The 65346-nt window shown below is 51.5% G+C and overlaps 5 protein-coding genes across 5 annotated transcripts; all 5 read left to right on the forward strand.

Annotated features, from left to right (window-relative positions):
• The first annotated feature begins 2582 nt into the window (after positions 1 to 2582).
• SH2D5 (SH2 domain containing 5) lies at positions 2583 to 9783 on the forward strand. The gene is made up of 10 exons (XM_074161435.1): positions 2583 to 2666; positions 2884 to 2964; positions 3086 to 3160; positions 3444 to 3587; positions 3681 to 3890; positions 5138 to 5167; positions 6470 to 6638; positions 6738 to 6843; positions 6941 to 7100; positions 9583 to 9783. The coding sequence occupies exons 1-10, from the start codon at positions 2583 to 2585 to the stop codon at positions 9781 to 9783; spliced, it is 1260 nt and encodes a 419-aa protein (XP_074017536.1).
• Positions 9784 to 12071: 2288 nt separating this feature from the next.
• KIF17 (kinesin family member 17) lies at positions 12072 to 31209 on the forward strand. The gene is made up of 14 exons (XM_074161436.1): positions 12072 to 12302; positions 13767 to 13913; positions 14326 to 14427; positions 16970 to 17159; positions 20606 to 21058; positions 22104 to 22189; positions 22851 to 23008; positions 24069 to 24147; positions 24261 to 24385; positions 28060 to 28291; positions 29784 to 30042; positions 30676 to 30743; positions 30864 to 30984; positions 31076 to 31209. Exons 1-14 carry the CDS (start codon positions 12072 to 12074, stop codon positions 31207 to 31209), a joined length of 2385 nt encoding a protein of 794 aa, XP_074017537.1.
• A 963-nt stretch (positions 31210 to 32172) lies between these two features.
• On the forward strand, positions 32173 to 38316 carry DDOST (dolichyl-diphosphooligosaccharide--protein glycosyltransferase non-catalytic subunit). Its single transcript, XM_074161697.1, has 11 exons — positions 32173 to 32337; positions 33309 to 33419; positions 33693 to 33779; positions 34154 to 34257; positions 35117 to 35211; positions 35959 to 36052; positions 36153 to 36301; positions 37188 to 37335; positions 37450 to 37570; positions 37661 to 37767; positions 37848 to 38316. The coding sequence occupies exons 1-11, from the start codon at positions 32199 to 32201 to the stop codon at positions 37995 to 37997; spliced, it is 1305 nt and encodes a 434-aa protein (XP_074017798.1). The 5' UTR covers positions 32173 to 32198; the 3' UTR covers positions 37998 to 38316.
• A 642-nt stretch (positions 38317 to 38958) lies between these two features.
• DDI2 (DNA damage inducible 1 homolog 2) lies at positions 38959 to 51985 on the forward strand. The gene is made up of 8 exons (XM_074161437.1): positions 38959 to 39149; positions 43620 to 43749; positions 44827 to 45057; positions 47365 to 47491; positions 49571 to 49698; positions 50267 to 50395; positions 51170 to 51273; positions 51773 to 51985. Exons 1-8 carry the CDS (start codon positions 39012 to 39014, stop codon positions 51983 to 51985), a joined length of 1200 nt encoding a protein of 399 aa, XP_074017538.1. The 5' UTR covers positions 38959 to 39011.
• Positions 51986 to 57201: 5216 nt separating this feature from the next.
• RSC1A1 (regulator of solute carriers 1) lies at positions 57202 to 59037 on the forward strand. Its single transcript, XM_074161692.1, has one exon. It carries the CDS (start codon positions 57202 to 57204, stop codon positions 59035 to 59037), a length of 1836 nt encoding a protein of 611 aa, XP_074017793.1.
• Positions 59038 to 65346: the final 6309 nt, after the last annotated feature.

Here is a 65346-nt window from a genome sequence, read left to right on the forward strand (position 1 = left end):
TGTATTTAATGTATTTAATCCAAAGGGTCGATCCTCGCCTCCGGGAGCAGCAACTGGGATTGAATGGGAAAACCTTCATCCTGCGGCGGCTCCACCGCTCGCTCTTCTCCCGTCTCCGCTTCCTGGCCAGACTGGGCTCCGTTTTTGTTATTTCTTCAGCCCCATCTGTCCTGGGTTTGGTGGTTTGTTTTTTTTTTTTCCTTTTTTTTTTTTTTCCCACCGTTTCTACGCTATCGATTCTTCCGGGGCATCTTGCGACGTCTCGAAGCAGCCGGCGCTGGCGGCAGCCCAGGGTTTGAACGGACCCTTTTCCTCGCACCCTCGGGAGCACCGGGGAGTTTTGGATGCACCTTGGAAACCCCTTTTTCTCCCCAAACTATTCCTTCCCCTTCCCGGGAGCCGAGCGCATCCCTGGGGCCGGGGGCAGCTTTTGCTTCACCCCCGTGGATGGAACTGGAGGATTTTGGGGATCCGAGGCTGCGGGTTTTTGCAGCGAGGTGGGAGCCATCCCTCTCTATTTTATTCCGGCGAAAGCAGAGAGGGGTGGGCAAAACTCCCCGGGGAATTGAGAATTCGGGGTGAAAAGGGGTTTGAGGAATCGGGGCAGGGGGGTGGCGAGCGAGCGAGCGACCACGTGTGTTAGAAATCGCTTCTCCGCTGGGCACGCTGTAGGAGAGAGGAGGAAAAAAAAAAACAAAAAAACAGAGAGAGAGAGAGAAAAAAATCGGTTGCAGCCGCGTTTTCTCAAAAGCCCGAGCCTTTCTGCTCGCCGTCGCTTCCAAGAAACGGAGAAAACCGGGGAGGTAAATTGCAGTGATTCATCGCCCGGGCAGATTGGAGGCAGGAAATGAGAGTTTGCCGCCTGCCCCGTGCCCGGCGTGGGCTCGGGCTGGCCACGGCCTGGCTGGCGACGAGGGCCTGACGCCCACGGGCCGAGCATCCCTGCGGGAGCCGCCGGAGGAGCCGCCCGGGGAAGGAAAACAACCGGCCGAGGCCCAGAGAGACGCAACCAGGGGAATTTTTCGCCTGCGTTTCACCGGAGTCATCCCAGCGAGCTGCCCGTGAGCTTGGGGGGGGGGGGGCCTAGCAGGATGGGGGGGGCGTCCCTGGGGATGCTCAGTGTCTGGGTGTCACACGCCACCCACCCCCTTCCTTCCTCCCCCTCCTCCCCCCAAATTTTGGGGTCAGCATCCCTCCCTTGGGGACCTCCCGGGTGGCCGGGGGGCTGGGGGGCTGGGGGGGGGGGGCTTCATTGAGAAATGGAGCGTGGGAAAAAGGGGGCGGGGCTTGGGGGCTGCCTGCCCGCGGATTGGCTGGGGGGGGGGGAGGGGGGAAAGACCCCCCCAAATTATGCCAGAAAGGAGAGGGCCAACCCTGAGCTGGCAAAAGGGATGGGGGCACCATAGGGACCCCCCCTACCCTGTTAGGATACGCTTGGGGCAGCCGGACTCCCCCCCCACACACACACTTTCCCGTGTGTTTGCACCCAGGTGGCTGCGGCTTGGCCTCGGTGACACGAGTTGCGCCGGTCTCAGCCCGGCCGAGGGCTGCGGAGGGCAGACCCCCTTCGGGTGGCTGGAGAGGGGCCGGGCGCACCCCGCGGTGGGTGCTCTGGCACCCCCAAACCTGCTGCCCCCATCACCGGTGCTTTGGGGATTGCCCCCCGAGGGACAGCCCTGGGGGGGAGGCGGGGGGGGCTCGGTGCTGCGTGGCTGGGACAGAGCATGGCAGGGTGCGGGATGGGGGGCGGGGGGGGGGGGGAACCCCAAAATCTTGCTGGGATTCGGGGTGTGGGACTGCACGCGCCTTCGCTTGGGGTCCGGACTGCATGCTCGGGGCGGGGGGGGGGGGCACTTGCATCTTGTGGGGGGGTCGGGACGTGGGGACACTTGGGTTTAATTTGGGGTGGGGATGGTGGGGGCCGCATGCACCACGTTTGGGGTGGGGATTGGGGGACCCTCGCGTCGCGCTCGGGGCAGGGACATGGGACCCCCGCGGGGTGCTGAGGGGCAGGACATGGGGACCCTCACACCGTGCTTGGGACACGGGGGACCTTCGCACTGGGGTCGGGGCCGGATTGGGGGGGGACCCTTGGGGTCACAGGGGGACCCTTGTGCTGGAGCTGGGATATGGGGACCCTCGCTTGGGGGCTGGGACACGGGGACCCTGGCATGATGCTGGTGGTGGGGACCCTTGCTTTGGATTTGGGACATGGGGACCCTCGAGTTGGGTTTGGGGTCAGGACTTGGGGACCCTTTTATTGGGGCAGGTATGGGGGGGGGGGGGGGGAACCCTGCATCGGGGACAGCACTTGGGGACATCCACATTGGGGTCAGGGCTTGGGACATTGGGGTCAGGGCTTGGGGACCACAGCGTCTCCCCGGGGGTCGGCGGGCTGGAACCGGGGGGCGATGGGGGCAGGTCGCGTCTGTCCTGTCCCTCCTCGCAGGGACCGTGACCGGGGGGGGCCAGATCCGGGCTCCCACCAACCGCTCCCGCGCCACCACCCTGGGTGGCTCCGGATAATTCGGATGCGGCACCGGAGCCTCTTAACCCCATCTTGATCCAAACCCCCCCCTGCCATGAAGAAGAAACCGGCCAACGGGAGGGGGCCGGATCCTGCGCCCCCCCAGCAGCGAGCCCGGGGCATCGCCAAGCCGGCGGAGGTGAGTGACCCCCGGACACGGGGACACCCCAAGATGAAGTTTGGGTGTGGGTGCATCCCCGTGACCCCCCCCAGAGCACCACCTCGGGGTGGGTGGTCTGGTTGCCCTGGGGGGGGGGGGGGGGGGGGGCAACTACAGCATCATTTTGGGGGGGGGGGGGGGGGGGTGTTGTTGCTGACACGGGTGGGTTTTTGTGTCGTGTCCCCCCCCCCCGCAGTATGTGGGCTCCTTTGCGGTGGAGGACCTGGACCTGCAGCAGCAAGCGGGGCGGCTGGAGGAGCAGCTGCGGGCGCTGAAGGTGGGGCATTCCCCCGCTGGGAAACTGGGGGGGGGGACACCCCAAATAATGGGGGGGACCCCCCGGTGGGACAGTCTGACCCGCCCCCCCCCCCCCCCAACGCCGCATCTCTCCCATGCAGGACTGCCCCAGGAGGAGGTCGGTGGTGCTGAGGTTCAGCTTGCAGGGGCTGAAGGTCTACGGTGCCGATGGGGAGGTAGGGGTGCTGGGGTGAGGGGGGGGTTCGTGGGTGCTGGGGGGGGGGGGTAAATTCATGGATTCTGGGGGGTCAGGGGTGCTGGGTGCTGCTGGAAAGGTACTTTGGGGGGGGGGTTGCACCACTCCAAGCACTGCATTTTTTGCTTCGCTTCTCCAACCTGTCGTGCAAAGAGGGGGTGACACCGGCACCCCCTGCACCCCCCGGGTGACAAGTGACACCCCAGTGACACCCACCGCCCCCCCTTCCCCCCCCCCCCCCCCTCACCCCCTTGTCCCCGCAGACGCTGCTGATGGCGCACGCTCTCCGTCGCATCCTCTACAGCACGTGGCGACACGCCGACCACCAGTTCGCCTTCGTGGCCCGCAATCCCCGCAGCCCGGCCAGCACCCTCTTCTGCCACCTCTTCGTGGGGGCCCCGGGCGAGGTGCGTGCCCCGAATCCCCCCCCCCAAAAAAAAACCCCCACCCCTTTATTATTAATTTTAATATTTGCAGGCAGCTTCTTTTGCCTCCCCCAGGTCCAGACCCTGCACCTCTTGCTCTGCCGCTCCTTCCAGCTGGGCTACCTGCTGGCGCACCCCGAGGAGCAGGGGGGCGAGGGGGACCCCCCGGGGCTGGGGGTGCTGCGGGAGCCCCTCAACCCCGAGGAGGTGTCGCGCAACGTCAACGCCCTCGTCTCCTTCCGACGCCTGCCCGCGCCCCCCGCCCTGGGCGCCCGGGCACCGGGGGTGGGTGCTCCCCGACGGGGTGACGACGGCCGCGCCACGGGGCTTTGCACGGTGTTGTCTTGCACGGCATCTTGCACGGCGTTGTCTTCCACAGCATTGTCTTGCACGGCGTCTTGCACGATGTTGTCTTGCACAGTGTCTGCTTGCACAGCATTGTCTTGTATGGTGGTGTCTTGCACGGCGGTGTCTTGCACGGCATTGTCTTGCACGGTGTCTTGCACGATGGTGTCTTGCACAGTGTCTGCTTACACGGCGTTGTCTTGCACGACATTGTCTTGCACAGCATCTTGCACAGCGTTTTCTTGCACGATGTCTTGCACAGTGCTTGCACAACGGTGTCTTGCACAGCATTGTCTTGCACAGCATCTTGCATGATGTTGTCTTGCACAGTGTCGTCTTGCACGGCGTTGTCTTGCACGGTGTCTTGCACGATGTTGTCTTGCACAGTGTCTGCTTGCACGGCATTGTCTTACACGGCATTGTCTTGCACAGCGTCTTGCATGATGTTGTCTTGCACAGTGTCTGCTTGCACGGCGTTGTCTTGCACGGCGTTGTATTGCACGGTGTCTTGCACGATGTTGTCTTGCACAGTGTCTGCTTACACGGCATTGTCTTGCACGGCGTTGTCTTGCACAGCATCTTGCATGGCGTCTTGCACGATGTTGTCTTGCACAGTGCATGCACGGCATTGTCTTGCACAGCATCTTGCACAGTGTTTTCTTGCACAGCGTCTTGCACGATGTTGTCTTGCACAGTGCTTGCACGGCGGTGTCTTACATGGCATTGTCTTGCACAGCGTCTTGCATGATGTTGTCTTGCACGGTGTCTGCTTGCACGGCATTGTCTTGCACAATGCCTTACACGGTATCTTGCACAGCATCTTGCACAGTGTTGTCTTGCACGGTGTCTGCTTGCACGGCGTTGTATTGCATGACATTGTCTTGCATGGCACGTCGCATGGTGTGTTATTGCACAACACATTTTTGCACAACTTTTTTTATCACACAGTGTTTCATTGCACGGCAGTGTGTCCATGGCACTTTTTGCAGGGCAGGTTTTTTGCACGGTGTTTTGCCTGGCTCTTCTTGCACGGCATTTTTCTTGCACAGTGTGTCGCACGAGGCATTATTGCACAGCACTTTTTTTGCACGGTGTCTTGCACGGTCTTTTCTTGCATGGCAATTTTTTGCCCGGTGTTTTGCCTGGCACTTCTTCCCCAGTGTGTCACACGGCATGTTGTTGCACAGCATGTTTTTGCACGGTGGCTTGCACGGCCCGTTCTCACACAACCCTTTTTTTTTATTGCACAGTGTTTCATTGCACGGCAGCGTGTCCAGGGCAATTTTGCAGGACAGATTTGTGCAAAACTGGTATTTATTTGCAGGGTGGTTTTTGCACGCTGTTTTGCCTGGCTCTTCTTGCACGGCATTTTTCTTGCACGATGCTTTGCACAGCGTGTTATTGCACGTCAGATTTTTTTGCACAGTGTTTTGCACGGCCTTTTCTTCCATGGCATTTTTTTTTTTGCACAACATATCTTTCACGGCAGTATTTGCATGGCATTTTTTGCACGGCATTTTGCCTGACGCTTCTTGCACAGCCTTTTCTCGCACAGCGTGTCACACGGCACGTTATTGCACAGCACATTTTTGCACGGTATCTTCAATGGCCTTTTCTTGCACGGCCCTTTTTTTCTTTTTCCTAGTATTTCATTGCACGGCAGCGTGTCCGGGGCACTTTTTTCAGGGCAGTTCTTTGCCCAGCGCTGCTTGCACGGTACTTTTTTGCACGGCATTTTTCCTGGCAGTTCTTGCCCGGCCTTTCCTTGCACAGTGTGTTATTGCACAGCACGTTTTTTTGCACGGTGTCCTGCACGGCCTTTCCTTGCACGGCGTTTTGCACAGCTGGTTTAAGTGGTATTTTTGCAGGGCAGTTTTTTTGCACGGTCTTTCCTTGCACATCATTTTGCAGAGCCTTTTCTTGCACGGCGTTTTTGCACGGAGTGCGTTCGCACGGCATTTTTTTTGCACAGCAAGTTTGCACGTTGTCGTGCAGGGCTTTTTTCACGTGGCCTTTTTGCACGGCACTTTTTTGTACGGCATTTCGTGCGGGGTGTTTTGCACGGCATTCTTTCACGTAACATTTTTTTACACGGCACTTTTTTCTCTGGTGTTTTGCACGGCTTTTTTCACCAAGGCATTTATTGCCTGGTCTCCTGCACTGCAGGGGTGGGTTTTGCACGGTGGGCTTTTTTTTTTTTATAGCTTTTCTTGCACGGCATTTTGGTGTTTCACACGGTACTCTTTCGGCACGGGGATGGTTTTGCAGGCTGTTGTTTTGCACGGCGGTTTTTTTGCGTAGTGTTTTGCACGGCAATTTTTTTCCCCAGGTGCTTTTTGGCATAGCTTTTTGTGTGTGTGTGTGCATTTTTTGCCTGGCTTTTTTATTTTTCAGGACATTCTTGGTGTAGCATTTTTTTTGCACGCCATTTTTTTTTTTTTCCCCCATGCTATTTTGCACATTTTCTCCCACCGGTTGCCCCCCCAAATCCCCCTCACCCCCTCTCTAACCCCCCCCAGGATCGGCGGCTGGAGGCGGAGGGCAGAGCCGGCTCCTGGCGCCCAGGGAACCCCTACTGCTCCCCGGTTTTGGTGCGGAAAAAAGCCATCCGCAGCAAAGTCCTGCGCTCGGGGGCTTACCGGGACTGCGGGGGCGAGAGCCAGCTCCACCAGCCCCCCCGCGACGCCGGTGAGTGCCCGGAGGGGAAACTGAGGCACAAAGGGGACGCACGACCCCGATTTCACGAGGGATTTTGGGGGTGAAGAGGGGATTAACGGGCTCCCGCAGGGGCGGCGGCGGGATGGGAGAGCAAAGGGGCGAGGAGCTTGGCCTTCCTCCCCGAAAACGAGAGCGTCCTCGCCGAGAGCGTGTGGGCCTTCGCCGGCATCGCCAGGTGAGAAGGCGGGAGCCTCCCCACTCCTGCCGTCACCCCGGTTCCCCCGTACCCCTGCGCCCACCCTCTTCCTCCTCCTCCTCCTCTTCCTCCCCAGGGATGGGGGGATCGCGCTGCTGCGACGGGACGTGCCCGGCGCCTTCCTGCTGCGCCCCGAGCCCGGTCCGGCCCCGCGCTGGTGCCTGTGGGTGCGGGCACCCTGCGGCGTCGTGCCCTACGGCCTCTGCAGGACCCAGCAGGGCAGGTTCTGCGTGGAGGTGAGGGGCTGCGTGGGGTCAGCGCGCTGGGGGCGCTTCGGTTCGTGGTTGCAGCGGGGCAGGGTTGCACCCGGGTACGTGCGTTTGATGGGTCTGCGCCTGGACGCATCGGTGCACGAGTGTGTCAGTGCAGTTGATGCATCCGTGCATGGGTGTACCAGTGTATTTGGTGCGTCTCTGCATGGATGCACTGGTGTGTAAGTGCACTTGATGCATCGGTGCGTGGATGCACTGGTGTGTAAGGGTGCCTCTCTGCATGGATGCACAAGTGCATCGGTGCACGTGTGCATTTGTTGCACTGTGTAAGTGCATTTGAGCACCTGTGCATTGATGCACGAGCGTGTAAGTGCATTTGGTGCATCAGTGCATGGGTGCATTGGTGCATGGATGCACCAGTGCATTTGGTGTGTCTGTGCATGGATGCACTGGTGTGTAAGTGCAGTTGATGCATCGGTGCATGGGTACATGGATGCAGTAGTGTGTAAGGGTACCTGTGCATTTGTTGCACCGTGTAAGTGCATGTGAGCACCTGTGCATGGATGCACGAGTGTGTAAGTGCATTTGGTGCATCGGTGCATTGGTGCATGGATGCACCAGTGCATTTGGTGCGTCTGTGCATGGATGCACTGGTGTTTAAGTGCAGTTGATGCATTGGTGCATGGGTACATGGATGCACTGGTGTGTAAGGGTACCTCTGCATGCATGCACAAGTGCATCGGTGCACGTGTGCATTTGTTGCACTGTGTAAGTGCATGTGAGCACCTGTGCATGGATGCACTGGTGTGTAAAGTGCAGTTGATGCATCGGTGCATGGGTACGTGGATGCACTAGTGTGTAAGGGTGCCTCTCTGCATGGATGCACTGGTGCATCGGTACACGTGTGCATTTGTTGCACTGTGTAAGTGCATGTGAGCACCTGTGCATGGATGCACTGGTGTGTAAGTGCACTTGATGCACCGGTGCATTGGTGCATGGATGTACCAGTGCATGTGAGCACCTGTGCATGGATGCACTGGTGTGTAAGTACATGTGGTGCCTCTCTGCATGGATGTACTGGTGCATTGGTGCACGTGTGCATTTGTTGCACTGTGTAAGTGCGTTTGGGCACCTGTGCATGGATGCACCGGTGCATTTGATGCAACTGTGCGTGCAATCACAGGTGTGTAAGTGCAGGTACGCACCAATGCGTTGGTGCACCAGTGCATGGAGGTACTGTGCATTTGATGAGTCTGTGCGTGGATGCATCGGTGCATGGCTGCATTTGGTGCATCCGTGCATGGCTGCACTGGCGCATGGATGTACCAGTGCATTTGGTGCCCCTGTGCATGGATGCACTGGTGCATTGTTACACGTGTGCACTTCTTGCACTGTGTAAGTGCATTTGTGCGTGGATGCGCTGGTGCATTTGGTGCACCCATGCATTGATGCGTCCGTGCACAGATGCACTGGGGTGTATGTGCAGTTGGTGCATTGGTGCATGGATGCACTGGTGCATCGGTACACAATGCACTAGGGTGCATGTGCATTTAATGCACTGTGTAAGTGCATTTGTGCACCTGTGCATTCATGCACCGGTGCATTTGGTGCGGCTGTGTGTGGATGCGCTGGTGCATAGATGCACCAAATGCACTTACACACCAGTGCATCTGTGCACGGATGCATCAACGCATGGCTGCACTGGTGCAATTAATGCATCGGTGCATGGACGCATCGGTGCACCGATGCACTGGGGTGACGCACTGGTACATCGGTGCATGGATGCACTTGTGCATTTGTGCACCTGTGCATCGATGCATCGGTGCATTTGGTGCATGGACACACTGGTGTGTACAAGCATTTGGTGCAGGGGTGCATTTGCTTCACGGTTGCACGGGTGAGCAGGTGAATGGGTGCATCGGTGCACGGGTGCGCTGGTGAACAATTGTGTGTGCTCCATAAGTGTGTGGGTGCACAGAGGCATCTCCTTCACGGCTGCACCAGTGCTCAGGTGCCTCTGTGCGTGGTGCACGGGGGTGTTGGTGCAAGGGCACGTGTGATTCATGGGTGCATCGGTGCACGGGTGCCTCTGTGCAGGGTGCACGGGCACCAGAGAGTGCTGGTGCACGGCCGCATCCATGCTTTGGTGTGCAATTACACTTGCTGCACGAGCGCATCCGTGCATGGGTTCGTGGTGCATCGGCATGAGCGTGATTCACGGGCGCGTTTGATTTGTGGGCGTAATCGGTGTGCGAGGCGCAGCAGTGCGCGCATGCACGGCTACATGGGGTGCACCCCCATGCGCACGCACGGGTGCACTGGGTTTGTGGGTGCACTGGGTTTGTGGGTGCGTGGTGCACGAGTACGCGGGTGCCTCTGCCGCGTGGGTTTTCGCTGCATGGGTGCATTCAGTTTGGGGGTGCAGTGTGACCCCAGCCGAGCCGGGGGGCGGGTGGGGGGGGGGGGGGTGTCTCACCTCTCTCTCCTTCCCCCCCCCCCCCGGCAGCACTCCAACGCCGAATTCTCCAGTGTGGCCGCCCTCCTGGCTCACTACTCCGGGGGGCCGGGGGGCTGCTTCTGCCGCCTGGCCACCGGCCGCCGCAACCCCGCCTACGAGGAGCAGGACCCCGCCGGCCCTGCCAGCGCCTGGGGGGAGGCCGCCTGGGCCCCCGCCGCCCCCGTCGGGGTGCAGCACGAGTGGGGTTAGGCCTGGGCTCCCCCCCACTCCCCCCGGCCCGGGCACGGCCGCCCCCCAAAACCCCCACCGAGCTTTAAATGGCTGCCTTATGTCCGTCTGCTGCGCGGCAATAAACGGCTGTCGTGCTACCGGAGGAGAGGTCTGCTGGCCAACTGGGGTTCCCACTAGCCCACCGCGGCGCTGCGGGCGGGCTCCTGCGCTCACACGCGTGCGCTCGCACGCCCCGGCGCACGTGCAGCCTCCTGACCACGCACTCGCCGCTGCCGCGCTTGCGCTCGCCTCCTTGCACGCGCTCGCATAGTCACACCGTGCGCACACACACGTTGCACACGTAGTCACGTGCGCTCACCCTGTGCGTTTGCGCGTGCACTCACACCCACGCGTGTGCTCCCATGCGCCTGCAGTCACAAGCCCTCCGTGCTCTTGCATCCTCACGCGCTGCTGTGCTTGCACTCTCACACACTTGTGCAGCTGCACACGTATGTGCCTGCCCTCTCTTGCACGTTCAAGCCTCACACTCATGTGCCGGCAGGGCAGTGCACCCGTTGCACACTCAGGGCTCACACTTGGGCAATTCTGAACCCATCGTGCACTCAGAGCTCACACTCATGTGCCAGCTGGGCAGTGCACCCGTCACACACTCAGGGCTCACACTTGGGAAACTCTGAACCCGTTATGCACTCAGAGCTCACACTCGTGTGCCAGCTGGGCAGTGCACACATTGCACATTCAGGGCTCACACTAGTGCATGGTTCACCCATTGCACACTCAGAGCTCATGCTTGTGCATCAGTGAGGCCGTTTACCCCTTGCACACACAGGGCTCACACTTACTTGCTGTCCACCTGTCGTACATACGGGGCTCACACTCGAGCACGGTGTGCCCATCCCACATGCAGGGCTCACACTTACATGCTGTGCAGTCCTTGCACACTCGGGGCTCACACTCAAGCACGGTGCGCCCATTGCACACACAGGGCTCACACTTACTTGCTGTCCACCCGTCGTACACCCGGGGCTCACACTCGAGCACAGTGCACCCATTGCACACGCAGGGCTCACACTTACATGCTGTGTACCCCTTGCACACTCGGGGCTCACACTCGAGCAGTGCGCCCATCCCACACGCAGGGCTCACACTTACTTGCTGTGTACCCGTTGCACACCTGGGGCTCACACTCGAGCACAGTGCGCCCATTGCACACGCAGGGCTCACACTTACACGCTGTGTACCCGTCGTACACCCGGGGCTCACACTCAAGCATGGTGCGCCCATCGCACACCCAGGGCTCACACTTACACGCTGTGCACCCCTTGCACACTCGGGGCTCGCACTCGAGCACGGTGTGCCCATTGCACACGCAGGGCTCACACTTACACGCTGTGTACCCGTCGTACACCCGGGGCTCACACTCAAGCATGGTGCGCCCATCGCACACCCAGGGCTCACACTTACACGCTGTGCACCCCTTGCACACTCGGGACTCGCACTTGAGCACGGTGTGCCCATCGCACACACAGGGCTCACGCTTACACGCTGTGTACCCGTCGCACGCTAAGGACACACTCGAGCACGGTGCACCCGTCGCACGCGCACGCCCTCGTGCAACGCCCCCCCCGCGCACACGCGCCCTTCCTTGCACGCCCGCCCGTGCGCTCTCCCGCCGACGGTCACGCGACCCGAGGGGGCGGGGCCTCGCGCCACGCGGCCCCGTCGCCGCGGCAACGGCGTGTGTTCGCTCCGCGCACGCGCGCTGGGTCTGCCGGCGCTTCCCGCCCGCCCGGGCTCTCCTCAGCCGCCGGCTCCCTCCGCTCACCCCGGCTCGCCTCGCCTCGCCTCGCCTCGCCTTCCCCTCCGCTCCCGCGGGCTTGCCCGGCACTTACGGGTTTACCTCAGGTTTTCCCTCGCACGGGCTCCCTTGGGCTTGTCCCGCCTCCCCAGAGTTACCTCAGGCTTTCCCGCCCACCCCTCAGGTTTCCTACCCCCGGCCTGCCCTGGTTCCCCCTCAGACTTATTGCAAGCCTCCCCCTTTCCCTTCACCTCTCCCAAGCTTTTCTCCTCCTTAGTCTCCCCTTCTCCCCCAGCCATTCGCAGCCCCTCTCTCTCCTTCCTCACGCCAGGTTGTGGGGGGCCCCTTCCCCTCGGTGCCCCCAGTAAGTGGTGAGGGTTCCACCCCATCGAGGGGTGCAGGCCCCGGGGCCAGGCTTCCCTCAGCCTTCCCACAGGCCCACCCAGGCCCTGATGCTCCCGCAGCCCCACCGAGTGAGCCCGCGTGGGGTTGAGCTGGGCCTTGAAGCATGGCCTCAGAGGCGGTGAAGGTGATTGTGCGCTGCCGGCCCATGAACGAGCGTGAGAAGGCTCTGGGCTGCAAGGCGGTGGTCAGCATGGAGAGCGCGCGGGGCCAGTGCTTCCTCCAAAACCCCACCGCTGCAGGCGAGCCCCCTAAGCAGTTCACCTTCGACGGGGCCTACTACCAGGAGCACAACACGGAGCAGATCTACAACGAGATCGCCTACCCGCTCGTGGAGGTGAGTGGTGCCTGAAGGGAGCCAGACACAGCCAACATGTAGCTCGGGATGTGGGGTGAGGAGTTTTACATAGGTAGGTGATCCCTAAGCACAACTGATTTATGGTCAGAAACAGCCCCGTCTGGTCCTTCAAGAGGTTTAGCTGCAAGCCCTGGGGTGAAGAGGAGGGCAAAACTGCATCCCAGCAGTAGGCTGGGAAATTGGGAAGAAAAAAGAACATTTTCAGCAGCCAGCGGGGCACTGAGGATAGAATTACATTTAATTGGTTTAGGCGGATGTTTATATGAAAGATGAAACCCCCCAGGCCCTCGAGATAGTAACTGGATAGAAACTGCAGTGGAAAGTGATGTGAGGGAGGAGAAGGGGGACAAACACGACTCCTGATGATTTTAGGGACTTTTTACTGTCAAGTGAGAAACCTTAGAGAAGGCAGGGAACCTCAGCCTGCTTTAGAATAGCAGAGTGAGAGGGGATACGTTTGTTGTGATTCTGTTGTCTGGTAACACATCAGCGAGGTAAACAGCTAAGCTGAGAAAGGAAATGGTTAAGCAAAAAAACCCCAAGCCCCCAAAAAACCCAATTCATAGATTCATAGATTGGTCCAGGCCGGAAGGGACCTCCAAAGGTCATCTAGTCCGACCCCCCTGCAGTCAGCAGGGACACCCCCAACTAGACCAGGTTGCCCAGGGCCTCGTCGAGCTTCACCTTGAATATCTCAAGGGAAGGGGCCTCGACCACCTCCCTGGGCAACCTGTTCCAGTGTTCCACCACCCTCAGAGGAAAGAACTTTTTCCTAATATCCAATCTGAATCTCCCCTTCTCCAACTTAAAACCATTTGTTAGAAGAAACCAGGATAAAATGGCCAGTAATAATTTTAAGATGGACATTCCTGATCAGGAGAACAACCAGGGTCTGAAACAGTAGATTATAAGGTTAATAGATTATTTATTTTTCTTTTTATTTAAACCTTAAGAAATCCAAATATCTTCTGTTCCTACCACGCTGCTCTGAAATAGGAGGAAATCAAAAAAATGAAAGTGAGGCCTTCTTTCAGCCAGCTTTTCAAGAGAAAATTATTCTAAGCTAGAGACCATCCCTTTGGCCACCCTACAATCAAATGGCATTCTAGTTGTCTCTCTGGGTTTCATGAAAATTTCTGCCCTCTGGCAAAACCATTCTGGTCTGCTAAGCGTTGTCAACTGCCCTTTCTCTTTTCAGCACTGGCATTTCTTCAAGTTTTCCGTTTTTGAGAGAAAACCATTGATTTAGATATTAGCAGAATGCATTTTTTATTATTACTATACTCTAGTGGCATATGAAGATCAAGCAGTTGTTTGATATTTACTTTTAGCTCTTCCTTTAAAATACCTTTTATGAGGTGGGATAGAATCTGGACAGTGTATTTCCAGTTATGCAAAGGGTGAAGATAATGGCTATTTTATTTGGTTTTCCTCCATTTCCAGGGTGTCACCGAAGGCTACAATGGCACCATATTTGCTTACGGCCAGACTGGCAGCGGGAAGTCATTCACCATGCAGGGAATCCTGGATCCTTCTACGCAGAAAGGCATCATACCCAGGGCATTTGAACACATTTTTGAGAGTGTACAGGTAGGTGTATAAGGATGTGAAAGAGATCCCGCTGTAAGGTGCTGTGATGTCGAGACAGACGATTTTTGTGTGATACCCCAAGGAGTGGAGTGCCGATCGCGCTCGGGAGCAAGAACGGGGCCAGGCTTTTGGGTGTGCTGCCTGTCGTCCTAAAGCTGAGGCCCAAATACAGTCAGATGAACCGCATCCTCATCTCTGCCGACTTTATGGACTCCCACTTGAGATGTTTAAGGACTGAAAGTCCCTATAGCGAGTGTGTCGAGTGGTTACACCTGGGAATGAAATGCCAGGAGAGATTTGATGAAGTGCTGAAGGGAGGTAGGCATCCTGCTGGCACCGAGGGTCTCCGTGGGCTGCCTGCTTGGCTTCATTTTGAGAACCTTACCCAAAAATCCTTCCTGTTTTTGTGCAGTGTGCTGAAAATGCCAAGTTCTTGGTGAGAGCTTCCTACCTGGAGATTTACAACGAAGACATACGAGACCTTCTTGGAGCTGATACCAAGCAGAAGTTGGAGGTGAGGTGGAGTTAATGTGTCTTAATTAGGAAGTGCTTTAATTTGCTCAGATAAGTGTTACCGTGAGTGTGTCGCCGAAGTGCAATAATACGCTCTGTCAGAAGCTGAATGCCAGAAAATGAAGATACAGTGATAAATATGGAAGCCAAGAGAAGATTTTGAGGGACTTCAGTGAAAGTTTTGTGGCAGAAGGAACAGGATCCAGTGCTGTGTGTTCCACTTGGTAGCGGCCGGTGGCTTTGCAGAAGCTGTGTGAAAATCGTTACTGGACAAGGATGGAGTAAAGTGTTCATGGAGCAATTTCTTCCTACTCCTCTTCATCTCACGGCTGTCTCTAAAGCAGGAGGATTCTGTGCCTTATAAATGTTTAATCTCATCCAATGTAGCTGTGGATGATCTCATTATCTGTCTAAAACAAAAAAGGCTGATCCTTTTTTGAGGGGACAGAGCAGGTATTACTCCCCGTGGGAACGCATGGGGAAGGTGGGTGGTTTGCAGGCACGCAGGGAGGTCAGCTTCCCTGAAATCCTAATCAAGGGGCTGATATTTTATAAAATTTACCTCTTGGTGGCTTTGCAGATCTTTTTTGCTTATATTCCTGTGGGAAGCTGCAAATCTCCTGTCCTAATTTACTTCCCTGCAGGACTGCCCTTGTGAAGAAAACCGAGGCACTAGCACCATCTGCCGCACAGACGTGCTGAGATGGGGACAGACCCAAACTGTTAGGGGCACATGTGTTTTTTTAACAGGCTCCTGGCTTTCAGGGAGGCAAAATCCTCTCCGCTCCACATTCCAAGCGTGCTTCGCCCCATGCATGCGGAGAGGAAGGGTGGGAGAAAGGGACTCGCCGTTTGGGAAGGCGCTTGCTGCAGTTTCCCATCTTTTGTTCCACATCAGCAGTGACACCGGTTTCCATGACGACCGCGGTTGGCACTGGGAGGGCAAGGAGTTGGGCAGAACAGTTTCCAGGGTAACACCATCACACTGGTGACAGCCGCTGCCTGTTGCTGCCTCCACCGAGTAATTAAGGGAGTCATGTCCTGCGGAGACAGAAAGCCTGGGCTGACCCACTGCTTTCTTCTGTGTCCCCCAGTTCTCCTTCAAAATCCCATTTCTTGGTTGTTCCTTTGTATTTCAACATCAGTGACTTTGGTGACTCTGAAGCCCACAGTCACCTCCTGGGGCATGAAATCCTATGAAGAGCAGGTTTTACAGAGCTCTGTGAGGAAAATGCCCCTGTCAGTCTGTCATGGAGTTAAAGAACAGCCATGTCCTCGGATGGGTGTTCCGCAGAGACTCCGCAGCACCCTCAAATACAGCTGGGCTGACCGTGGGGTTCTCCTGTAGCACAGGCAAAAGTCAGAGTGTATGAACAGTCTGGCTGTGAGTCTGTAACTGGATCCATCCTGGGCAGTCGTGCCTAAAAACCTGCCCCGTTTAGTTTTCAGCCACTTCTGCTCTGTTCTGTGTGGGGTTTTTTATAGGAAACACTTTCTTTTACATTGCTTCTTGTGGGGTGTGCATCACTAAAGTGTCTAAGGACCTTCTTTGGAAGTCACACTGCTGAACGCGGTGCCTGTCACTCTGTGACACCGAGTCATGACAACCATATCTTGATATCCCAGCTGACACGATAAAGATAGAGCTTTGGTTATGAACTCAGCAGATGTGGGGCGTAACGTTGCTGTGGCAAACGAATTCAGCTCGTTTAAAATTCCCAGTGCGGAGGGAGCTTCAGAGGGAGCGGGTGTAGGAGTGTGGGGATCTCTCGATTGTTTTTTATTTTTTTATGTAGGTTTGATGGATCATTCAAGATTTTGAATATTTAAATTGTTTATTAGCATGCTGTAGGAAATTTTTCTTCTGCATGATTGATAATCACTGAAAAGATGCTGCTGGGTATTTAACACTGTTTCTATCCAGATGCCTGAATAAGATTTTAGAGCGTCTTAAAAATGAACTAATCTGGAGGAAAATTATTATAGTCCGCCTGTGCGTGAGGGCTGTGACTTTGGGAATTTTGTCAGCGAGAACAAGACGCCCTCTGAGAGCGGAGGGGTTCAGCGAAGCACCAGTAACAATATCTGTGACTATTGAATCTGTGCCTTGATTTTAAAAAAGCTCCCTATGACTGAAGAGATATTAGAGCCTTTGCCATAATAGGTGAAAAACATTTCAGTTCTTTTTTTAAAATATGCAGCTTAATAACAGGGGAGGTAGAAGGCGACGCAGCGCAGGTTTCTCATGGCCTGGGAGATGTCTGAATCAATCAGCAAACTTTTCACTTTAATTCTTTTTGTCTGCAGAGCCATGAAAGTGGTTCCCCCTTTTTTTTTGTGTGTGGTTTTATTCCTTCTTCAGAAATATTAAGGCTTTTTGGTGGCAGCCAGATATGTTTTTGCCAATAGTTTAATACAAATAGTTTAATTTCCCCACGTGCAAAACTCGCGTAGCCCTTCAGCTTCTGGATGGTTCTCAGCGCACCTTCCCGTAGTCTCGGGGTGTCTTGTTTTAATTTGTGTTGCCTTCTCCCTGTTTGCAGCTGAAGGAGCACCCGGAGAAGGGGGTGTACGTGAAGGGGCTCTCCCTGCACACCGTGCAGAGCGTGGGCCAGTGCGAGCGCATCATGGAGACGGGCTGGAGAAACCGAGCAGTGGGCTACACCCTCATGAATAAGGACTCTTCCCGTTCCCACTCCATCTTCACTGTCAATATGGAAATCTACACCGTAGGTAGGTACCCGGACGTCCTGCATTAGGCCTGGGCCTAGCAGAATGCAGAATCTGTGCGTCACCAGTCACCCCTCAGCAAAACCTTAGATCCTACATGATTTTAGGTCCAGTAGAAATCAGAATTGTGCCCTGCCATGGGCATTCTTCACAGTGTGAAATGGCGGAGCACTCATAGTCTTTATTTTTCCTAAATTCCCCCTTGGGAGAGAAATGTCTAACACTCAAACTGGCAACGTATTTAATTCTCCTTCTGTTTCTTTATCTTCTTAAACCTTTATTTCCAGCAAAGGGTGCTAAATCTCCCAGCCCATACAACAGCTGGGAGTTCATACATTGTGCAGCCCGGAGAAACTTCTATCGTTATCCGTCTCATTATCTGACCTCCTTTACAATGCAAGTCAGATCACTTCATCCAATGATTCCTTCACTGAGCTTAATCGTGGGGCACATCTTTTTAGCAAACGGCTAATCTGGGTTTTAAAATGGAATAAAAGAAACCCTTAATAACGTTTTAATGACTGATTTTTCCTTTCTCGAGCATCTCATCTCCGCTGGCGTTTCTGTAGCTGATAAAGCTGCCTCGCTGGGTCTGAACACGGACCTCAAAATGTTTTTTCTGGGACTAAGGAAGGAATTAGTCTCCTACATTCTGTCTAGTCCTTGACCCCGGCTGAGGCTGAAAACAACTTGGCTTCCTTTTCTTCAGCTGTTTCAGTCATGGGGAAAGTTGCACAGTGTCTTCCTAAGTTGTGCTTCCAGATGTTGGTGACGGTACCTCACTCTCCAAAATGGTGTGTGCGTGGGGATTTGGGGAATTTCTCAATTAGCAGTGCTGGGGGATGCTAATTCTTGCATTATGTGGGTCTGGAAAACCCCAACTTTAATCCTAACAAAGAAAAAGACGTATTTACGCTCCTTTTTTTGTGTTCCAGACGGGTGCAGGGCTCTTAATCCAGCCTGCAACCATTTCTCCAATTTAAAGCTTTGAAAACTTGTTACATGGAACAGGATGGCATGTGGGGAAACTTGCGGTTTTGGCAGTTAAATGGAAGACAGCTGGAATATTTGAGGAGAAAGTTGAGGGTTCTGACACAATCCCCGTAACTGGATGGTGCTGCTAGGGTAATCATTAGTTGAAAGAGTTAACGGAGTTGGTGTTTATGTTGTCATCTTTAGGCTTCATGAAAAGGGAAATTCAAACTCATTTTCCAGTTGAGCCTGTAGTAAATTATAATTTACAGGCAATTATAATTTACAATCCTTTAATATTTTAAAGGATTTCTTTGCAATTATGTGGACTATGATTACTCTTTTTTTTAAAGTAACAGATTCAGGAATTATGGCAAATACCGGGCTTTCTGGCTGCAGACGTATGAAATGCACAAGTCACCGTCAGTATTTTTACAGTATTTAGAGTTGCAGATGTTTTATTTCTTTACGCTGTGCCTAGGGATTGATTTGTTAATGAGGAAGACGTCGTAGATTTGGCCAGTGCCACCAGAACTGGCCAGGAGAATTAGATGGGGAAGATTTTTGGGCTGCTGCAGGCATGTCAGCAAGAGTCTGGGGACCTCGTTACACCATGGAAACTAAACCGCTAAGCTCTGAGATGGAAACAAACAGCCTCTGTGGGTAAAAGGACTGGCAGGAACCAAAACAACTCTTTAATTGCCTGTCAGTGTTTACAAACTGAGGGAAGGGGGTTAGAAAAAACTACTTTTTGTGACTGTCCACTCACCCAAACACTCAGAAAGGATAGCGAGAGGGTGCTTTATTTAAGCTCTATCTGAGTTTTTTCCCAATTGTCCCATGTCTTGACACACCAGTAAGATGTGGACTGAAACAAGTTTGCTCAGCAGCAAACGTTAAGTTCTACAGTTAACAATCTGTTGCCGTAACTGGGGAAACATCCTGGGGCAACAGATTCTTTGGTGTTTACCTGTGAACTTTTAACTTTCCCCCATGCATCAGATTATTTGTTGCTCATGTTTAGGTGTTGTCCGCAGCCATAAATCTTAACTCTTGACTAAATTCAAGGCCAGGTTTTCTAGAAGGCTGTCTGGGAAAGGGCAGACTTGGTTAAAACCTTGATGCTCTTTTTGCTTGGAGCGCTAAAGGAGTTCTTCCCTTGAATTTGGGTTGTAATTATGAGGGACGATTGGGACATGGACATCTAAAAGTGTGGTCTGTGATTTGGGAGTGCGTGTCCCCAACACTTTGTTCTATGTGAGGCTGGGAAAGAAAGAAAGCCAGAAAAACCAAGGGGTTCCTAAAGCAACTGGATGTGCTTTCTCTCGGTCACAGGGAATTTGCGTCATCACCTTAATCCAGCCTCAGAATGCAGGTCAGGAAGCAGGTATTACACACGTGAGATGTGCTTCCAGGTAGCTGGGAAGCTTCACATCTTCAGCTCACTCATCTTCAACACAGCTGCAGCTCACATCTTCTCTTGCCTTAAAGCATTATGATGGGAATGGCACCAGCTCACTGGGTCCGACTCCTCACTCGCTGAGATCCAGCTTCTCATCCAGGTGGTTTGGGCCGAGCGCAGTCCCAATTTCTCACAGTTCTCCTGTTTCTCGCTTGCATTCCTTCATTTTACTTTCTTGCTGAGAATGTCATGAGTTGAGGAGGAACAGATGCCGCCGAGCGTGCCTGTGTGCTGAGTCACGGCACGGTTTTACAGCTCTCTGGGTGAGAGAGGGGATCTGATGGGCTTCTGGAACTTTCGAGCTGGACAGAAAGCCAGATGGTGATCCTTGATGGTATTTGCTAGGATGTGCTTTGTCTTTTGAACCACAGCAAGAAACTTCTTCAATACGTACATCGATTAGGGCAGGTTGGATTCCATGCTTAAGAAAACCTGTAGTTTGGGAGTTCATGGAAAAACTGTTTTCCAACGCAGTGTCTACTCCAGCCTTTCCATGGAGCCTGTCTCTCCACGTCATGTAGCCACCTGTTCTTTTGCCTGTGCTCTCCAACAAGCTCTGCTCCAGTTGCTGCCCATTGACTCCTCATTTCATGCTTCCTCCCTTCTTTCTCTCCAATTGTCAGACATTGTTTAACTCCATGAAACAATCTGAGGAGGAAAAAAGTGGTATAAACTCATGGTCTGACCTTGTTAATTGCAGTGGGCTCTGCATGAAATTCTAAATGCTGTGGAAATATGTGGAGGGGGTGTGTGTGTGTGTGTGTGTGTGTTTTCAGAGCTCACTGGGAGAGTAAGAATGGGCATGAATTTTTACTTTGCAGGATCTCGTTCAGGAAAGCACTAAAACATGTAGTTCTAAGATTAAATAGATATTTATTTACTTAAGAGAGTCAGGGCCCAAATGCAGACAAAGAACAGGGCTTGAACTGGAACGTAATGCCAAGAGAATCTTGTTTCTTGATTGTTAAGATGCTTCCACTTCAGAAGAGCCTAACCTGGAATTATTTTCTTGCAGATGAGCGAGGGCAGGACCACCTTAGGGCCGCAAAACTCAATTTAGTGGATCTGGCAGGAAGCGAGAGACAGTCAAAAACTGGAGCCACAGGGGAGCGGCTCAAAGAGGCCACCAAAATCAACCTGTCCCTCTCGGCTCTGGGCAACGTCATCTCGGCCCTGGTCGATGGCAGGAGTAAACACATCCCCTACCGAGACTCAAAGCTGACCAGGCTGCTGCAGGACTCCCTGGGAGGGAATACCAAGACGCTGATGGTAGCCTGCTTATCTCCGGCTGATAACAACTACGATGAAAGCCTCAGTACTCTGCGCTACGCTAATCGAGCGAAAAACATCAAGAACAAGCCCTGTATCAACGAGGACCCCAAGGATGCTCTGCTGAGGGAGTATCAGGAGGAGATTAAGAAACTGAAGGCCATTCTAGCTGAACAGATGAGCACAAATAACTTGTCAGGTAAGGAGAGCTCTTACTGGCTGCAGAGATGTTTTGATAGAAAAATGAGGTTTTTACACATAAAATGCTCACTGGATTTCACCTCAACATTTCCCTTACCTGTTGGAGGAAGAGTTCTCCATTCTGGTAATGGACTTTGCCTTCACTGTTGCCAAATTGACCTTATTCCACTGGTAAGGACCATCTCAGTTATCCAGTCTTTTCAATAATGACAGATTCTGTTAGAAAATGCTGATGTGATTAAAATCCTCAGCTCTTCTTGATCATTCTGGCTAGAATTTGGTCACTCACAGAAGAGAGGTTTTGGCTGGCAGAGCAAAAAATGAGCTGTGAAAGACATAAGAATGTAAAATGATTTATTAAATATGTATATATGGTTTCAAATTTCCTACACTGCGAATTTTTGACGCTAAAAGAGAAGTTTTGCCCTGCTGGTGGCACTGCTTATGGAGAGCAGCACCATCCTCTCTTTGGGGATCCAGCCCGGCCCCGGCAGCCTCCCTCTTTGCTGGGAAGTAGGAATAGCAAATGTGGGAACCAGTGGGTAAGAGCAGTCTTTGGGGAGCTGATCACCTTTGAAGAATTATCCCCTAAAAAAGGGCAACTTTCAGGAGAGAAGTAAGGCTGTAAGATTATTTTTTTTCTGCCACCTTTCAGAAACAGCTGTGAAGAAAGAAGGCAATTTCCTTGCACCTTTCATCTCCTTCCCAGTGTCTTTTACCTTCCAAATCTGTTAGCACAGCCCTGGAAACAAGACTCCCGTTATTCTGTGAAAGAGATTAGATTTATATTCGCTTTCATATAGCCAAAGCTTGAACCTCTCCTGCTCTGCTCGGTGCTGACTCCGTCTCTCCCCACACCTCTGGAGTCCCAGGCCAGTGGGCGTTTTGGCAGCACAGATGCTGGCACACGAGCGCAGTTTGAAGGAGCACACGGATTGCCGTGTGCTTTGCTGGCAGCCAGGTTCTTTGTTCTGTTTCCAGGCATTCTACAGACATCCCACCCAGTAACTGTGAGTGATTTTTATTTCTGCTTTGCTTTGCAGGGCTTCTACCTGCTGAGACTGCTCACCTGGCTCCCCTCCTCAAGCCCCAGATAGATCTCGAAGCAGAGAAGCAGCTGATCAGAGCAGTAAGTCAGGAAAGGGTATCCCGTAGTGTCTTTGACTATAAAGCTTGTGGGTTTTTATAATAATCATTACAAATAGAGCGTAGGGCTGGTTCAGCCTTTTCAGAACACTTCTCTTCCTATTTTTTGGTCCTTGGGCTTCTCCCATGGACAGGACGTGTGTTGACGGAGGTTTTATTTACAATGCCTCCCACCACTCTGGAGATGAACTGGAATGGATCCCCAAGAAGAATTTTTGAAGTACATATAGCAGGAAGAGGAAACTACACATGAAACTTAAGATTCCCCCTGTCAGAGGAGGGAGAAGTAGGTTTGAGGAAAGCAGTAGTCAAAGTCAAACGTTAGGAGCGGTACGGAGATGAAGATAAAGAGGGGATATGGAGCCAGAAGAAAGAATGAGCAGTTGGGGGCCAGAAGGCAATCAAACTTTCTTGCTCTTTACAAAGCTCCTCGCAGGGCACTACATCTGCCCGAGTCAGCGGTTTCTCGGGTTAACTAGTCACCTTCCATCAATACTGCATCGACTTAAATCACGGAGAAAGTCAGTGAATGCAGGATGGTAAAGTTTTAATGCAGTGGGCATAAAGCGTGACCTAGAATGGACTTAGATGCGACCTTGTGTGGAGTCAGGGCTGTCGCGTCAGGCCGTGTGTGTGCCTTTCAGGAGTACGAAGAGAGACTGGCCCAGCTAAAGGCCAGCTACGAAGCGGAACAGGCGTCCCGAGCCCGCCTCGAAGAGGACATCAGCCGCCTGAGGAATCACTACGATGTCAAGCTGTCTGCTCTCGAGGAGAACCTCAGGAAGGAGGCAGGAGGAGGCAGGTGGAGGGTGCGCAGCGCAGGCTGAGGGTTCCCTGATTCTTTAGGCAGGAGCAGCACAGACTGTTTTGCAAAGTCAGATTTGTGGCAGCCACTGCAGCCTTTAAAGTGGCAGCGGCTGCTACTGCAGCAAGCGCTGCCTGGCAGCAAGGGCAGTCCCTGCTCTCAACCCTCCCTTTTTGACAGCAGGAGCAGTAACTCTGGCTCTTCTGAGCCACTCATGAGACTCCCTGTCCCAGCTGTGTCCTATTTCCCTGACTTCTTTTCCCTGTCAGGACCAGCCTGCCCCTACCCTATAAGCCTTGAGGCCATGAAATGCCATTTTTTGCCCATGTAGCCGTGAGCTTCTTCTGACTTCGGGCAGCATTTCTCTCCAGCAGAGGCTGGAGCTGCAGAGATGACTGGTCTCGCAGGCGCCGCTCTGTCTTGATCCCATTGGCTTTGCGCAGCTCACACGCCCAGGACGAGGGCGGCTGCCGCAGTCTCTTCCCTCGCATGCAAATGTGATGCAGCCCTGGGGCTCCCAGTGGATTATCACCACCACGGCTTTGCCAGCGGGTGGATATTCCTCTCACACACTTATAAATTGTTGCCAGCTATCCTCCTCCTTACTGCTTCTCGTTTATACTTCCGCAGTGCCCCAGAGCATGTTTTGCAATGTGCTTGTACATCACTTATTGCCTAATATTAATTCTTAAACCTAGATTCTTCATTTTTGATGCTATCACTTTCTAAGGTGAGAGGTTCTTATTTCCATCCCCCCCTGTCCCCCCGATTACAAATGTACGCCCCCAGCCTCCACAACAGATTATTTGTGTGTGAACACAAGGACCCAGCCTCTCCCAACCCTGTAAAATCTGCATTCCTCACCTGATAATGTACTCTGGGTCTTTGACAGCTTTTCTTGACCAGCATAAATAACAGACCTTTTCCTTCCAGACACAGACTTTGTAGCTTTAGGTGAAGATTTTCTGTGATGTTTTCACAGCTTCATGCTCTAGTTTTGCAGATCTCTTTGCTTAGGTAGTGGGTATTTCCTCTTTTACTCTGCAGCTGCCACAAGGACTGAAATTACTCCTGACAAGACACCTTTGCCTGAAGACTCTGTTGCTGCAGCAGATGAAGAACCAACATCAGCTCAGGTATCTTCAGGCTACTTTTCCCCCCTCGGCCGAATAAACCCAAGTGGGTAGCGTTGTAGTTCATCTATCCTGGCTTTCCAGAGTTGCAGCTTTTGGTTTCCTCTTCTCCTCAGGCCACAGCAGCGCCTTGGCCTGTCCCGGACGCTGGCAGTGTGAGCGGGGGGAGCGCTGGAGCAGAGGTGGCCATCGCTGCTGAGGGGATTTCACTGCCTGCAGATCAGCAGCAGGTACTTGCCAGGTCAGTGACGGCGCCGCTCCTGCTCACTGCCTCCTGGGCACTGCTTATAACACACACAGGCAGGAAACAACCCTGTTCTTTCGTCATCTTACAACTGTCCAGCTTCAGCTCTCAGTTCAGTGCAGCACAAAACTAGGCAGATGCATAGTCTTCTTTACCCCCAAATTAACTTTGTCCTATTTAGGCGGATGAATAGCTGTTAGCTGCAGTGTTCGGTGATGCCAAGTGTCAGAATTATGGGAGAAAAATCTGGAGAGGTCTGTGTCAGCAGATGTGGATGCAAAAAAGCGTGCTTTCCTGATAACAAACCCTGCCTAGGTCTGCAGGCAGGGAAATCTTTTCCTTCGCTGGCTTTTTGCAGGTGTAATTTATGAAGAGTTTATTATAGAGTTGAGTCTGGCAGTCACTGACAGAGCTTAAGTGCTCAAACAGGTTATGGAGGCGGCCTCCTCGTCCTCTTAAAAAAGGTTTTTGAAGGGCAGTTGTAAGTAAGGGAGGCAGCCCTCCTGCTGCTCACTGTGCATGGGGATGGAGGAGCCTGTGTCCTCCACGACTCTCCTTTGTCACTGAGCTCACTCTTGCCTCTAAACTCACACACCTGACAACGTTTGCAAGATGTCAGCTGGAACTGGCACCAAAATGTCCCAATAATCACATTTTAGGGGCAGCAACAGACCCTGGGCCTGGAGCAGAGGGCTGGAGTAGGAGGGGTGCAGGCACAAGGCTCGTGCTTGGCCCATCTCGGAGGCATCCTGTCTTGGAGGTTTTCCTCCAGGAAAGAGCCGTCTTGAGAGAATCCCTTTAGTCCAAGTCCCACACAGCGCATCAAGATAATATGGGGGTTTAATTCCGTTTGAGAAATAGACAATCTAAGCAAATTCTGCTGATTTCTCTCTCTCACTCTGTCGCATAGAATTATATTAAAATTAGAAGCATTTAGCGTAAGATATATTGTGGACGATGGAGTTTGATTCTGAAAAGTCTGGCATTTTTTAACCAGTCTTTCAGCTTTACTGTGAGCTCCTCTGGCACATTCTCACTCTGTTGGGCCTGAAAAAGGAGCTATTAAGAAATCTGGAATAGCAGCGTCTGTAATTTGTGGGCAATTCTGTCTATTCGTGGAGAGGTCTCCAAAGAAACCCTTCGTTTTGACTATCCATCAAACCTCACTAGTCCTATTGCAGCGATCTTTTTTGTGACAAACAAGCGAAAAACGTTCTTCCAATTACCTTGTTAAAATCAAAGTTCTCTGCAGATTAGGCAGGAGGGTTTGGTTCCGAAGGTGTGGGGATGTTCAAAGCTGCCTGTGAAAGGCTTTACCCATCAGGGCGGCTGCGAGATCTCTGGTACTCGCTCAGCAGAGCCAGTGTTCAAGCGCGCATTAAGCAAAGGAAACCGAAGGGCCGCTTGGCAAGTGCGGTACAGCAGAATAGCGGGTCATCTCTGGTGGAGAACGAGCTCTTTTGGATGGGTTTGAAGATAATTAAGAGGTTATTATCAGCGGAGGTTTTATCATCAGTGGGATTTTCTCCAATTTGAGGCAGCACTGGCCAAGCAGAGCTGTCTGCTCTGCTGCAGATGCCTGTACAGACAGAGCTCTGGAGCACAGTGTTATTTCTGTGCGGCAGGGACAGGAGACCAGCTCGGTTTCCAATATGAGTCTGTGCCAGCACACAAGAGGCAGCACTGAGGACACTCAAGTCATCATCCCTGCCTGATACTGCCCCAAAAAAGAAATTGTACTGTGTTTCCCAGCTGTACCACTCCCTTATCCACCACTTAGAATATTTCTTCGTGCATTTTGGCCCCTTTCGTGCTTGCTTTGAGAGTCTTTCAAAGCAAGAAATAAGAATTGAAATACAAATTCCACAAAACAGGGGCTTTTTTGACATAATTCTGCGAGTGTAGATACAGATTTCTGGACATACGTGCTGATGAAGGTGCTCAGAATAACACGTGCTTTGCCTTGGGTCCACAGGAGTATCTATGACAGGAACTGCTAATAAATTGGAATTTGCCAGGATCGCTCAGGGCAGCAAATCTCATCAGAAATCACCATTTCTGTCCTGTGTCTTTGTCCCATCCCACTCGGTGGGTGAGGGCAAGGTTAACTTTTAAATTCTCCATGTGGTAGCCGGAGTAACGACATTTAGTTGAGATGTTTTAAACAAATTACAAATTTACTTAAACTCGGTGGAACTACAACAGCTAGAGGCTTGGCAAAACTTGTAACGATATCACTCTTATACTTCAACTCAGCGGAATTACGAAAGATAGTGTTTTGGTAAAAACTTACAAGGACATTACCAGAAAAGTGAAGTCAGAGGCAGACAGAGGTAAGAAGAGAGAGAAATATGTGAGGAAAGGAGAAAGAAAAAGGAAAGATGTCATCACGGTTGGATCCAGCATTGGTCTCTGCTCGCAGTCATGGTCCTCAGGTCCGTGGGAAAACAAGTCCTTTCTTTTATACTCAAAGTGCCCGCCCTTGCAGGCAGGGACTTATAATCAAACATGTGCCAGGGGTGCCAGGGAATGTTCCAGAAAAGCAGCATGGGGAGTAGATGTTCAGGCTCTCCAGTTCCAGAAGGACAGGGAACTGCTGCAGAGGGTACAGCAGAGGACTAAGAGGATGATCAGGGACTGGAGCATCCCTCTGCTGAGGAAAGGCTGAGGGACTTGGGTCTGTTCAGTCTGGAGAAGAGAAGGCTGAGGGGGGATCTGATCAACACCTATAAATACTTCAAGGGTGGGTGTCAGGAGGATGGGGCCAGTCTTTTTCCAGTGGTGCCCAGTGACAGGACAAGAGGGAACGGGCACAAACTGGAACATGGGAAGTTCCATCTCAACATGAGGAGGAACTTCTTTGCTGTGAGGGTGGCAGAGCCCTGGCAGAGGCTGCCCAGAGAGGTGGTGGAGTCTCCTTCTCTGGAGACATTCAAACCCCCCTGGACACGTTCCTGTGGGACCTGCTCTGGGTGACCCTGCTCTGGCAGGGGGTTGGACTGGGTGATCTCCAGAGGTCCCTTCCAACCCCATATCATTCTGTGATTCCGTGAATGTTCCAGAAATGAGTCAGTGGACTGTGGGGGTCTCGGAGACCTCACCCCCCGCTCCCTGCATGGGCAAAAGCCCGTTAGCGATGCCTGTGCCTCTGCGGGGTCTCTCCGCTCGCCTCTGCTAGTGTCGGGACGTGTTTGTGACACTCACTCCTTTCAATATTCGGAGTTCTACAGTCCCAAACATCCTTCAGGTAGGGTCGTGGATCCTCCACGCTGACACAGAGGGTTCTCTGTACTGCTGATGTACCTTAAAAAGGTAGAATTTACTTTTTAAAACATAAAAAATTTTAGAAGGTAGAATCTCTCACTAAGTAAGAAGAAAGAGCTGTAAAAAGGCTACAAGACCCTGTGAGAGAGAGGGAAAAAAGGGAAAGGGAGAGACTGTACTAATGAATAGAAATTGTTAAGATAAGGTACTAACCAATAATTATAATTAAGGGTGTGTATTTCTGTGGTTTGAACCATATAAATATTCCGAGGAGTTTGTAGGCCGGTGCGCTGGCTTTTTGGATCACCACCCAGTGCCCATCGCTGCAGAAATGATGGAAATAAATAACACACGGCGGATAAACCACCCCGCTTTGGGACAGACAACACCGCATTTGCCTTTCCCAGGCTGCAGATGCTGGAGCGACAGGTGGTAGGGGGAGAACAGGCGAAAAACAAGGACCTCAAAGAAAAGCGTAAACGCCGGAAAAAATACGCGGACGAGCGGAGGATGCAGCTAGTGGCTGCCCTGCAGCAATCGGACGAGGACAGCAGCGACTGGGTTCTGCTTAATGTCTACGACTCCATTCAGGAAGAGGTTCGCGCCAAGAGCAAGCTTCTGGAGAAGATGCAGGAAAAGGTGAGTCGCTCCCCGCTCTCCCCGCTGAAGATCCAGGGAACGTCTCTCTCCTCCCCTGCTTACCTGGGGTTTTTTAGGTGTTTTAGGGCAGTGTGTTTAGAGAATGACTCTGGCTGCCTTAAATATTTCATACATAGAATCATAGAATTGTCTGGGTTGGAAGGGACCTTTAAGATCATCGAGTCCAACCATCAACCTAACTGATAAAAACCCATCACCAAACCATGTCTCTAAGCTCTATGTCAACTCGTCTTTTAAATCCCTCCAGGGATGGTGCCTCAACCCCTTCCCTGGGCAGCCCATTCCAAGGCTTAATAACCCTTTCCATGTAAACATTTTCCCCAATATCCAATCTGAACCTCCCCTGGTGCAACTTGAGGCCGTTTCCTCTTGTCCCATGGCCTGTTCCTTGGGAGAAGAGACCGACCCCCCCTGGCTACCCCCTCCTTTCAGGGAGTTGCAGAGAGCGAGAAGGTCTCCCCTCAGCCTCCTTTTCTCCAGGCTGAACACCCCCAGCTCCCTCAGCCGCTCCTCACGAGACTTGTGCTCCAGACCCCTCGCCAGCTCCGTTGCCCTTCTCTGGACCCGCTCCAGCACCTCAATGTCTTTTTTGTGGTGAGGGGCCCAAAACTGGACACAGCCCTCGAGTGCCTCGAGGGCCACCAGTGCCCAGTCCAGGGGGACAGTCACCTCCCGAGTCCTACTCGCCATGTGCCTGCGTCGGTCACTACAAACTTGTTTGCGTGCGTTTTTATGAAATACCAGACACAAATATCCCCACCTCAGGGTGGGGGATGAAGTTGTTGAAAGCCCAAAGCCCAAACCCCACCTGCTTTAGAGGCCGGTCCTGGTGCAGGCAGTGGCTGGAGGAGGGTGATTGGCCATGGGAGAGGCTGCGACTCCCTCTGCTGCCCTGCGCCATCTATTGCACAGCTCCCTCCGCATCCCGCTATCGCACCTGGAAGAAATTACACCGTGAAAAGTTTCCTGGGGGGGGGGGGGGGGGGGGAATTAAATAATAAAAACAATGCTCTTAAATTTTAGGCACATTTGAAACACAGTTTTGCTCTGATGAGGCAGAACCAGAGGAGCATCAAAAAAATCTCTGTGTGTGTGTGTGTGTGCAGTCCTAAATCTGCACGTTAAGAACTTGCTTTATTGCTGTATTTAGGTTAGCAAAGAAATATTGCTCATTTTTCATCGAAATTAGGAACTCCCAAGCGTTGTTATCACCAGACGCAGACCACACTAGTGAGATTAACTTAAAGACTCGGCCATTTGGGGAAATGCAAGAAATCTTTCATTAAAAACAGACATGGAATAATCTCTCCACTCGAATCTCATCCCAATTCTTAGCTATAAATTAGAAATCTTCCCCAATATTGAAGCTTTTCTGTGTGTCTTTCCATCCCTCTGCCTGACAAATCCCCGTGCTCGCAGGAATTCTCTCTCTTTTACCATCGCAAGGATTAATTTTGGTTTTACGCCCCAGCTGCGGGCCGCCGAGACCGAGATCAAAGACCTGCAGTCGGAGTTTGAGCTGGAAAAGATCGATTACCTGGGCACCATCCGCCGCCTGGAGCGGGACCTGCTCCTCTTCCAGCAGCTGCTGGATCAGGTGCAGTCCCTCATCCGCCGCGACTGCAACTACAGCAATCTGGAGAAGATCAAGCGCGAATCTGTCTGGGACGAGGAAAATGGCTGCTGGAGAATTCCAGAGCCCGTCGTCCAAAGAACCCGCCTGCCTGCAGGTGAGAGGCTGCTCCCGGGCTCCTAAAATCGTCCGTCTGCAGACAGTTTGTCTGGAAAGTTTGAATAATGACATCATCTAACGTGAAGCGTGGTACGGATCCTTCGGTGGTGCTGGGGATCGGGGAGTGTTAATTGTTCTGGAGCTGATGGGAATCTCCCCAAGTGGTGCTGAGGATCAGAGAGCGTTAATTGTTCTGGAGCTGATGGGAATCTCCCCAAGTGGTGGTGAGGATCAGGGAGCATTAATTGTTCTGGAGCTGATGGGAATCTCCCCAAGTGGTGGTGAGGATCAGGGAGCGTTAATTGTTCTAGAGCTGGTGGGAATCTCCCCAAGTGGTGGTGAGGATCAGGGAGCATTAATTGTTCTGGAGCTGGTGGGAATCTCCCTAAGCGGTGTTGGGGATTGGGGAGCATTAATTGTTCTGGAGCTGATGGGAATCTACCCAAGTGGTGGTGAGGATCAGGGAGCGTTAATTGTTCTAGAGCTGGTGGGAATCTCCCCAAGTGGTGGTGAGGATCAGGGAGCATTAATTGTTCTGGAGCTGGTGGGAATCTCCCTAAGCGGTGTTGGGGATTGGGGAGCATTAATTGTTCTGGAGCTAACGACCCGTTAACGCCGTCTCTCCCCGCAGCAGTTCCGGTCCTGCCGCAGCCCCAGCCTGCCCGAAGCAGCCCTGCAGCCCAGAGTGGAGACCGCACGGTAACGCTGCCCTTCTCCTCCCGTTCCTAGCCTATTTTACCCAATTTCGCCCTATTTCTAAGCCCTAACCCGAGGGCTAGTGTGGAGCCTGGTGTGGCTGATGGCGTTTTGCCCTTCCAGCCGGAGCAGGACCGCTACAAGCTGCTGCTGACCCGCAGCAACGGCGAGACGGCCGCCAACAACTACTTTGGACCCTGCCGTGCCAGCCGCATCCTCCACCCTGGCCCAGCCCAGCACCCAGGTAAAACCTTAATTTTTTGGCAGGAGGCGGTGGGTTTTGGGGGTCCGGTGAGGGCCGGTGCCCACCCCGGCCCCTTCCCCTCCTCTTACAGCTCCCCCGGGGCCAGAGGTGGCCACCGTGCCCCGGCCCCGGCCCTTCCGCCTCCAGGCCCTGGCTGTGCCCCCGCCGAGCGCCAACACCAAGCACAAAAAGGGCAAAGGCGGCTCCGGCAGCCGCCCCCGCTGAGCCCCACCATGTCCAGCCTCGCAGGACGAGGCCAAATCTCCGTGGTTTGACACCAAAACGCTCACGTTCTCCATCGGGGTGCGGGACAGAGGGTGAGCTCACCGTCACCGTGTCTCGTCTGCTCCCCCCCCCCCCCCCCCCCAGCTGCAATAAACCAGTCTGGCAGCGCCGTTTTGAGGTCTTTTACTGGGAAGTCCTCCCGTTACCAAAAAGCCTATCGTTAAAATGTTATTAGTGACTGGTGGGGAAAGGCCTTAATTGTGTCCTCACCGATAACGGGGATTCTGCCCTTGAAAAGAACTCCTCATCGAGGGAGGCCAGTATTGCATCATCCTCCAGGAGGCACATGGAGCACGAGGACCTTGAAGACGGTACTAATCTACATCTTTTGAGAAATTTTAACCAACTTGGCAGGAAAGTGGAAATTTTTAGCGTCCTAAGCTGAACTACCTTCGCTATAATAGAAATCACGCCCGTAGGTCAAACGACCCTTTCCCGGGTGAAGACCCTTCTCCTGGGCGCGCACGGTAGCTGTAACTTGATGGTGTAACCGTCTGTAAATTACTAACCCATCAAATGCAGGTACTAATATTATAATTATGTAAAACGTGTATAAAAATCGCTGGAGAGCCCTGACAAGGGGCGATTTGTGGGAACCACCGGGCACTCAGCCTTGCACGCAACTCTTGAAATAAATAATCAGTGTCTCGTCCTGGCCTGTGAGCCTGGTTATTGCACTCCGGGGAGCGGAGCCCGCTCGGGGGCGGTCACAGACCGCCCGCCGCCGCCGCCTGGGCCCCGCCGCCATCTTCCCTCCTCCCTCAGCGGCTCTACGGTGGCCGCGCGGGGGTCACGCCGGCGTCCCGCTGATTGGCCAGCGGCGAGGAGCTGTCTGTCGGCGATTGGACGGCGTGGGCGCGGCGCCCGGCGCTGATTGGCTGCTGCGTTGCCCAAGCCGCTTCCGGGGAAGCTTGGCGCCGGCGAGCAAGATGGCGGCGGCCGCGCTCCGTCTGTGGTGGCTCCTGGCGGTGGTGGCGGCCGGGGCTGAGGGGGGCCCCCGCACCTTGGTGCTGCTGGAGAATGGCAACCTGCGCGACACTCATTCGCTCTTCTTCCGCAGCCTGGCGGGTAGGGCTCCGGGAGGCGGCTGGGGACTCCCGGCCGGGCTGAGGGAGGCGGCTAGGGATCCTCGGCCGGGCTCAGGGAGCAGATCGGGGTTCCCTGGGGAAGAGGGGGTTGTTTGGGATCCCCTGGTCAGACTGAGGGAGGAGGTTGAGATTCCCCGGGGGAGAGGGTGTCCCCTGGTCAGACTGAGGGAGCAGATCGGGGTTCCCTGGGGGAGAGAAAAGGGGTGGTTTGGGGTCCCCTGGCCGGGCTGGGCTAAGATGTTGGGGTTCGCTGGGGAAGAGAAGAGTGGTTAGGGTCCTTCGGCTGGGCTGAGGGAGAAGATCGGGATTCCCTGAGAAAGAGGGAGTGGGTTGGGGTCCCCTGACCAGGCTGAGGGAGGAGGTAGGGGTTCCCTGGAGGAGAAGGGGGTGTTTGGGGTCCCCTGGTCAGACTGAGGGAGCAGATTGGGGTTTCCTGGGGGAGAGGGAGGTGTTTGGTGTCTCCTGGCTGGGCTGAGGGAGCAGATGGGGGTTGTTCCCTCAGCTGTGCCTGTGTTTTGGGTCCCTTACAGCGTTGCTTCCCACTTGATGGGTGCCAATGGGGCATCCTTGAAACAAAAGGGCTCTTCGGGGGCATGAATCCCCATTGGTGTTACGTAGGGACAGCCCGGTGGTGCTCTTAGAAAGTCCCTTAGCTGCTTTTTCCAAAACACAGCTGTTTATTGGGGAAATAAAACTCAGGATCTTGATGCTGCTTTGCTGCTACATGTGTCGATTGTGGAAGTGACCTCAAGGATCATCTGGTCCAGCCTTTCTTGGCAAAAACCCAGTCTGGACAAGGTGGCCCAGCTCCCTGTCCTGCTGAATCTTAACAGTGTCTAAGGATGGGGAATCCACCACTTCCCTGGGGAGGTTATTCCAATGGCTGATTGTTCACATTGTCACTTGTTCAAATTGTCAATTCACGTTGTCACTTTTGTCTGGTGGCTGCAGACAGGGGCTTCGACCTCACCTTCCGGACAGCGGATGACGCGGGCCTGTCCCTGATAAAATACGGAGAATTTCTGTATGACAATTTGATCATCTTCTCGCCATCCATAGAAGGTAAATACAGGAGGGGAAAACTCAAGCGCTTTTGCAGCTTTGGTGGCGTTTTTGGAATGGATTTTCCAACTGATTTGTGAATTTTAAATAAATCCTGCCTTTCAGATGTTATTCTTTTTGTCTTGTACCCAGTAGCAAAATGCAGGTGTTTCCAAGCCTTTAATGGTGGCTCCTTCAGCCACAATAAAAATGCTTTGCTGTTTTGCTGTGGTTTAATTCTGCCGTGGCATTATTTCTGTCAACTAGTCATGAATTTCTGACGTGTGCTTTCAGATTTTGGTGGAAACATCAACGTGGAGACCATCACCGCTTTTATTGACGGCGGCGGCAGCGTCCTTGTCGCCGCCAGCTCGGACATTGGTAAGTACAAACGCTCGTCAGAGCAAATTAGCGCGTTTCAGCTGGTTCTTGTGACAGGCACATATACTGCTCACGCTCTGCAGTGAGCAAACAGTTTATTCATCCTTCTCTGAGTTCCTGTAACAAAAATGGTGAGAAAACAGTTTATGGTTGTGAACCTGGAGGTTTGTGCTGTGAGGAAATGGGTGATAAATAACCTTTATTGACATTTTGAGTGGCGATTTAGCTGGGGGAGGTTGTGATGCTCCTGGGGGTTTGGCTCGTAGAGGGCTGAGTGTGTGACTCTGAGCCGAATTTACTTTTAATTTGAATGCTGAGATTGTCATCACGTCCCCAACACACTGCGTAACGGGGAGTCCATTCTCTCCCTGCAGGCGACCCGCTGCGAGAGTTGGGCAGCGAGTGTGGCATCGAGTTTGATGAGGAACGGACAGCGGTCATCGACCACCACAACTACGATATATCCGACCCCGGCCAGGTAAACCGCTTTGCCTGCACGTTTTGTTAATGAGAATTTCGATGTGAAGGTTTAGGGATGAATCTTCTCTCCTTGTTTTCCCTTTTTTCTTCCATCTGTTCTCCATTTTCTCAGCTTCCTCCCAAGAAAGTCATAAATAATTCTGCTTGACAGCACGATAAACGCTGCAAAGCTCTGCAGGGTCGGGGGCACTGCCCTCAAATCCATCTTTCTGAGTTTCCTGGGTTTGATCTTTCAGACTTGAGTTTCCCATTGCCACTCCTGTGGCTCAGGGCAATCACACCGCGATTAGTGGCGGTTTTGAACCACTCGGAAGGGCTTTGGGGGCAATTTCACCTGCGGGTGAAGCGCGTCAGACACCAAGTGCGACGCTTCACGTGTGGGAAGGGAGACTTTCACTCCCGGAGATCCGTATAGAAATGTACATGCTTCTATGATATTTTTTTTTTTCCCCTTAGTGTCGTCCGGCACTTTAAAATTAAAACCCGTATTAAGGTCTGAAGTAAATATATTCTGCTAATTTTTATTTAAATTAAACTGTTGAAGCAGTATGTGGATGTTGTCCTAGTTTAAGGATGAAAGTTGCTAAATACGGGCAAGTAAAATACTGTGGGTATCACTGTCTTTATCAAAAGGTGATTTATGTTTCCGTATTTACCAGTATTAATTTAATTTCATCGTAATTAAATAAAAAAATGCGGGTTTCTAGGTTTTTAATTGAATTATAACATTCATCCAACAGCTGCTTGGTTTTAATTATCTGTAAAAACGATGTTAACTTTCAAATGGCAAGAGAAGCTGTTGGGTGCAGTTAGGAGTGACCGTCACCCCCTCAGACCGCTCTCTCCTTTCCTCCCAGCACACGCTCATTGTCGCGGACACCGAAAACCTCCTGAAGGCTCCCACCATTGTGGGGAAGGCGGCGCTGAACCCCATCCTTTTCCGAGGGGTTGGGTAAGTGGCCGGGGCGGGGGCTGTCGGTGGGGAAACCACGCAAAAAATACCGGTGTGGCTGCGAGGAGAGCGCAGGGTGAGCTGGCTGTGACCCTGCACGAGCAGTCCCTCTCGATTTCAGATAATGATTAAAAAAAAATAATCTCCTAAGAGGCTTAATTGTTCACTTAGCAATGTTTCCTTAACCTAAGTAGGAGAAGTTTGACTGTATATTTGACTATATATCTTGACTATATATTTTATATATAGTTTGACTCCGGGGAGACCTTATAATGGCCTTCCAGTACCTGAAAGAAGCTACAGGAGAGATGGGGAGGGACTCTGGATCAGGGAGGGGAGCCATAGGACGAGGAGGAAGGGTTTGACACTGGAAGAAGGGAGAGATCTCAGGGAAGAAATTCTTTGCTGTGAGGGTGGTGAGAGCCTGGCCCAGGTTGCCCAGAGAAGCTGTGGCTGCCCCATCCCTGGAGGGGTTCAAGGCCAGGTTGGAGGGGGCTTTGAGGGACCTGGTGTGGTGGGAGGTGTCCCTGCCCAGGGCGGGGGGTGGGACTGGGTGGGCTTTAAGGTCCCTTCCAACTCTAACCATTCTGTGGTGCTATGGTATCTTGAGGAAATACTTAATTTCGAGGTGTGGGGGGTTGCCTGGCCACCCCCAAAGGGTGAGGAGGTTCTTGTGGTTGTGTGTTCCTTGGGGTGTGGGGGTCCCGGGGGGGTCTGGGTGCTGCTCACTGCCCCTCTCCCCCCAAGGATGGTGGCTGACCCTGACAACCCGCTGGTGCTGGACATCCTGACGGGCTCTTCCACCTCCTACTCCTTCTTCCCAGATAAGCCCATTACTCAGGTACGCCCGGTTCCTTTTCCTCCTCCTTCGGGCTACACTTTTACAATCAAATCCCTCAAATTTCACAATGAAACACCCTTTGAAACTCGTTCCCTTTCAGTACCCACACGCGGTGGGGAAGAACACCCTCCTGATCGCGGGACTGCAGGCCCGGAACAACGCCCGCGTTGTTTTCAGCGGCTCCCTGGATTTCTTCAGCGATGCCTTCTTCAATTCCGCCGTGCAGAAAGCAACCCCGGGCTCCAAGAGGTACCTTGGCTTCCTGCTGGCCTCGGCAAGGAACATTTGGGGAGCTGTTTGAAGAAAATTCTGGGAAAAGGGCAAAACATATTCACATTACGGGGCAAACAGCAGAAATCTTAAGAATGAAGTTGGGGTTGACATGGTTTTTTGGCCTTGTGGAGCGAAGCGCTTTGGGAAGCAATTCCCTCCTTTACCCCTGGATAGCTTTTTGATGCTTTTATGTCTATTAACGGTTCGATTAATAGTGGCTAGTAGGTCGAGGGGAGTCATTCTCCCCCTCTACTCTGCACTGGTGAGGCCACAACTGGAATACTGCGTCCAGTTCTGGGCTCCCCAATTCAAGAGGGACAGGGAACTACTGGAAAGAGTCCAGCGAAGGGCAACGAGGATGATTCAAGGATTGGAGCATCTCCCTTATGAAGAAAGGCTGAGAGAGCTGGGGCTCTTTAGCCTGGAGAAGAGAAGGCTGAGGGGAGACCTTATCAATGCTTATAAGTATCTGAAGGGTGGGTTGAAGGAGGATGGAGCCGGACTCTTTTCAGTGGTTCCCAGTGAGAGGACGAGGGGCAACGGGCACAAGCTGGAACATGGGAAGTTTCACTCAAATATGAGGAGAAACTTCTTTCCGGTGAGGGTGCCAGAGCCCTGGAAGAGGCTGCCCAGGGAGGGTGTGGAGTCCCCTTCTCTGGAGATCTTCAAGCCCCGCCTGGATGCAGCCCTGAGTGATGTGCTCTGGGCAACCCTGCTTCAGCAGGGGAGTTGGACTAGATGATCTTTATGGTCCCTTCCAATTCTAAAAATTCAGTGAAATTCAGTGAAATTCAGATTTTTGACACGTGGTGTATTTTTTCGGTGGGGCTGCCGTGCTTTCTCAGCCTTCCTTGGTCCGTAGGTACTCGCAGACGGGTAATTACGAGCTGGCCGTGGCCCTGTCCCGCTGGGTGTTCAAGGAGGAGGGAGTGCTGCGGGTGGGAGCCGTGTCCCACCACCGCGTGGGGGAACTCGCGCCTCCCAACGCCTACACCGTCACCGACCTGGTGGTAAGGGCAGGGGCGGGGGTTGGGGATCAGGGGAGCTGAAAAAGGGATTTGGGGGGCGGAGGTTGGTTTTTAGGCCACCGCTCGTTAACGTCAGGCGTTGCGGGTGGGTTGCAGGAGTACAGCATCGTCATCGAAAAGCTTTCTGACGGCAAGTGGGTCCCCTTCGACGGAGACGACATTCAGCTGGAGTTCGTCCGCATCGATCCCTTCGTGAGGACCTTCCTGAAGAGGAACGGTGGGTTCCCCTCCCCACAACCCCCGTTTTGGGGCTGGTTTCGCTGCTCGGTGTCCTCGTGTCACCTGAACGTCGCCATCTCTTTCTCAGGTGGAAAATACAGCGTGCGGTTCAAGCTGCCGGACGTCTACGGGGTGTTTCAGTTCAAGGTGGATTATAACCGGCTGGGGTACACCCACCTCTACTCCTCTACCCAGGTAAGGGTGGTGGGACGAGACACCCCTGAGGGAAAGGTGCCCGGTGCCGGCCTCACGGGGCGTCTCTCTGCCCCCCCCAGGTCTCCGTGCGGCCCCTCCAGCACACCCAGTACGAACGTTTCATCCCCTCGGCCTACCCTTACTACGCCGGCGCCTTCTCCATGATGGTTGGACTCTTCATGTTCAGCATCGTCTTCCTGCACATGAAGGAGAAGGAGAAATCCGACTGAGCTCCCCCGGGAGTAGGAACAACCCCTTCCCCAGCACCACCGCTGGGGACCCCCCCTCCGTAACCGCGTGAGGACTGGTAGGTGCCAGAGACGCTGTGGATTTGCCGTTTGGTCTTTTTTTTAATTATTTTTACACGTTTTTTGGCGGGGGGGGGAGGGGATTAATAGGGAAGAAAATGAAATTGTGGGGAAGCGTCTGCAGACCCGGAGCCGTGACGTTGACGAGTCGGGGCTGTTTGTCTCCCCGCCCCGTCCTCGGGATGATTTTGGTTGGAGATTTCGATGCCTTTTCGAAATAAAAGTCTCGTTCCTCTCCTGGATGGAAGCGAAGTGAATTCACCGCCCTGGGGCCACCACCCCCAGCTTGGTGGCACCTGGAGGACACGTCCCTGCGTCACCCTGGCAGCTCGGGGTGTTCCTGGAGGGGCTGTGCGGGAACAGTCGGGTGGCGCCAAGAGGCAAAATGGGGAGTCTGGGGTGCGCGGAGGGACGTGGGGCACGCCAAAAACCACCCCGAGGGTGTCCCCAAAGGCACAGCGAGGAAGATGGGGCACCCCAAAAGCCACACTTGGCCCCAAAAAGCAAAGAAGTGGGTTCAGGGACACCCCAAAGGTCTCACCGAGGGCCTCGGAGCTCCCCAAAACGCACAGGGAGGGGTGGGGGGAGGACAAAGCAGCCGGAAGATGCGAGGCGGGTAAAACCGAGGGGTCGAAGGAGGATGGGGGACGGACGGAGCGACCGGCTTTTGGGGTGCGCGGGGGCCGTTTTGGGGTGAAATGGGGGAAATGGAAGGCTGCGGGGGCGAGGAACCCACGGGCTGAACGCGGGGAGGGGGCGCAGGCCCCGCCCCCGCTCCGCCCCCTCCCGCCAGGCTCCCCCATTGATTGGTCGAGCGGCTCTGATTGACGGCCGGCCCCCGGCCCGGCGGGGCGGGCGCTTTGCGACGGCGGCGCTTGACGGCGGCGGCGGCACTTGGCGGCGGCGGGGGCCGGTGGCGGAGGCGGCGGGTCGGCCATGCTGCTCACCGTGTTCTGCCTGCGCCGCGACCGCAGCGAGCTCACCTTCTCCCTCCAGGTGGACGCCGATTTCGAACTGCAGAACTTCCGCGCTCTCTGCGAGCTGGAGTCCGGTATCCCGGCGGCCGAGAGCCAGGTCAGGCCCTACCCGCCGACCGTGCCCCCTCCCTCCCCCCCCCCCCCCCATCCCGTGAGGAGCGGGGAGGGCACGGCCCTCACCCCCCGCCCCGGGGTTGGGGTCCCCTGGGCTGGAATCGGCTTTGTTCCCCCTTCAGCCCCTGGGGCCTCCGCCCCGCCGGCTCCCCGAGCTGGGGGGTTATTTTGGGGGGGCGACCTGTCGTTTTTTGGGGGAGAAACGCGTCCTTTTTCCCCTCAAGATCCTCCTCTTCCCCTCAGGAGAGTCCTCCGAGTCCCCGATGGCTCGATGTCTTACCGGGGTCCCTCCGGGAAAGACTCGGTCTCCTCCCGCCCTGGAGCTGAAAAGGAGAAGAAAATTGGGGGTTTTTTTATTGAGTTTTCAGAAGAATTTGGTGTTTAAATGGAGAAGGGCTTGGAACAGGAGTGGGAGAGCAGGAAAGGTGGTGGCCTGCGGTCCCCTCAGACCCCGAGGAATGAGGCTGAAACCTTCAGGAAAGGGTTTATTCAAATTCCTGCCCGTGTCTGGGGCGGAAAAGGGCAGATTGAGGCTTTTCTCCCCCTTTTTTTTTCCCCATACAGGCGTGGGGACCGAACTGCGCGTTTGCCTGGTTTCCCCCAGCAAAGAGACAAATTCGGGGCTCGCTCGTTGCCAACGTGCCAAAACACACGGCGTGGGGGCGGCTCTCGTCCGTCTGTCCGTCCGTCTGGGGTTTACTCACTGTTTTGGGTTCAGTCCCACTTTTCTTTTTTTCCCCTTTTCTTGCGATTTTTACCCGTTTATCAGCGGGGTGGCGCGTTGCAGGACAGGGCGATGTCAGCTCCTTTTCTCGGGGCGCTGCCCGCGCCTGGCAGAGTTTGAGGAGTTTTCTGGCGATGGCTTTTTCGCTTCCCGAGTCTGTTCCAAGTCGAAATTAATACAATATTTTTCCAGTCAAGCAAATATTAGTCAGTGATGGAAAAAGGGCTGAGCCGACAGCCCTCGGGGTGGATGTGTTCCCTCGCCGAGCAGGTTCCCCACGCCTCCCCCGCGGCGTTTTGCTTTACCTCTGCCCTCGGCGAGCCTTTTATGTGGGGACGAGGAGTTGGTTTGCAGGAGGAAACAGTCTCCAAAGCAGGGGGAGAAAAATCAAGGTGCGGGGTGGGTTTTCCTTTAGGGGGGAACAACTTGATTTTTTTTTTTTGGTAGGTAGAAAGAGAGAAACCACCTCAAATCCAGGTTCCCATCTGCTGCGCTCCAGCAAACCCCCCCGTTTGTTTCGCAGCCACCGGTGAAGCACCCCCATTCCCTGCTGGGAACGGGGACAACCTCTACGCGTGGGACTCTGCCAGCGCGTGGTGGCTCCGTAAACTCCTCGTCCTCACTTTGTCCCCCTTGTGTCAGGGTAACCCATCAGCTCTGGGTCTGTTTTGGGATAATGAGGGGGTCACAGACTTTTTTGCTTATGTTGTGCTGACAGTTCGGTCCTTTGCAGTGAAACTGCTGCGGAGTTTTGCCGTTTTTATGGGCCGCAGGTGACAGGGATCAGCGCTGCGCTTTTTGTAGCCACCTCTGCTTCCCTTCTGCTCGCCCATCTGCTGTTCGTGCATCATCTTGCTTCCTTGCTTTTAATGTGTTCTAGCCCTGTATTTATTGTTCCTTTCCCTCTTGTTTCTGCCCAGCGTTTGGGAAGTGTTTTGAGGACCTTCGGTGGGGAGAAATCTGAAAATGCAAGTTATTGGTGGTTTGTTGGGTAGAAGGATTTTGCGTGCTTAAACCACCCTCCGCAAATAGGCAGTGTTACATTTACCAAACTCGGTGCTTTACTACCGTTTTCTCCGTAACCGAAGCGCGTGTTGCGTTAAAAAGTGTCACGTTGGCGCAGGAGAGAGGGTGAATTTAATAGTCCTTGTGCAGGGCGGAGTGAAGCGCTGGGGTGTGTTACTCCCAGCCTTATTTTCTGCTGTTTTGGGGAATTCATTGCGGGCGCTGCAGCGTGGGGTGGAGGCGAGCGGGGGGCTGCGAGGTTTCTGAGGGACGGCGGCGGCCGCAAGACGGGGAGGGTGGCGTGAGATAACGGGGACCGGGCTGCGGTGATAAGAGGAGCTGGGTGAGGAGAGGGGAAATAATTGGGCTCGCTGCGGTTTCCTCCATGCGTTGAGGCAGTGGCTTTTCTGGAGAAGGGACAGGAAGGCTCTGGGAAGAACCGGGTTCCTCTGGCAGCACCATTTCTTTCCTTGGTTTCTCCTTCTTTCCTGTCCTTGGCTGTGCACGGGAGGATTTAACGCATTCAGTTTGAGTTAATTTACATTCACCGGTGGAATCTGGCACTCTGGATTGGGGTTCCTCGCTCCATAAGGAGGTTCTACCCTACGGCATCGTGCAAAATCCAGCCGTCGGGTGGTATCGGTGCCCGCATCTGGGCCCAGGTCACCTCCAGAAGAGCCCGTGTCGGTACCTGGACAGCCTTCTAAAATACCCTACAAACCAGATAATCAAAACACAACAAAATTAAATCAGTTTGTTTTAACAGTGGAGCTGAATGGGTCAAAAGCATCCTAAGGCGTGCCGCTAATGGATGTGGCGTGAGTGCCAGGCGCTTAATTCATTGTCTGAGGTGTTAAGGCCAAACGCTCATAAATCCAATCGCAGCAAGACGACAGAGGTAAAACCTCACTTAAACTGATTAACTTGTCTCTTCCAGAGTCTCTGCGCAGGGAAACTGCCATTTAAGATTTGGGCTTGCAGCTGGGATGTATTACGAGCTCGCTTTCTCTGCGGGCAGCGGCGTTATCGAGTCAGGCCGGGCGGGAGGCGTCCGGGAACGTGAGAGGATGCACTGGGACCCTTCCCATCACGCACTAACCTTAATTATGCCGGTAATGTCTCGCAAACCATCGGAGCAGAGACCGCGGGCCTTAATACAGCTTGGAAACGGACCCTCGTTTGCACCCAGTCTGGTGCAATAGCGCGTGGTTAATGAGAAGGTTGGAAGCTCGTGTTGGTTTCCCATTGCGTGTGTTTCCCTAATTCTGATGGTTCCGGTTGTTGTCGTACGTGGTTCTTGTTATTTTTGCTTTTTCTGTCTTGTCTTACTTTGGCACCGCCGCTCTTAGAGTGCATTAGTGGGATTCTCTGTAATATTTCTGAGTTGCTGCATTAAAGCAGTGAAAGCCTGTAGTGTCTTCCAGACCTTAAGACGTAATTGGTGTTTTTAGGATCTTCTTTTTGGATCTGCTACGTGCGATAGTATCGAGCAGAGCCGTAGCCCGTCCAGGCAAGGGCTGCAAAAGCTTCTCCCACGCGACTTTGCCAGTCCCGACCTGTGGGAAACCTGTTGTTGCCGAACCGGCCTTTTCCAGACCCAGAGAGACGCGGGTCTTGCTAAACGGGGTGGTAAACGTGAAATTCAATCCTATGCCCGACGGGTTTAGGCCGAGTTCTCCGGGGTTTCTCGCTTTGGACTCCTTCCAGGGGGTAGGACGCTGCTGAACTGATCTGTCTGGTCTCGTTGTCCTCCGACGGAGGCACAGAAACCTTCATGCTTAGCAGATACTGTTTCTGAGAAGTTTTGTTCCCATAAAGCATTTCTTTACTTTTTTTTTGTTTGTTTGTTTGTTTCCCTGTAATTCGGGACATCTGTAGGTATTACAGATCTAATGGTAACAGAAATGTTCCCATGGTGATTATTCATTTTTTATCTCAGTATGTTTTTCTGTTTAATCTTCAGACCCCGTGTTAAGTCAGGTTATCGTAATAGAGGAGGATGTGACTTTGTGTTTTATAGTCAAAAGAAATGAATTCTTCCTGCCACGGACTGACCGCAGGCTCGGGAGAGGTGTCTTTGGGTGCTGAGCCTTGGAGTCTGGATAGAGTTCCATCACTGAAGTAAACTGGAAATCACTGAGCTAATCATTGAGGTCCCTGTAAAACTGGTTCTTCTGGGGAAGCGTGTTGTGGGGAAAAGGCAGAGATGGTAGATATTGGACTGGATCATGCATGGATCTACCCCGGCGGACGCTGCCTGCACGTGTGCAGTCAGTCCCTGGTCAGTAGGTGCTGACTTGAGGGGAGATAACGCTGTAGAAGATGGTCGTGACTTGTGAAAACGTAGAGATTGGGTTTTGGGAACGTGTGGCAAACAGCCCCGCTGCGAGGCTGGCTTTCCTTTCAAAAGCCTGGCCTCTAATTAAGAGAGACCAGCCCTTCTCCGAGATGCTGGTTTTCGAGAAACCGTTGCTGGGTTTCGGTAAAACCAACCCTGTGTCATCATCCAACCGTTTACCCGTTGAGCTCTCTCCGTGCCTGAGGTGAAGGTGCCTTGGCAGGGCCTGCCTGTGGCGAGCATTGCACACCTTCCCTTCTGATGCTTGAGACGGGTCTGGAGGATTTACTGGGAACGCTTTCCTAAAAAAAAAATAAAAATAAAGAAAAGCAAGATGTCCGCTTTGTCACGCGTGGTGTTTTTCTCTGCGCTCTGTCCATGAACAGATAGTCTATGCGGAGCGGCCTCTGACCGACAACAACAGATCTTTGGCCTCCTATGGCTTGAAAGACGGGGACGTGGTGATTTTGCGACAGAAAGAGGCGGTAGAGCCGCGACCCTCCATCCGTTTCCCAGGTGAGAAAGGATTTGTGCCAACTTCTGCTCTGAGCATCCAAAAATCTCCATATTTATCAAACACCGACTCCGTCTCTTGTCAGTCTCCTTTAGCGCCTCGTTGGGCAAAATGCTTAGGAAGGAGAGTGATGAGGGATGAGGCAGGGACTTTTAAAATTGGCTAAAGGGCTAGTTATTTAATGGATTTTTTTTTTTTTAATTCTAAGGAAACGAATGCCATTTTGCTGTTCTTTTGGGGAAATACAGAGCAGGCGAGGAAGGTGACTGGTTCAGAACAGCAGTTTTTGTACAGGGTGTGATTTTTCATACGACCACCGCTTCCCTTCCCGCTCAGTGTAACGGCCCAATAATCTGCAGTCTGTGCAGCTCCAACACGTTAAAAGGCTGTTGCGGTGCACGCTGTCAGTCTGTACCGTGACAAACACCCGGAGAAGATGCATCTTGACAAACCCGGTTTACACAATCCTGCGTACACACGAGAAACTCCTCAGATAACATCTGAGCGGAGCCCTGCTCCTCTGTCCCGCCTTCTGCAGCGATTCCTAGCAATTCCCCCCCCCTAAAATATCTCTGGAAAAGCAGGTACTGCTGGCTGAGAAGGGCATGGGAGCGTTGCTCGAGGTCCTCGTCCTCCTGCCTCAGCTGGAGGATTGGTGCCTGCAATGCAGGGCTACAGAAATGGTACTTTCCCCCCTTCCCCCTGCTTTTTTTTTTTTTAATCAAAAAGATTCAGAAGAGCCTTGGAGACACTGGGTTTAGCCCTGCCATCCCTCCCTGGGATATTCCCGTTTGTGAAGCTGGAAATAACTAGTCTGCTTTTCACTAAGTGCATTTCAGGGGATAAAAAATGGGCCAGGTAGAAGGCTGGAGCAGTTAGAGCAGTACGAGCTGGCATTCCTAACCCACTAACCCAAGCGCGTGGCCGTGCTTCCGACACGAACCGCTGTTGGCGGAATCCAGTCTGATACTGTAGCATTAAGAGCAGCTCAATCTTCCCGCGGTTTTTCCACTGTGTTTTTCAAGCGGAATCGTAACCGTGAAGCGCCAACACCTCTGACTGGTTTTTTCCCCCTCCAGGTCTGCCGAGGATAGACTTCAGCAGCATCGCGGTTCCTGGGACATCCTCGCAGCAGCACCAGCCACCGGCGCAGCGTCTTCGCCCGTCGCCTCCCGATGCACCTTCGTTCCCTCAGGGTTTGGACAATCCGGCGCTGCTGCGGGAGATGCTGCTCGCCAATCCCCACGAGCTCTCCCTGCTGAAGGAGCGCAACCCCCCCTTGGCGGAGGCCTTGCTCAGTGGAGACCTGGGTACGTTGGGTTTTTAATCTGCGGGAGGGGGTTTTGAATCTGTTAGAGCCTTCCGCTAAAAGGCAGGCACTAACTGGGATATTCGCTGCCAACTCATCGATGGTGCTGGTAGAAGGGGCCACTTTGGAGTACGGAAGGCAGAGTTCCTCTCCTAACAAGACCGTTTCTGGCAAGTTGAGGGTATTTCTCCTGTTTGGCTTCTTTAATATCCTATATCCCCTACTTTGAAATATCGTATGCACAGACAAGTCGAGTTTCTGTGAACACAAGTGGCTCAGCTCCCGATTGTTGTGCAAAGACTCCCTGAATTCATGTTTTCCGATAACGGTGTTGCGTTTGCTGCATCCCAGAGCGCCCTGAGACTCCACAGAGCAGCGCGCCAAAACCAACCCTGTCCCTGATGCTTAGCTGTTACAGAAGCAGACAGCTGAGAGGGAAAGGAACATGTAAATGGTGTCTTTAGGGAGCTTTTCCAATAGAAATAGACATAAATGTTTCAGTCTGTTAATTTTGAAGGTGTTCACGTATTTTGGGCACAGTTGGAGTCTAATCCGTGTCCTTCCCTTCCTCTGCAGGACCAGCTGATGCTGGTCCCTCATTCCTCATGTGATGGAAGCTTTGAACTCTAATGTCCTTTCAGTATGAGAACAGGGTGGTGGTTTGGCCATCAGAGGATGTGCTTCTAAACATCTGCAAGTCCTTTAGTTAGGAAATACATCCTGTTGGGTTTGGGGAAATGAATGAAGAGGAGGAGCTTCTAGCAGGAGACCTCCTTCAAGGTTACATCCTAGTGATTTCTCTCTGTTAAAGGAAGCTAGAAAGGAACTCGCAAGGATATTGTTGGCCTGTTTCATTTTTAAATTTTACTTTAGCTCATATCCAGAGTTAAAACCGTGTCCTTTGCGCTGTCAAGCTTTTTCACACCTCTTGTGAGCGCTGCGTCCGTAGTGCAGTACGGACAGAGAACAGAGAAACTGTTCTATCACCTTGAGAAGACATGCTGCAGCGGGCAGAGGAAACGAGAGGTTAAGCCCAAGACACCCAGAACAGGCTCCTCTGCTGCTCTCTCTTGTCTCGCTGTGCGCATTAAACTTTGATTCGGGTGTGCATTTTTAGTCCCAAATGGCCGCAGTGGGGCTGTGGGAAGGAAGTGGGGTTTGATCTGGTTGTGTTCTCATCATTCTGTACAGCTGCTGTTGGATTTGGGCACGGATCCAGCCCAGCTCTGGCTCTGATGCCCAAATATACACATAGATACATGCCTTGTGACTGCACTGGATGCACCGCGAGCACTTTAGAAGGCACCTGCTACAAAACCAAACAAAAACAAATAAGAAAACATACCCGATGCCTTCCTGAACACGTAACTGCCTTTGAGCCAGGGAGCTTCTTCATGGGAGCTGCATTTCTGGAAGCAAATCCGCAACCTTCTGTGTTTACAGAGCTCAATTTATTGCCAGGTCCTTTTGGGAATGTGTGTGATCCGATCCAAGCAGTAAAAAAAAAAAATAAAAAAAAAATAGCCAGAGGCCATCCGAAACATGGGGATCTAAAAACTGGGTTCTTAAAATGTGTATAATGTCCCTGCCTTTGCCTGTGTTGCTGGGGTTTAAAGTAAGTTTTGTTGTTAGTCTTTTTATGTCTTACGGTTTTGCGCTTGCTCTTTGCTGGATCCTCAGACGGTTATTCTACGGGATTGCTGAGTGTAAAACATGGTAGATTTTGCAAGCTGCTGTTGTGGATGGGCCATCTCACTGAGAGCTGGGAAATCTTGCTCCTCTCTCTGTCTGAAGCTTTTTCAAAGCACACGTGCACCCAAGCTTCTCGTCTGAATTGTGCAAGTTCTGCAGTCCTGATTTCTGCTTCGGGTCTCACTTATCTGCTGCTTTTGCAGCTGGTTTTTTTTTGGAGTATTGTGCAGGCGATTCTTGCTGCAACAGAAGAATGAATTCCTGTTTTAGTGGCAGCTCTTTATTTTAAATCTTGTTGTCTTCATGGCTTTGCCATTTTTCTTCCATATAAAAATGTATGTGCGAGGAAACTGAGTTTGACTGTGCTGAGTCTGGGTAGCAGACCCAAGGAGAAAGAGCTCTGTCCCGTTGTTTTTCATCTCGGCAGGTTCCCAAGTTTGCCACCGATCCCTTGAGGTCTGTCCCTGCTGCCTTTAGATGAAGCGTTTGGTGCTGGTGCTGCTGAGCCTGTCTCTGAGCGCGTGCTGGCATGAAAAGGAGAGTTTGTTGTGCCAAAACTTGATTTGTAAGAGTCATTTCCAGTAAAAAGCATTTCTGTGTCTCCTTGTTACTGCAGAGAAATTCACCAGGGTGTTGCTGGAGCAACAGCAGGACCGAGCCCGGCGGGAGCAGGAGAGGATCCGACTCTATTCAGCTGACCCTTTTGATCTGGAGGCACAAGCCAAGATAGAAGAAGACATAAGGTAGAGAACCAAAGCTGCTTGTGGGCTCTGGAGGTTTTCGTGGTGCTTTTTTCCACAGGGTGCTTCCATCCATGATGCTTTTTCCATGGAGGATGCAAGGAGTGTGATTAGATACGGCCTTAAGATGCCTGCAGGGGAATGCTCTGAGCCACCTTTGTGTGTGGGAAGGTTGGGAATCAAGGGACACGTAGGCTTACCCCATCCTTTCCATGCCTCCAGCTGAGCCCAGACCACGAGGAGGCAGCGTGTGATGTTCCAGAGCTGTCCAAGCTGGTCTACTCTGAAGCGAGAGCACTTGTGGAAAGCACTTAGAGATCTTAGATCCTCCTGAGGGGTGGAACTCGGGTGCCTTGGGTGTGTTTTGAACCAGAGAACTGTGGTAGTCTCCAAGCGGAGCTCTCTGCACAGCAACGTGGCGCCGTTTCTCCCGGCTGCCTTTGAGATTTGGTTTTGCTTCCTGCTAATTGTTTTGTGTCTCTGACCGATTCCCGACTCTCAGCATCATCACTGCTGTCAGAAGAGATTTCTGTAGAAATACGTTCTGCTCGTCAGCGCTCGCTCCCTCTTGCTGTCTTCCAAATGTAATTGCATTGGGCTGAGGCTTGATTTCTTAAATTGAGTGATAAATCCTTGAGTCAGAACATGACTGGTGGGTTTTTTCCCTGATAAAGAAACATCCTTCTGATACAGGCTCATAGTTGGTCATAACCAAAATTAATTTGTTGTGTCGTTCTTGTATTACGACTGACAAGGTGTTGGTGCCAGATAAATGCTAGGTTTAGCCGTGCAGAAAAATAGATATTTGTAGATAGCAAAACACTGCTCGGAGGCACAGGAACGCTTTCCTTCTCCCACAGATGAGGGGACAGATAAATGCCATGTGTCCCAGGCTGTGTGGCTGTTGGGGAACAGTTTGGGCATCTGGCAGCCCCCAGATTTCACACCCCGCTTAGTTTCTCTGAGCTGCTTGCTTAATTAACTGTGCTCTGCCCAAGATTGATTGGAAACTATTGCAAGCATCATATTTTTTTCGAGACACGTCTCTGCCCTTCAGGTGTGTTTTAGGTGGAGAGGGTGTCAAGCACAGAGAAATCAATAATGGATTTGACAAGTAAAAAAAAAAAAAAAAAAAAAAGATTAACCCCTGTATATCCAATTTAAATAAAAAAAGACAGGAGAAGGTGTGGCTCAGTGTCAGGAGTATCTGAAGCGGGACAGGCTGGCAGTAGGGTCAGGTCTCAGGTGCCGTTGGCTGCTTTCCTTCCCCACCAAGAAACCACGTTTACCCCCTCTTGCTGTGGGAAGGCTACCACGGTACAGAAGATGAATCAGAGAGGAGCTTGGGGTTTTTCCTCTTCCCCTACTGAGGAGGAAAAATGAAATGGCATCAAAATCAGAAGCCCTTCTCCCTTTTTGGTAGATACAGCTATTTCGGATGCAGTCGCTACGGATACCCATCGCTTCCAAGATTAGTGTAGGGGCTGTGATGGGCTTCTTGAAGAGCGTTTCTTCTGGAAGCTTGAATTTGCACCAAGGGCTTGTGCTTGTGGTGATGTTCTTGCCACGGTTTTGATCACCTCCCTCCCTTCCTGTGTCTGGAAAGGGAAGATACCAGGGAAACCTTGGAGGATTTTAATGTTCAGCTGCCATGTGGGATTCCAGCATTGCAGCTACTGGCAACGTCTTCATGGTGTGCCCCTCAGTGCTTTATTTTAGAGTGAATAATAAATATGCAGGTTTTTGCTTGCAAATTCTCCAGGCTAACCCTGTGGTGACAGGTTTCTGTTGCAAACAGAAGGTCGTCTGATGCTCTAGTGTGAATTGGGCAAAGTGTGGGAAGGAGCAGTCTTTGTGACTGCTGGGGAGCAACTTGATGTCTCTGGATCATTAGTAGCGATCCCGCTGCTGAGAAGGCCGTGTTTAGCTAACGAAGCGGTCTTTGTTGTGGATTAAACATGCTGTGTGTAAGGTGAGCTGCAGCGGGTGGGCTTGCCAGGTTCGATTGTGAGTCGGAGGGATGCTTATGAGATCTGGCTGACGGAAGGTCTGATTTTTCTCTCTGTTCTCCGTTAAATTCAGGCAACAAAACATTGAAGAAAACATGACGATAGCGATGGAAGAGGCCCCCGAGAGTTTTGGGCAGGTGGTGATGCTGTACATTAACTGCAAAGTCAACGGACATCCAGTGAAAGCCTTTGTTGACTCAGGTGAATTGCCCCATTTTCATCTCTTTCTCTGCATCCTCCCTCACCGAGGGAGACAGGAAATGCTCCAGGAGTTTTGCCCCAAAATTCCATAATAAAGCACTGCATTACGAGGTTTTGAAGCACCTGATTAAAGCCTGAAAGCAGAGCAAACTGTTGTGAGAAGCAGCATGCACGAGTGCTCGAACACCCCGGATCAAGGCTCCTGTGAGAATTTCTGGGGCTGCGATGCCAGAGAGGTCACTGCCACACGTGTGTCTTATCTCATTTCACAGATGGGGGGGATTTTGCATGCCTTTAAGGCCGTGCTTCCCATCCACAGCCTTAAAGGGGAAGTACTTGGGGTTGTTCCAGCTCTACAGTAATATGTACTTTACCGTCAGCGCTGATCCGTGTGTAAACAGTCAGTTTTACGCAGTGGGATTCACGGGAAGCCTTTCTGCCCTAATGCAGTTGCTGGTGCCGTGTGGTTTGTCGGCTGCTGAGCGCAAGGTCTTCTTAAGCCCTTCCAGGAGAGAATTTGAATTTGTGATGAACTGTCAGGATTTAACACGAGTTCTCTTGCTGGTAGGTGCCCAGATGACCATCATGAGCCAAGCTTGCGCTGAAAGGTGCAACATAATGCGGCTGGTAGATCGGCGGTGGGCCGGCATCGCTAAAGGTGTGGGAACGCAGAAAATAATTGGGAGAGTGCACTTAGGTAAGTACTGGGATTCTTTGGGCAGCTTTAGCAGCAGTTTGACTGCGTTTCCCACAACCTTGGCACCGAGGAGTATCTGGTTTAATGCTATAATTGTGAGAAACTCCTACAGAGTAAAATAAAAGTGCATCTGCAATATCTTCGTCTCGGGCACAGTAGTCTGGCTTCTGTCTCATTTAATGTTTTTTTAAATGTAATTACCTTAATACTTTTAGGTGAGGGAGTCCTCAGCTCAGAGGATGTGTTCACTCTGGGTGCAAAAAACCAGGACTAATGTGAAATGGCAGGATCTTTCCTGTTTGGGGTGGGAGCGCTGGGCAGCAGGAGTTGCTCAGGAAAGGTTCCAATACAACGGAGTGTTCCGTGTCCCTTTGGGAAGAGAAGGCTCCCTGTGCTCTTGCGTGGGTTTTCTGGATGAGAGGAGATTGTCCTTAAGGCCTGAAAAATCGATTCTCTTCACTGTTGTTGCTTTTTAGACTTGTGCTCTAATGAGCCGTACGCAGCTTGTTGAGCTCGGAGGGTTACAGAAGCAGTACTTAAGGCTCTAAAGCAAGTCAGTTTTTAAAATAATTAACTTCTCGAGACCAAGGCAGGCCTGACAGTCCCCGGGGTTTGCACAGAGCTAGACTTTCTGTCACCCGAACAGTACGTCAGAGCTCTGGTTTCAGATATGCCCAGGTTTGTGCAGACCTTTCCCAGGGGATGGAAGAGCACAAAGTCGATCTGTTGCGCTGGAGCCTTGCGAGGTGGTAACTTCTCTCCCTTGCGTTTCAGCTCAGGTCCAGATTGAAGGGGATTTCCTGGCGTGCTCCTTTTCAATCCTCGAAGAGCAGCCCATGGACATGCTTCTGGGACTGGATATGCTTAAGAGGCATCAGGTATCAAAATCTCTTTTGAAACAGCTACTGGCTCTCCCAAGTGCTAAGTGCAACGTAAATGCCTTGCCTCTGAATTTATTGGGGTTTTTCTGAGGAGGGTTGATGGTGGATTATCTTCCAGCCAGTCAGGAAAGAAGTACATACGCTACATACATCATGGGTAGCTGTAGGGTTGTAGTACCTACACTACATACATCATGGGTAGCTGTAGGGTTGTAGTACCTACACTACATACATCATGGGTAGCTGTAGGGTGTCTGCCTGCTCCCTGAAGCTTTTTGCTCTGATCTAAGATGCTCGGAGCTTTCCAACTGAATGATTTATTACAAATCAAGTCACACGAGGCCCTTTGCTTATAGCTGGTGCTCTTGGCCCACTTTGCTTAGCTGCTGTGAGCTCTTCCTATTGAGAATGGATTGTTTAACCTTGTTTCTCCTTTTTCTCCGGGAATTGCTCTGACTCTTGTGCAGGCCCCTGATGTCTCGATGCTCTTTCGCAGTGTTCGATCGATCTCAAGAAGAATGTCCTCGTGATCGGCACAACTGGCTCGCAGACCACCTTCCTGCCGGAGGGTGAGCTGCCGGAGTGCGCCCGGCTGGCTTACGGGGCCGGGCGGGACGACGTGCGGCCGGAGGAGATCGCAGACCAGGAATTAGCAGAAGCAATACAGAAGTCCGTAGAGGAAGCAGGTACCAGGGAGAAGCTCAGTTGAAACATTAATCCCCATAATTTTCCTGCTGTGGGTCAGGATGTCTGTCGGCAGTCCCCCTTTTCAGCTCCTAGGAGATACACTCTAACACAGCACCAGCAAATAAATGGTGGAGAGAAAAGGGCTTTATTCTTGCTTTTGGCCCCTAACTGCACTTCTCTCGTCCTTTCTGTACAGCAGAATCTGCATGAAGGCATTCAGGTTGTTTGATTGATTGCTGTTTGATTTGGGCTCTCCTTGCAACTTCCTGCCCGCTCTGCTTTTCTTGGCCTTCCAAGGTGTGGAGATAAACGGTTGTCTCTGTCACCCGTCCACCTGGGTCGCGTTGTAGCGCCTGGGCAGGGACGTGGTTCAGTTGAGTGGTGTTTTAGCAGCTTTGTGGAGGCTTCCGCAAATCCTGTTCTTAATAGCTGCAGCGTATAAAAATAGAGGAGCTGCAGCAGTAAGTAACAAATCTCTGGACAAAAGTTCATGACAATTTTTAGAAATTAGTGCTATTTCAGCATTTTTTCCTTAGAGTGGTGCTTGTGCTCTCGGAAGGTGAATTGCTGCTCTTAGAGATTTGAAAAGCAGCAGCTGAATTCACATCCTAATGAGCATCATCAGTCTTAAATGTGATCTGCAAAGAGAATTTTCTCCCTCCCCATAGATTTGTTCCCTGTGCTTCTGGAATCCGCAAATAGCTGCGAAGTGTAGTGAACTGTGAACTGGAGATGCCAAAACAGCTGAAGGCTGAGCTATGAGCCAAACTGTCTGAAACTCAGCTTTTCTGTTTAACTCCTCCCTTAAAAGCATATGCTTTTGATTGAAGGAAAGCTTCGTTATTTTTTTCCCTCGCTATTACAGCGAAGCTGTGAATACCTCACAAAGGGTATTCCTTGGGCCTTCTCCAAAACTTTGAAAGATAACATTTTATATGCAAGTGTTTTATAGAGAGTTTTGAGTTTTACTCCTGATTTTTCCTCTGAAAGCACGCAGTAAGGTTCTGCTTCCCACACACGTGCAAAACTCTTTGCCAGGTCATGTTTAAGCTGATGAAGTTGACTTTAACATTTTTATTCCTAATTTTTTAAGACTCTAGCGTGCCCGTATTTAAAATTGGAGTGCGATAACCAGATTTAACCATATATATATATATATGTATATATATATATAACCACTTGTAATGCACTGAAGTTTTTCTTTAACACTTCCCAATTGCTGTTTGATAGTCCAATGAGTAAGCAGCGACTTTATGCAAATAACAAAGTTGTTTACATGAAAGGGAGCACGGGGCTGCACTTACTGGTCCCTTTGACCAATTTTCTTCCTTTCTAAGAATCTATAAGTTTTCCAGAGTGTTAAAACCCCGAGAGGAAGGCCTGGCTGTAGTGAATCAGCAAGAAATGGTTTACATGTGTGGCTTCTAATGCCAAATTTAAGTGCTTATTAGCTTAAGTTACAGCAGGCAGAGAGAAACACAAACATAGATTTGACCTTGCCCCTGTCGGGTTTTGACACAGCGGAAGGTCGGATTCGGTAGCTCGGGCTCACGTCTCCTCACATAACCTGGCAGCAAAAAGGTGCAGATGTAAATATTAGTTCTTTTTCCGTTAAAATTTTAAACCTGATGAAGCCTGGGTTGGTTTTTGCAATATCTTTCAATTTTAGGTGAGACTTTGCAGATATCATAGTTGGTTGGACTTAGTTGTCTGCTGAAAGGGTCAAATAAAAAGCAAACCTCGGCCTAAAATATACAAGCCCTTACAATAAAAGTATTTTAGTCGAGTGCTTTAAAATGAAAAGTGCCTAAAATGACTTAAGTCAAAGCAGCTTATGCACCAAATACAGTTCTAAAGACCACATGGCTTTGTTCAGACTAATCAGCGGTCTCTGGTTCTCCATCGACACTGAGTCCTAGAGGAATGTAAAAGATTTATGAGAATAGGAAACCATTTTGTGTGTTCACTTAATGCTTGTAGAGCAAAGCTAAGGTAGGGCTTGTTTAGATAGACTGTGTTTAAGTCTTAGACTTGTTACAAGCCTCTGGCTCACAGGCTATATCCTAAAGTGTCAGAATATTAATGTACAGCCTCTTCTAAAACTATCAAATCATAGAATCGTTTTGGTTGGAAAGGAACTTTAAGATCATCGAGTCCAACCATCAACCCAGCTCTGCCCAAACCTGCCACTAGCCCATGCCGAGGCACCACGTCTGCCCGGCTTTTAAATACCCCCAGGGATGGTGACTCCACCACTGCCCTGGGCAGCCTCTGCCAAGGCTCAATAACCCTTTTGGTGAAGAAATTTTTCCCAATATCCCTCCTAAACCTCCCCTGGTGCAATTTGAGGTTGTTTCCTCTTGTCCCACGGCCTGTTCCTTGGGAGAAGAGACCGACCCCCCCTGGCTACACCCTCCTTTCAGGGAATTGTAGAGAGCGAGAAGGTCTCCCCTCAGCCTCCTTTTCTCCAGGCTGAACACCCCCAGCTCCCTCAGCCGCTCCTCACAAGACTTGTGCTCCAGACCCCTCACCAGCTCCATTGCCCTTCTCTGGACCCACTCCAGCCCCTCGATGTCTTTCTTGTCATGAGGGCCCCAGAACTGGACACAGTATTCGCTGCTGTTAGATGGTAGGAAAACCAAGTGAAGGGACAGGAGACTGGAGAAGGAGAGAACATAACGCAGGACCGAGGAAGCTCAGCGTCCCATGAGGCCTCTTCTTTCACAGCAGCTTGAGTTTTTGCTGCCTTCTGGTAGATGGTACAACAGAAATCGCTGCACACATCTGTAGGCTATTGAAGTTCTCACTTTGAATGCACCTGGATTATTCTTGAGCTTTGTTTAATCCCCCTGAAGCTCCCTTTAGTGAGCCTCATGATTCCTGCCAGCTGACTGGCTGGTGTTACCACACCTGCGGAAAGGCAGTGAGGTGGTGGTGGAGTCCTGGTGTGTTTTGCTGTCACCTGCATCCTCCACATCTGCTTCGTTTATGTCTGAGAGCTTGCCCTTTTTTGCCAACGTGCCGTGTTTCCTACCACCACTGGGAAACTCTGCTTAGGGAGGATTTACAGAACCGGCAGCAAAACTACAGTTGCTTTAGGAGGAAGAGTATTTAGGTGCTTTACCCCATATACATCTTTTCACGCTGACAGCCTTGATACAGGAAAGGCGCCGCCACCACAGACGCAACTCAGGTTTTTCCTGATACAGAGAGGGATTTATCCCTGATGGTGCACTTTGTGCAGAAGGGTTTGTTCCGGGTGTCAGCTGGATCGATGTTGCCGATGGGGCTGGGGTTCACCTCCTGTGGGTACCCCAGGAGGAGGAGGATGAGAGTGAGTCTCAGGAGGATGACCCCGAGGAGCACTTGGCAGAATCCCAGCTACTTCTGCTGTCTAAATGCCGGCAAATCCCCGATGTGTTTGTCTGATCAGACCCTTATTACGCATCCACTGAGTCAAAACACAGTTTTGCTTCCTCTCTAAGAATTGCCTTGGGACCCGAGAGCAGGAACGCAATCCTACTGGGTAGAAACAGAAAAAGATCTCTGGTTTTCATCTGCATCCTGTGTCACAAGCCTTCTTGCCACCCTTATGAAAGATGAGCGGCCTGAAAACCTGCAGGATAATTCTGGCTTTTTAATACTCCAGTGTCGCCAAGTTGTTGCAGCTGCATTAAGATCAGGTGTGCAGCCAACAGAAGGGATCTCTCTCTGCAGCGGCTGCTCTGTTTTATACCAAAGCGTATCGATCAGAGGTGCAGCACTGCAGCATGTAATGCACCATTTTTATTTAACGGAGAATAAAAGAGCAGACTTCTTCCATGGAAGAACTCAGAGGAAATCCTGGCTGTGCACATGAGCATGGTTAGCTGTCCCCCGGTCCACCAGGGTATCTGTAAAAAGGGAAAGACTTAAGGTAAAACAGTGGTATATGTTTAAGACCACTGAGTTTGGAGGCCTCTGGGAAAAGAAAGGGAACTAATGCAAGAAATGAGGCAGCACAAAACCTGGATATCTGACACTGGGGAGAGTAGGGCTTTAATGGAAGAGCAGGTGCTCGTTCAGCAAAGGTCACGTTAGTGATTTAACAAGAGCACGAGAGCCGATACATTAGCAAGATTAGACCATTAGCATGATAAGTTCACTTATTTAATCTGTCCTGATAACGAGAGCCAGTGTTTGGTGCCGCTGATAGAGATCTGCAGTTCATCTGCTCTCCGTGTGCGGAAGGAAACAGTGAGCTGGGTTTGAACACCTGGCTGTCCCTTTGCTCTGCTCTCCCCAGCCTCGGGCAGCAGTTCCTTTGGGGAGTTTCTGCCTTTCCCTGTAGGATCTTTATTGAATCACAGAATGATACGGGGTTGGAAGGGACCTCTGGAGATCACCCAGTCCAACCCCCTGCTAGAGCAGGGTCACCCAGAGCAGGTCCCACAGGAACGTGTCCAGGCAGGGCTTGAATGTCTCCAGAGAAGGAGACTCCACCACCTCTCTGGGCAGCCTCTGCCAGGAAAGGAGGCTCACAGGAAAGAAGTTCACAAATCATGAAATTGTCAGAGTTGGAAGGGACCTCTGGAGATCATCTAGTCCATCTTTATGCTTCCCTTTTGCAGCAAGCTGGTGTTTGCTCGCCTTCTCTTACCTGCGATGGCACTAGACGTCGCAAGGCAACGGAGAATTGATTCTCATTTCCCTGAAACGTGGCTCCTGAATATCTTCAGCCGCACAGAGAACAGACCAGTACGGTGCTAGACACGTGCCTTGTGCTGCCTCTATTTTATCGAGTGTGTAGTATCACCCACAGACCACTCTGCAACACAGCACAGAACAGCCTTTAAATTGTTCACCAGCAGAGTTATTTTTGACTTGACGTAAGGAATTTCCCAGGCAGAACTCTTGGAAGGCGGCGAAGGCGAGGAGCTCCTGCTGCTCGTATGCTGTCATGGTGGACGGTCGGGAGGGGAGCTGTGAGGCAGCAGGACTGGAACCGTGCATGGGGTGTGCTCTGAACGCTAACACGAGTTTGGTGTGTTTGTTTCCTAATCCAAACAGAACGTCAGAAGCCTTGATGCATGTAGTGTGTGTTTACTGCAGCTGGAGTGGGCCACAGACCAGGTATTTATAGCCATCGGTTTATAAGTTTTCGCTACTGCAGTGGAAACTGGTTCTCCCGTGTCCTGACTCCTCCTTTCTTTCTGTCTTCTGCTAGAGAATAGTGACAAAGAAACTACCTCACTGGAAATGCCCTCATTACCAGCTTCTGATGGGTTTCAAAATCCAGTCCAGTCTTCAGGACTAAATTCCAAGATCTGTAATCCCACAAATCAATTACTTGATCGTTCTGTCTCTGCCCCTGCTTCAATTTGCTCATCCGAATCTAGCCTCGCAGAGCCCATTGATCCCAGAGCCGGCAAGTCTTTTGAGTCTCCAACTGAATGCCAGATAACCCCAGAAAAAGAACATCCTCTCTTGTTACAGCATCTTTCCGATAACGCTTCCTTGGCAAATGCTGACCCTTCTCCCCAGCTGGGGGAGGCAACCTGTTGCAATCCAGCTTGCCTTTCAAAGACAACACTCAAAGAAACTTTTATTGCTGACAGTCTAAAGGAATGTAACGCTGAAGAACAAGACCGTGGTCAGGAACATCCTTTGGAAGTGACAGAAGAAAATAGTTTGGCTGACACTGTGACTAAGCGCAGGCAAAATACAGATATATGTCTGTTTTCAGAACAGGAGCAAAAGCATGAGCTTCTCATACACCATCAGACGTGCAAAGAACCAGAGAAGGAACATCTGGAGAAGCAAACTGAGACAACTGACCCAGAACCTCCTGGCCGCGTTGGTGGGGTTGAGGAACTTGTTGTGGAAGAAGCCAGCCAGCAAGCAGATCCTCCTGCGAAAACAGGAGGAGATGGACCGGAGAAAGCAGGTCTTCCCTGTGCGAAAGGGAGTATCCAGCTGTCAGCCTCGTGTAGCTGTGTGCACATGGAAGCCCTCATGGAAGTAGATGTGGTTGAGCAGCCTGTAGCTGAAGCGCCTAGCTCGGCAAGCGAGCGGGGGCGACAAGCTGAGAACAGGAGTTTGTCTGACCTGAATTTGGACACCTTTTCTATGGAGGTAGAGTTGCTGAAGTCTGCGTCGTCCTCAAATGATCTGCTTCCCACTGCTGATGTCCCGCGGTCCAAAACCACTAGTGAACTTCCAGCAAAGTATAATGAGTTGTCTAATTTGGCGGCTGAAGACAGCTCTTCACCCTCCAGCATCCCTCAGCTGGACACGGATCCAGGAAGACCTTCAGAAGAGCCATGTTTCTCTCTAGCATCAGCCTTGAAGGAGCTGCACAAACTCTTGATTATCAGTCGGAAAGGAGAATGTAAAATCCTTGCCTCGGAAGAAGTCTCTCAGCTGGAGATCGCTCACACAGAGCCAGCAGCACAGCAGAAGGGGCATTCTGAAGAGGAGCAGAAAGGCTCAGATCCCACCAGCCAGGAACAGAGTTGTTCCTTCTGTGAGGTGAAGTCTGAAGGTGGAAGAGCAGAGGGGAAACAGCCTCAAGATGCTGACACAGAAAACGGCAGCCCCGTGCAGTCTGCTCTTGGGGAAGGTTCTTTAGAGAGGCAGGAGTTTTCAGGTAAGAGCGATTTGGCCCTGGTGAATTCTGCAGCAACATCTGACCAGCAACAGAGCTCTGAGAAGACGGAGGTTTTGTCAGAAGGTTACCAGAGCCCAACTTTGGAGCAAAACGCATCCATTCCCTCTACCCCTGCTTTGGATAAAGGTGTACCTCAGGATTCTCGGAGCCTGTTCGCAGGAGCACCTGGGAGCAGCAGCAGTTCTGCTCCTGAAGGTCCGTGGCCGCTGGGTGAGTGTGAGGACCACCTGCTGAGCCCACCCGCTGGCTATACTGGCCGTATGTCGGGTGCTTCACCACCTGCTTTCCCTGCGGCTGATGTTGATCGCATCCTGGGCGCTGGTTTTACCATGCGGGAAGCTCTCGAGGCTTTGGAACAAGCGGATGGAAACGCAGACCTCGCTCTTCTCATTTTGCTGGCCAAGAGTATTGTTGTTCCTACGTAACTATGGAAGAGGTAGCTGACTGGGGTGTCTTTTCTTTTAAAGGACATATCTAAATTATACACCACAATGTACAAGCAGAGCCAGATTGAGCCAGATTTTTTGATTATTTGCAGCCAAAGTAACTTGTCTCTTCTGTTTTACTTGTTAGATTTGGCCTTTTAAAAGAAAGAAAACGTCCGAGCGTTCTGTGGACAGGATAGCTTTTAATTATGCGTACTGGGTTAAAAAATGATGGTTTTATTTAAATGTACAACTTTAGAATAAGCTCCAATTTTATGAATAAAAAGCAGAAGCCATTAAGATCACCGCCCTGTCCAGCGCAAAGCAGAGTGTGAAGCGAACGGACCGTGCCTGGGTGTGCACGGGCCAAGGAGGTGCACGCCGAGTCCGGTACAAACAGCGCTCGTCCAAACGGACTCCGGGGATTTATTTTATCTCTCTCCTGCGCTTTGTAACCCGGCGCGACGCTGGTGAAACTCTTACGGCAGCTACTCGAGGTATGTAGGTGCCCACAGACGTGTAACACTTTGCGGGAGGGGGCTTTTGGAAGCGTGCGGTTTCGTGTGTGCACGGGGAAGGCCGACGCCGGTTTTTGCCAAACCCTTTTACGCTCTTGGGCCAGTGTGTTCAAGTTTACAACGTGGGGATAGAAGAAGGGAAGGGATAGAATTTGGTGCTACCAAAACTTAAAGGACGTTTTAACTTATTTGAAGATGTGCTGGTATTAATGGTAAGGGGGCGGGAGGGGGAGGGAAAAGGAGTATTTTACAATTTTTTTTTTCTAGCCTTGCCCACACCATGTTCCCCCATATGAAAGAAGGAGCTCAACCACTTGAAGGCAAAACCTTAATGATGAAATTGTTTAACAAACTAACCGTGTGTTATGGCTCTTAACCCCTCCCACTCTACCCCGGGAAGAACGAACTGTTTGAGCGGATGCGTTCTCTGTGCACCGAGCGGGGACGTGATCGGAAGAATGAAGAGATCTGCTTTGCGCTCGTTTCATCTCAAGGTTTGGGGATGATCAGCCGCGGAAAGGCAAACTGCAGGAAGCCTGTAGTGGCTGGTGGGGTACTAATTTAATACCTCTTAACGAGCGAGGGCTCCCCAATAGGGTTTCTGAAACAAATGCACTGACGTGGCTTCTGCGTAACAACCGTCGTGGCCTTCTGGGAAGTCCTTGGTGAGGAGCCTGGTGAGGACTCACCGAGGCTGTGCTGTAGGAAGCCCTTTCCAGATGCTTTATTTTAGGGGGGAGATGAACTACTTTTTGATGTTCTGCAGAGCTCCCAAACGCTGTTGGGGAAGGGGAAGGAAAGCGTGGCTGAAACACGATACCAAATTTTAAGCAGGAACTTTGACATAGTCCCACATGCAAATCTTTGTGTCAAGTGTTCATCTTGAACTTTCTGCTTTGAGCTAAACCTGAAGTGATGGCTCAGCAGCGGCTGGAAACACGTTTTGTTCATGGCTTTCGTTTGTTGTTATCATTGTCTCAGGCCCGTGTTCCTGGTGTTTTGTTTTCCCTGTGGCTTAGCAGATTGGCCTGCGTGTTTGCTAGGCTAGTTTTTCATGCAGGGCAGCATTTAAAAACAACACAAATTTGGTTTCTTCTGAATTTGCAGGAGTTTCTGATGTTGAGTGAGTGGTGGGTGTCAGATTTTCCTTAGATGCTTGGGTAGCCGGGAGATCCTTTAGAATAATGAAGAGCTTTAAGGCGTTCCTCTGTCTGTTGAACGGAGCTTCTGCATGAGCTGTGAAGGTACCAGCAAGGCCTGGGGCTCCCGGACACGTTTAGCTCATATCCCACTGCTTGTGATGCCAGCGGCAGGGATTGCTCCGTGCGGATGTAAGAATTTGGCTGGTTGGGGACCCCTTGCTGGAGCAGCATCAATTAATTCACTTGAGGGCTCTGTTCACAATGAGTTACTGAGGCAGAACTGCAGCTTTAGGGTCTTTGAGAGTTAATCCTGTTGAAGTTGGTTGGTTGGTTGTTTTTTTTAATATTCTCCTTGCAATGAGCACCTCAAATCAGCAGAAGCCCCCTCTGTGAAGGGTTACGCTTGGGCTGGTACAGGAGACATCATCGGTGTCATCAGATCTCTCTCTAGAAGTCTTAGGAAATAACATCTATTAGACCCCGTTCCCATCTGCATCTGGTTCCCTGTCAAAAGCAGCAACAAGAACGAAGCTCCCAGCTCCCGCATCCAGAGCATCCTCGCTCTCAACAGCCCAATCTGCTCCCGATTCAGGCACCGGGGTCTCAGTGAGGGGGTCCTGGGAGCAAGCCCCTGCCTGGTACGTGGATCCCAGCTGCGGGCTGGCCCTCTTGGGCACACGAGAGCTGAATTCGCACCTTTCACCTGCAGGTTCATCCTCCGCCAGCTTTTTGAAGCACCGGATGTCAGCCATCCAATGTTATACCCTTCCTGTATTTACATTTTATGTTTTTAGAAGCAATTGCTAATAGCTAGACGAAGTACTGCTGCTTTGCACCAAACTGGGCAAAGGCTCTAGTTTTACGGCCACGTTTACTTAGACTGCATATACAGAATTTATGCTATAAAAGCTTTAGAGCATCAGCCAACTTTGCTTCAATGCTCAGTTTTATTCTTTGTCAAATAGAATTTTTGAAATCTGCCCTTCTGCCAAAGCTGTACTGAAGCATTTATCAATAGTGCGAGAATTTCCTGGGTAACTTTCTCTGAACTGCTAGAAACAAAGCCCAACCCCCAGTGATAAATCCTTTTAAAACTATTTTATCAAGTTGGTCCAAGCCTGGTGATTTAAATCTCTTGGTTTCAGAGCCTTGCTTTGAGTGAATGGCTAAATTAGAGAATCATTTTTTTAGGAGCAAGATTTATGTTGGAGAAAATCTGGGCAGTGGTGAGTATTTAAGGTTAAAATAAAATGTAATAGAACATGTATTTAGCGAATGCTGTCTAAAAGTTGTCCTCTGTTTTCATGTGAGTGTGTGTCCTCTCTGCTGTGTGCACACATCCTTCGCTCAGCCTTTAGCAAGCCCTTAACGAGTCTCTGCTTACCTGGCTCATAAAGTGGGAATACTTCTATTTTAGCAGGGATTTTAGCAGGACAGACTGCTTTTGGCTAGAGAGGGAGGGTAAAGGTAATGCCAAAAGCTGTTCAGGTTTCCAAGGAGCCATGTACCCTGGCCTAAAATAAGTCTCTTCACTATTTTCTCTCCCCCTTCTCGTTAATCACTGCCCCAATGTACTAATGTCACAGCAGCTTAGCAAAACGATTTCAGTATGAAAAATCCATCTATAGAACACAAAGAAACACTCGGAAGCTGCTTCATAAAGATGCCAGTGGCTGTGGGGACCTGGGTGGGTCTGTAGAGCTGGTTTCTGGGTGTTTCCTGAAGCCCGTGTGGTCATGAACCTCACTGTTGGTTTCTGAGGTTTATTCTGGTCCGTAAAGATACTGAAGGAATTTATTCGGCCTCTTGCTGTTTCTGTACCTGAGGTTCTGGGTGAGTTTAGAGGTGACGTTTAGCGAAATACCGACGTTTCTGGGCACAGATAATTCTGACGAGAGAAGGGAATATTTCCTGGTGCTGGTCCCTGGCATGTTTACCTGCTGCAGGACAGAGCTGAGCTACCCTGCGTTATCCTGACAATCTCTGCCTCCTTGCTACGTATGGTCAACTTTCCACGTAGACACTCGGTCTCCAGGACTGTTAACCTTGTACCTCCTCGATGTGTTCCCTTCTTCCTGTCTTTGTCTCTCCCTCTTGCTGTCTCCTTTCCTCCAAAGTAGCAATATTTAAGTGTACTTCCGGAATGCTTAACTTCCAGATAAGTTTTCTTTCAAACACTATGCCATTTATAAATAAAAGGAGGAGCGGATCCTAGAGGTTTCTTCACCAGACTTGGACTCCTTGCCAAATGGCTCCCCGGAACTCTAACATGAATTCAAAGCGGAGAAATCGAGAGTTGTTTTTGCCTGCCTCTCTCGGAGGTCAGCTTGGGAAACGGGGTCGGTTTCGTGTACATCATTCCCTCTAAAAGCGTTCAAGAGATTTCTTCCTGCACTGTGTAGACGTAGCTTAGTCCGTGATCCAAACGCGTAGCCGTTTGGGTTACTCTCTGACTGATGCTTTTTAGCTTAAAAGAGTTTTTTCAAACTCACTTAAGGAACTTGAGGGAATCAATACTCAGGAATCCTAAAGCTGGTTGCATTTGTGTCATTTACTCTTCTGGGCTGAACAAACCGCGCTTGTCCTCGCAGGTGGCTGAAGGGAGGAGTGGTTGTGTCATCGGAGAATGGGATGTGGTTCTGCCCAAAGTAATACACACTTGATTCTTTTTTTGATTTTATTTTTTTTTTAATATTGGGGGACTGTTTATCAACAAAATTGATGTGTAAAAAAAAAAAAATTTGATATTTAAAAAAAAAAGAATAAACACTTTATCATAATGTTGCTTGATCGGTCTGTCTGTATTTCTGAGGTCAGCATCTCTGCGCTCACATCCTTCCCTGGCTTTTTTTCCAAAGCCAATAGAATTTCCTTAAGGTAAATGTTGCCATTTTGAACATAAATGAGTAGAAATCTGTGGTTAAAATGATTCCAGTTAGCAGGGCCTGGGAACAGGCATGAGAAATTCATGTATTCCCCTTCTATGGAGATGGGCTGTTGACTCCTTCAGGCAGGACTTGGAAGTGGAAGAGCATTAGGGTGCAACACAAAACGTAGCACTTGGCCAAAGCAGTGTCTGCTGGAAAATGGAGTGAGGCGCTCCTTGTGTCTCCTCTGGAAATGCCTCATTTCCACCCACGTTAGGAGAGGATTTTATTTTTCTGGAGCTGGGAGCTAATCTCTTGGGACATCAAAAAATAGGCATTTGTATCCCTAGAAAGCTTAAGAGTCCCATTCTCTTAGTGTCATGTAATCACAGAACGATATGGGGTTGGCAGGGACCTCTGGAGATCACCCAGTCCAACCCCCTGCCAGAGCAGGGTCACCCAGAGCAGGTCCCACAGGAGCGTGTCCAGGTGGAGTTTGAATGTCTCCAGAGAAGAAGACTCCACCACCTCTCTGGGCAGCCTCTTCTGGGGCTCTGCCACCCTCACAGGAAAGAAGTTCCTCTTCATGTTTAGGTGGAACTTCCCATGTTCAAGTTTGTGCCCCTTCCCTCTTGTCCTGTCCCTGGGCACCACTGGAAAAAGACTGGCCCCATCCTCCTGACACCCACCCTTGAAGTATTTAGAGGCGTTGATCAGATCCCCCCTCAGCCTTCTCTTCTCCAGACTGAACAGACCCAAGTCCCTCAGCCTTTCCTCAGCAGAGAGATGCTCCAGGCCCCTCAGCATCTTTGTAGCCCTCTGCTGTCCCCTCTCCAGCAGTTCCCTGTCCTTCTGGAACTGGGGAGCCCAGAACTGGTCCCAGTGCTCCAGATGGGGCCTCCCCAGGGCAGAGCAGAGGGGGAAAGATAGTTTTCTTTCAGTACTGTATACAAGTGCAAATTAACGACACTGTCACAGTTGTGTTCATGTTTGGGATTGTCCCAGACTCTCTGATTTGGGGCATTAGCACTTTTAAATCTGCAGCTCAGAGAGGTTCAAACCCTATGGAATAAATGTAAAGGTGACTGCAAGTTGGTATGTTTTCCTTGGTTATCTTTTATGGATGCTTTAGGACTAGGACAAAGAACCCCCCACAGAGGTTTAGAGTTTAAAAACGACACATGAAGGTTTCTTTGAGTAGTCACGTGCGTGCAGGGGCTGCATTAAGAGCAGGAGCCAGATGCAGAGAGGTGAGCGTTGCATCACACCGCTTCCTGCACCCGAATAGCTCAGAGAATGGTCAGCAGCAGAAAGGTGACTGAGCTGTCGCCCAGAAATTCCACAGTGCCACTCGCTCGGGTCTGCTGCTGCGTTTCTCTGCAGTCTCACGGCTTCGGCACGTGCCTGGTGTTGCTTTGCCAAGTGAAGCACTTTTGGGGCAGGTTTGTCACCAGGATGGGATTTGGAAAGTCCTGCTGGCCAGCCTGGCTTTGGATTCACTCTGGCCTTACGTCCATTACCTGCTCTGCCTCTTCTTTCCCTGGGGGTAAACTGGGGGCGAAGGACCCCCTCAGACACGCAGTCGCTCCACTATGCCATAATTGACTCTGACAACCAAGCTCACTAATTACAAGGTGCTGTCACGATTGCCAATAAAAGCACTGAGTCACGCAGACAGGGATGCGAGTGGTTGGTGGTTGAAATCCCTACAACAGCAGCTGCCAAAGGAGTGTCTAGTTCCGAGTCCCTTTGTTACCAAATGAAAATGGGAAGCGTTTTAAA

This window comes from Numenius arquata, chromosome 20 (assembly GCF_964106895.1).
Source record: "Numenius arquata chromosome 20, bNumArq3.hap1.1, whole genome shotgun sequence".
NCBI lineage: Eukaryota > Metazoa > Chordata > Aves > Charadriiformes > Scolopacidae > Numenius > Numenius arquata.

Excerpts from the sequence above, each read along its gene's own strand:
- SH2D5 (XM_074161435.1), top strand. The coding sequence starts at position 2,583 with ATGAAGAAGAAACCGGCCAACGGGAGGGGGCCGGATCCTGCGCCCCCC. Across the intron at positions 2,965-3,085 it reads AGCAGCTGCGGGCGCTGAAG|GACTGCCCCAGGAGGAGGTC; the intron begins GTGGGGCATTCC and ends TCTCCCATGCAG. Across the intron at positions 3,891-5,137 it reads TGGGCGCCCGGGCACCGGGG|CATGTTTTTGCACGGTGGCT; the intron begins GTGGGTGCTCCC and ends GTTGTTGCACAG.
- KIF17 (XM_074161436.1), top strand. The coding sequence starts at position 12,072 with ATGGCCTCAGAGGCGGTGAAGGTGATTGTGCGCTGCCGGCCCATGAAC. Across the intron at positions 12,303-13,766 it reads TCGCCTACCCGCTCGTGGAG|GGTGTCACCGAAGGCTACAA; the intron begins GTGAGTGGTGCC and ends CTCCATTTCCAG. Across the intron at positions 30,043-30,675 it reads AAGAACCCGCCTGCCTGCAG|CAGTTCCGGTCCTGCCGCAG; the intron begins GTGAGAGGCTGC and ends CTCTCCCCGCAG.
- RSC1A1 (XM_074161692.1), top strand. The coding sequence starts at position 57,202 with ATGCCCTCATTACCAGCTTCTGATGGGTTTCAAAATCCAGTCCAGTCT.
- DDI2 (XM_074161437.1), top strand. The coding sequence starts at position 39,012 with ATGCTGCTCACCGTGTTCTGCCTGCGCCGCGACCGCAGCGAGCTCACC. Across the intron at positions 39,150-43,619 it reads TCCCGGCGGCCGAGAGCCAG|ATAGTCTATGCGGAGCGGCC; the intron begins GTCAGGCCCTAC and ends GTCCATGAACAG. Across the intron at positions 50,396-51,169 it reads AATTGGGAGAGTGCACTTAG|CTCAGGTCCAGATTGAAGGG; the intron begins GTAAGTACTGGG and ends CTTGCGTTTCAG.
- DDOST (XM_074161697.1), top strand. The coding sequence starts at position 32,199 with ATGGCGGCGGCCGCGCTCCGTCTGTGGTGGCTCCTGGCGGTGGTGGCG. Across the intron at positions 33,420-33,692 it reads CTTCTCGCCATCCATAGAAG|ATTTTGGTGGAAACATCAAC; the intron begins GTAAATACAGGA and ends GTGTGCTTTCAG. Across the intron at positions 34,258-35,116 it reads ATATATCCGACCCCGGCCAG|CACACGCTCATTGTCGCGGA; the intron begins GTAAACCGCTTT and ends CTTTCCTCCCAG.